The sequence below is a fragment of the Phascolarctos cinereus genome, unplaced genomic scaffold (assembly GCF_003287225.1).
Source record: "Phascolarctos cinereus isolate Bilbo 61053 unplaced genomic scaffold, phaCin_HiC Scaffold_1;HRSCAF=81, whole genome shotgun sequence".
NCBI classification, from domain to species: Eukaryota; Metazoa; Chordata; class Mammalia; order Diprotodontia; family Phascolarctidae; genus Phascolarctos; species Phascolarctos cinereus.
In genome coordinates, this window is record NW_027555514.1 from 188965500 (window position 1) to 189025838 (window position 60339).

Genomic DNA, 60339 nt, shown 5'->3' on the forward strand with positions numbered 1-60339 from the left:
TAAAGCAGTCCAGAGAGTAAGTTAAGGTGGGGGGAGGGGGAGAAATTGAGACAGGGACACTGGCAAATATGGCGATTTTACTATATACCATACTATACTATACTACCATACTATACCATTTACCATATAAAATTTAATATGAACTTAAAACAAACAGTATATTATAGAAGTTCACAGTATCTTATACAATCCTCTTTTATGGGTTTTTTTTGCATATCAACAGGTTTATGTATGTTGATGGTTGTTAAGTCCCATAATAAAAAAGAAAATTTAAGTAAACAAAAAGAAAAATAGGCTGAAGCCAGATTATGAATGACTTTAAATGACAAAATAGTTTTATTCTAGGCTATAAGCAAGAGAGAGCCACTGCAACTTTTTAAGAAAAAGAATGACATGGTCAGACCTTCCTGTGCTTTAGAAACACCAATTTGGTAGTAGTTCGGAAGACAGATTTCTGGCATATGAGAGCCGTGGCTGGGACTCACAAGAGATGAGGAGCTCCCTCCTTCTATCCCCAACCACGGAGTCCTATACTGGGGTTTAACACTAGGGGAAGTCTTACCTTCTCTTTCTCACACTCATTGGATGATCACCCCCTCCTTAGTTTTCCATTAAAAGTGGCTAATTATTATAATAGTTATAACCCAAAAATCTATATGGTTTTCCAAAAGAGGGAACATACAAATGTATGTAATGTACCGATATGAATATATCTGGTTGGCTGTTCCAACCAGACACTCATCGCTTGGTTTCCGGCATTGTCTCCGTCTCCTATCCCTGCAATGCTCTCCCATCTCCACTCTGACTCCTGACCTTCCTGACTTCTTTTAAGTCCCAACTAAAATGCCACCTTCTCCAGGAAGCCTTCCACAATCCCTCTTAATTCTAATACCTTCCCTCTGTTAATTATTTACTATTTATTCTGTATACAGTTTGTTTGTATATATTTGTGTGAATGTTGTCTCTCCTATTAAATTGTAGGGCAGTGAGTTTCTTTTTGCCTCTTTTCGTATCCCCGACATTTAGCACAGTGCCTGGCATATAGCAGATATTTAATAAATATTTATTGATTTATTTATTGGTGAAGGTTTTATTTTATTATTATTATTATTTTTATTTTTAGGCAATTGGGGTTAAGTGACTTGCCCAGGGTCACACAGCTAGTGTCGAGTGTTTGGTCTGAGGTCCGATTTGAACTCAGGTCCTCCTGATTTCAGGGCCAGTGCTCTATCCACTGCGCCACCTAGCTGCCCCTGGTGAAAGTTTTGAAGGAAAGAATGAAAAAGTATTAAATGCTTACTACGTATAGAGCACTTTGTGTTGGGAACAGAAACAGAAAACTAAGATAATCTCTACTCTCTAGGAGGTAATATTCTAGTTGAAGGAGACAACATAAATAGGAGGTTTAAGCTGTGACTCAAATGGAAATGTTCCGTGATTCTTAGGGTGTATCTTCTTTAATATCATCTCCACTGATAAAATCACATCTGTTTTTTATACTTTTATATTTAGGCAGTTTATATTTATATTTTTATATTTAGGCATTTCGGAGACTATGGTGGCTAGAACTTTCTTTTCTCAGTAGCAGTGGCTGTTGAGGAGGCAGGGTCTGTAGCATCTGCAGAAGCGTTTGCCAGATCCCATATCTGCAAAAGCTGCTGCTTTGTTCCTTAGTTACAGAGGGCAGGCTAGAAGTAGGACTGATAGCCTGGGTGAGGGGAATATTGCTATTCCCAGAACTCTTAGTTTCAGGATACTAAGATGCCTCCATCCAGTTCTAAGGGAAGGTGGTGATTGAAGTAGTGGTGATAGTTTGACTCCCCTGGCACATGCCACCTCCTTTCTTTCTCTCGAGGTGTGTTACTGTTCTACCTAGGGTAGCTTGCTTACTCTATATAACAGTTTGCTGATAGTTGGTGAGGACTGGCTGACCCCTTTCTCTACAAAGTTTGCTTTCCTAGGTCAGAGGTGATGAGGGGCTTAGGTGGAAATTGTGTGAGTAGAGAGAAGGGATGGGATGTGAGAGATGTGGCTTAGGCAGAAACCACATGATTCGGCAAGTGATTGGATATGTAAGGTGAGGTAGGTGTCAAGGATAATGTCAAGGTTACAACCTGGGAGACTATAAGAATGGTGGCACCTTCCCACTGAAATAAGGAAGTTGGAAGACAAGTGGGTGAGGAGCAAAAATAATGGCTTCAGTTTTGTGCATGTTGAAATGTACTATAAAAAAAAATAGTGATGAGGGATCAAAGCTCAGGGAGAAACTTCATAGAGAGAATTAAACCTACAGGAGTCGATGGTGGAAGCAGGAGAGAGAGAGACAGAGACAGACAGAGAGACAGAGACAGAAGAAGGGCCTAGAACAGAGCCTTAGGGAACACCTACAGTTATGGGCACAACCTAGAAAATGAACCAGCAAAGGAAACTGAGAAGCAATTGGACAGGTAGGAGGAGTACCAGGAGAGCAGTGACAAGATAGCCCAGAGAGAAGAGAAGGTTGTCAATTGTGCAGATGGATCAAGAAGGATGAGGATCAAAAAGGGGATCATTAGATTTGACAATTAAGAGATCACTGGTAACTGGAGGAAATAAAAAGTTTCAGTCAGATAATATTGGAACCCAGACTGCAAAGAGTTGAGGACTGAGTAGTAGCAGAGCAGCTAATGTGGACAGCCAGCTTTTCCTAGGAATTTGGTCAAGGGAGGCGACATACTGGGCTATAGCCCAAGGGAATTTTTTGAAGCAAAGGATCCCGTCTAAGTAACTGGAGAAAACCTAGGGAAGGTCTGAGGGTAAGGGGATAGGTACAGGAGACTGCTAAGGAGACGTTATTTTTGGGTTCAAAATTATGATTATTCAAGTTGTGATTATCTCACCTTCCTTTGCACAATAGAAGTATCCGTTTCCATGACTACTTCAAACCAAGAAAATATCAGGAAGGGAAAATGTCTGACTTCTTTAGCTAAGACCAAAAGCGGGAGTCTGACCCTGGCTTTCTAGCTAGTGGAGTCTAGGCCCTCCCCCTAACCAATTATTCTGCCTCCTTCTCCAGCACCCAAAGCAGTGGTGGGGCCTAACAAGAATTGAACTAATTAGAGCAGTCCCTCCTCTGTGGTCGCTTGACTGGGTTGCTCCACCCCACTCCCCCCCACGGTTCCTGGAGCTCCTCCTGCCAAGGCTGAGCGGTGGGGGCAGGGGACAGAAGACGCCAGGATCACAGTGCAGAAACCAGGCTACTCTGTGCCCGCGTCTGCAGTGTGGCAGCCCGGACTGTGGCGGAGACAACGGCGTCATGTTGGGCATGATAAAGAACTCCTTGTTTGGGAGCGTGGACAGCTGGCCCTGTCAAGTTCTGAGCAAGGGGGGGAAGGTAGGAGGCCAGGGCTGCTAAGGAAAGGGAAGGAGAGTCTCCACTTCCCTCCAATCAGAAGCAAGAGGTTGAATGAGGAAGCTGAGACTGACCAACAAATTTTGGGGAGGCATTTGTTCGGACCTGGGGCTAGAGGGACGGGAGGATCCGGGAAAGAGGGAGACGGGGGGACCAAGCATTGTGTTAAAAGATTCTGGTCATATTTGGGTCTTAGCGCCCGAATATCCTCCATTTGGATTCTGAATTGAATTGCATTTAGATAAAGGGGCACAGCCTTTACAAGGAAGACATTCATTTACGTGTAATTTTTAATTTGAATGGAGAGTACCGATTTGTAAGTTGCAATGCCTCTGTTAATGCAGCCTCTGACATTTGTGTGCTCTTGCAATGCAACCTGTAGAGATGGATTGCCCTGGGGGCAAAAGATATTTACAATTCAATTAACCTTTTTAGGGACCTCCTGTTTGTTAGATGTTGAAATAGGACCTGGAAATGCAAAGATGAAAAACTTATGCACTCCTTACCCTTGAGGGGCTTACAACCTCCTTTGGAAGTTACGTGAACACAAGCAATAGTAACAATAGCTAGCACTCAAAGCTCTGTAAAGATAGTATACAGTTTGATTATCAAAACAACCCTGAGACCTAAGTGTTATTATTAACCCCATTTTAGAGATGAGGAAACTGGGGCCAGCAGAGGTTAAGTGACTAGGTGTTATTATTAACTCTATGTTACCAAGGAGAAAACTGAGTCAGGGAGAATAAGTGACTTTTCCAGGATCACACAGCTAACTAAGTGCCTGAGGCAAGATTTAAACTAAGTCTGTCCAGACTCCTGGTCTAGTGACTTATCCATTGAGCCACAGAAATAACTCTTAAAAAAAAAAAGTAAGATCCAAGGTAGAAGGTGGTAGAGAGAAAAGACTGCAGGTAATACCTTAGGGAAATTTGAGGAAGATCTGGAGGGATTGGGGGAACTTCATGGAGAAGCTGGATCAGGAAGAAAAAGAAGGATTTTAATCAATTTGCATTTAGATTGTGCTAAAAATATGCTTGTTGACTGACAGGCAGGGAGTTCTGGAGTGAGTCATTCTCAGTCATTGTGTGAACAAGTGTAGAAAAATCAGGAGGGGACAAGAGCAGCTACAGAAAAGAAAACAGAATGCATAAAGGAGAAAAATGGCACAGGCTGGGGCAGTAGCTTGGAGCAGACTGTGGAGGGCCTCATCTATTATGTACCAGGCGTGCTAAGCTCTGAGGATACAAGGAAAAGCAAAACACAATCCTTTGTGTCAAGGAGCTCACAGTCTAATAGGTGAGACAACATACGAACAACCACGTACAGACAAGATAAACATAATAAAAATAATAGCTGATATATATAACATATATAGACACAACACACATATGTAGTATGTTACATTTACAGTGTACCAGGCACTGTGCTAAGCCCTTTACAATCCTGAGAGGTACTATAACATCCCTATTTTATAGATGAGGAAAGAGATTAAGTGACTTGCCCAGGGTCACACAGCTAGTAAGTGTCCAGGGTCAGATTTGAACTAGGGTCTTCCTAACTCCAGGCCTGGCACTTCCTCCAGGAGGAAAGAAGTAGAAGGCTAAGAAGTTTGTAATTAATCCTACAGGCAATAGGGCATCGGGTAAGATTTTTCAGGAGGGCCAGACCTGTGCCTTTGAAAGATTGGTCTGGCAGCCTTGTGACATGGAGAAGAAAGACTAGGGACAGATAGGTCATTTGAGGGGCTGTTACAATAGTCCATGATAATGGTTTTATTGGACACACACTAAGTTTAACCGTGTGAGAGGAGGGTTTAGATTCAAGAGATATGATTGAGGTAGGATTGACAGGACTGGGCATTGGGTTGGATGTGTGGGATGGCACAGTAGAGAGTTAAAGACAGCTTTGAAGCTTCAAGCCTGGGCGGCTGGGAAGATAGTGGTACCATCAATAGAAAAAGACAAATTGGACATTATCCATAAACCAACCTTTTATCGATGTTACTCAGAGTCAGAAAGTTCTTTTGCATGCAAGCTGGAGCATTTCCAGACCCTATTCTGTATAGTAATAGTGGTCATGGGTCATTTTTTATTAATAGCAGTCACAAATGTAGCTCCACTGTCACATGACTACCAGTAATGTAGTATTGCCAGAGATATGCTTAGTAATAAGCATCACTTAGCCGACCATCTAACCCGTATCTCTTAACCCTTCTGTCTGGATCAGGTTTATTCTCTCTTGCCTTTTTTTGCCCTTTTGGCAACTGTGCATATGGAGCTAGTCACAGTGACTTTCTACTTTTCTCTAGTTCCAAAAACTTTGGCAGAGTGAGAAGCAACTGTTGTGGAGTGAAGTGGAGATTTTTGTCCCCTCATGAATGCCTGCATCCTTGGTTGTCTCATGTAGATATTTGTTTGTGTGCTCTGGCCACATGTGGGTAGACTTGGTAGTCTACCCACATCATAGAAAAGTGGTAGTTTTGTGTAGTGGTTAAGGGCACTAGACAGTGTCAACAGACAGAGGTTTGAGTCCTAACTTTCTTTGCCTAGGAGTATGACTGGGCAAGTCCCAGAGGTGTATTTGTCTTCCTCTATGAAAAGGGGATCACGAGAACATTACTTGCTTTCAAAGGTAGTTATGAAGAAAGTTTTGTAAACTGGAAAGCAGAAATTGACAATTAGATCTACTACCTTAGAAAGGGGCTAGACAAGAAACCAATAGGCCTTTCCCTATTCTCTATAGGCCTATCCCTATATTTCTTTCCCAGTGTGTCATTAACCTAAATCCTCCCCTCTCTGCCCTTATCTCAGAGTCAGATGTTAAGGACTGATTCTCTGCATAGGTGGAGGAGCGTGTGTTGCTGTTGGCCTTATCACTAGACCAGGGGTGGAGAACCCACAGCCTCCATGCCACATGTGGCCTTCTAGGTACTCAGGTGCGGCCTTTTGACTGAGTCCAAATTTTACAGAACAAGTCCTTTTATTAAGAGGATTTGTTCAGTGAAATTTGGATTCAGTCAAAGGGACACACTTGAGGACCTAGAAAGCCACATGTGGCTTCGAGGCTGCAGGTTCCCCACCCCTGCACTAGACACTAGGCAATTCAAGGACTGTGCCCCGTGTCCTGTGTTGGCCTTGAGTAGCTGGCTAGGCAGTGTGGTAGTGTCGAGAACATGGTATCCAGGGTCAGAAGAGTAAGTCTTGAAATTCCTAGCAATGTACTAGCTGGTACTTGCTAGTTCATTGCAATTACTAGCAATGATTTTAGAAGTACGGAATGTTAGAATTTACTTGTACTTGGCCAAGAATTCTGCCCATCCCCCACAATATCCCCAATTTATCCAGCCTCTGAATAAAAACCTACTACTGTGAGGGAGAACCCACTGCTTCCTGAGCCAACCCATCCCACTTTAAGATAACTATAATTGCTAGGAACTTTTGCTTTTTATCATATGTAAAACTGTCTCTGCAACATTACTCCTAGTTTTCCTATGTGGGGCCAAGCAGAAAAAAAATACTATCCTGCTTTCTTTTTTTTTATCCCACTTGCTTGTGACAGCTTTCCAGATACATGAAGAAAGCTGTCCCCTACACATGCATACCCCACCAAAAAAAATCACTTCTCTAGGCCAGATATCATAAACTTCCTTAGGATGCTAGGAGGTACAGTGGATATAGTGCTGAACCTGGAATCAAGAAGACCTGAGTTCAAATCCAACCTCAGACACTACTAACTATGTGATCTTGGTCAAGTCACTTAACCTCTGTCTGCCTCAGTTTCCTCAATTCCAAAATGAGGGCATTGGAGCAGATGGCTTCTTAGACCTTTTCTAGCTGTAGTTCCATGATACATGCTATGATTAGTTAAAAACTAGAAAGGATACATTGTGAAGGTCATGAACCAACATGGTTCTCTCTAGAACAGGTCATATCAGAAGAAATTCATTTCCATTTTTTAAAACTAGGTTAGATCAGCAGAATACTACAGATATAGTTAATCCAGCTTTTAGCAAAGCAATTGATAAAGTCTTTTTTGTTGTTGTTTTGGTAGACAAGATGGAAAGATGTGAGCTAGGCAATGATTGAGTTAAGTGGATTTGGAAATAGTTCAGATGGCCAGAGGAATTCATGATTCAATGTCAACTTGGAAGGAGGTCCCTAGGGGAATGTACTAGGGATCTGTGGTTGGCCTTGGTGCTCTTTAACATTTTTTGTCAATGGCTTGGATAAAGGCATAAGTGACATATTAAGCAAATTTGCAAATTACACCAAACTGGCAGGGACAACTAACACATTAGATGACAGAATAATGATCCCACAAGCTTATCAAATCTTCAGAATGAATCAAATAAGATGTCAAGATATATCTTGTTGTTCAGTTGTTTTTCAGTTATGTCCAACTCTTCATGACCCCATTTTGAGGTCTCCTTGGCAAAGACACTGGAGTGATTTGCCATTTCCTTCTCCAGCTCACTTTACATTTGAGGAAACTGAGGCAAACAAGGTTAAGAGACTTACCCAGGGTCACACAGCTAATAAGTGTCTGAGACCAGATTTGAACTCAGGAAGAGGAGTCTTCATGACTACCAGGCCTGGTGCTCTCTCCACTGCACCACCTAGCTGCCCTGTCATGGTATATAAACAGCTTCACAGGGGCAGAATGAGGAAGGCATTGTTAAACAACTGTTTGAGAAAAGACTTGGGCTTTTAGTGGACCATAAGTGCAATGTGTGTGATATGAAAGAAAAAAAATTGACTCATGCTATATTAAGAAAGGCACAGAGTTTAGGCCTAAGGAGATGATCATCCTGCTGTATGTCACTATATATCATTGTTGTGGGCATAAAAAGTTAATATAGCCAATGCAATTGGTATAAAATAAAAATTGGTATAAAATTGGAAGAAACCTTGGAGCTCATCTAGTTTAGCCTCCCACCCAAAACAGAAATTTCTTCTATAATAGGAAATGATTTTACCTTCCTGTTTCTCAGTTTTCTCATCTATAAAATGAGGCAATTGAGTTTGGAGCTGGCCACTTTTTTTTAGTCTTTCAGACACCTTACTCCCCTCCATATATTCTATGATCCAGTGACCTGTTCTCCTTGCTCTTCCTTGCACAAGACACTTCATCCCCTGACTACATGGATTTTTGCTGGCTATGCTCAGTGCTTGGAATTCTCTCCCAGCTCACCTCTGTCTCCTAGCTTCCTTCAACTATCAGATACACACACACACACACATACACACACACACACACACACACATATACATAATATACATATATACATATACATGGGTATTTATTACGTATACATGTGCATGTAGATATGTATGTATATACACACAGACATATATGTCTTCTCTCCCCCTTTAAATTGTGAGCTCCTTGGGGGCAGGGTCTAGTTTTTTTGTTTGTTTTGTATTTCTTTGTATTTCCAGTGCTTAGCACAGCGTCTGCCACACAGCAGGCACTTAATAAATGCTTGTTGGCTTGACTTAATTTGACTTGTACAAGTTGCCCCCATGTCTGGAATGTGCTCTCTTCTCAATTCTTAAAATACCTAGTTTCCTATAGTAAGTCTAAGCCTTTCCTGATTCCCCTAGATGCTTTATCCTCCCCCACCTAAAAAAAATTACCTTGCATTTCTTTTGTTTATATTTTGTATCTAGTAATATGTGTTTATTTTCACACTCCCCAGTAAAATGTAAGTTCCTTGAGGACAGGAACTGTTTCCATTTCTTTGTATCCATAGCAACTAGCACAGTGCCTGACATGTAGTAAACACTAAATAAATGTTTGTTGATGGAGTAATTAAATCATCATTAAGTCCTTTACCAGCTCTATGATTCTATTTAGCATTTCTTGAATATATCTAATGAAAGGTAGATAGAGGAGGAACTTCTCTTTTTTATTTAATCTAAATATAAAGGCTAAATGTTTAGTTAGAAGACAAGGAGAAAGAAGTGCAGCAGTAAGAGAACTTGTTAGAACCAGACTTATTTATCTTTCCCTGGAGTCAGAGGCACCAAGGTTCAGTAGGAGAGCTTCCTTGACCTTTGTGACATGAAGCTCAAACAGGTCCTCTAATAGATTTCTGTCATCATTATCAAACATCTATTAAGTATCTTCAATATGCCAGGAACTATGTTAAGCACTAGGAATACAAAGACAAAAACAAAACACCTCCTGCCTTCAGGGAGCTTACATTCTAATACAGGAGACAATATGTGCATATGTAGATATAAATCAGACATATGCCTATCAAATACAACTTTGAGGAGAAGACACTGGTAAGGAGGGAGAGGGAAGAAGGAAGGAAAGAGGAGACTAGGAAAAGCTTTAGGAAACACTTTAGCTGAGTCTTGAAGAAATTAGGAATTACAGGAAATGGAGATGTGATAGGAGAAAATAGGGGATACCCAATGCAAGGTATAGAGATGGAAGATAGAGCACTGTGTGTAAGGAGTAACAAGTAGACAAGTATGACTGAATTGTAGAGAGTCTGGAGAAGAGTAATATCTAAGTAGATTGGAAAGGTAGGAAAGAGCCTTTACCAAATAAAGAAGTTTATAGTTGATCTTAGAGGAAGTTATGGGAGTTTATTGGGGAGGGAGAAGGAGGCTGACATAGTGAAACTTGAGCTTTTGGAAAATAACTTTGGTTGTTGTGTAGATGATAGATTGGATCTAGGAGATATTTAGGGAAGGCCATACTACAATGAGAGCCTAGGGTATAGCTGTGTGAATGAAAAGAAGGGGACGTATCTGAAAGGTGTTATGGAGATAGAAATGAATGGATTTGGCAAATGAGTGTATATATGAAGTGAACGAAAGGGAGAGAATAAGAGTGACACTGAGGTTGTGAGCCTGGGGACTGGAAGAATGGTAGTGCTCTCACCAGTATTAAGGAAGTTTACAAGAGGGGCCAGTCTGGGGGCAGGGGTGGTCAGAGAGGTAAGAAGGTCATTCTCCTTTGGACTTGTTGAGTCTGAGTTGCGTTATAGGACATCCATTTAGAAATGTCTAAATTTTTAATAGGCAGTTTGTGATATAGGACTGGAGCTCAGACAGACAAGAACTAGACATATAGATTTGAAAGTCATCTGAATAGAAGTGATAATCAAAGCCTAGGAAGTTGATGAGATCACCAGGTGAGAAAGTATGGAAAGAGAATAGGACAGAGCTTTGTGGAACATCCCACAGAAATTGGGTGTTATATGGATGATGACCCAGTAAAGGAGAATGAGAAGGAGTGATCAAATAGCTTGGGAGACAGAGAGAGAGAAAGAGAAAGAGAGAGAAAGAGAGAGAGAGAGAGAGAGAGAGAGAGAGAGAGAGAGAGAGGAGAGAGAGAGAGAGAGAGAGAGAGAGAAAGCAGTGTCATAAAAACTGTGAGAAGAGAGAATGAGGGTGATCAACAGAGTCAAATGCTAGAAAGAGGTCAAAAAAGATGGGGATTTAGAAAAGAGATTAGATTTAGCAATTAAGAGATCATTAATGACTTTGGAGAGAGCAGTTTAAACACGGGGATTTAGAAAAGAGACTACATTTAGCAATTAAAAGATAATGACTTTGGAGAGAGCAGTTTCAGCTGAGGTTGGAAGCCAGATTTCAGAAGGTTAAGAAGAAAGTGAGAGAAAGTGGAGGCATGAAATGTCAATGGTTTTCTCAAGGAGTTTCACTAAGAAAGAGAGGAGAGATATAGAATGAGAGCAAGTGAAGATAGTAAAATCTAGTGAGGTTTTTTTTTTAAGGATGGGAAAGATTTGTTCTTGTTTATAAGCAACAGGAAAGGAGCTATTAGGGACAGATTGAAATTAGAGAGAGGGGGAAAATATTATCAGGAGTGGTCTTCTGAAGAGGATGGAGGAAAGGTAGGATCAAAGGCAAAATACAACATCCATTCCTATTAAAAACACTAGAGAGCATAGGAATAAATGGAGTCTTCCTTAAAATGATAAGGAGCATCTACCTAAAACCTTCAGCAAGCATCATATGTAATGGGGACAAACTAGAAGCATTTCTAGTAAGATCAAGGGTGAAACAAGGATGTCCATTATCACCACTGTTGTTCAATATGGTACTAGAAGCATTAGCTTTAGCAATAAGAGAAGAAAAAGAAATCAAAGGTATTAGAATAGGCAAAGAAGAAACAAAACTATCACTCTTTGCAGATGACGTGGTGATATACTTAGAGAATCTTAGAGATTCAAGTAAAAAACTACTTGAAATAATAAGCAACTTTAGCAAAGTTGCAGGTTATAAAATAAACCCACATAAATCATCAGCATTTCTATATATTACTAACAAAGCCCAACAGCAAGAGGTAGAAAGAGAAATTCCATTTAAAATTACTATAGAAATTATAAAATATTTAGGAATCTACCTGCCTAAACAAACCCAGTAACTATATGAACACAATTACAAAACACTTTTCACATAAATAAAGTCAGATCTAAATAATTGGGAAAACATCAGTTGCTCATGGGTAGGCCAAGCTAAGATAATAAAAGTGATAATTCTACCTAAGTTAATTTACTTATTCAGTGCCTCATCAATCAAACTACGAAAAAATTATTTTATAGAGCTAGAAAAAAACAATAACAAGGTTCATTTGGAAGAAGAAAAGGTCTGGAATATCAAGGGAACTAATGAAAAGAAATGCTAGGGAAAGTAGCCTAGCCATTCCAGATCTTAAATTGTATTATAAAGCAGCAATCGTCAAAACTGCTTGGTATTGGCTAAGAAATAGAGTGGTAGATCAGTGGAATAGGTTAGGTAAGCAAGACACAGTAGTCAATGACTATAGTAATCTACTGTTTGATAAACCAAAAGATCCTAGTTTCTGGGATAAGAACTCACTATTTAACAAAAACTGCTCAGAAGACTGGAAAAGACTATGGCAGAAACTAGGAATAGACCAAAATCTTACACTATATACCGAAATAAAGTCCAAATGGGTTCACGATTTAGATATAAAGGCAGATACCATAAGCAAAGTGGGAGAGCAAAAACTTGTTTGCTTGTCAGATTTATGGAGAACAGAAGAATTTATTACCAAAAAGAGATAGAGAACATTATGAAATGCAAAATGTATCATTTTGATTACATTACATTGAAAAGTTTTTGCACAAACAAAGCCAATGCAAGCAAAATTAGGAAGGAAGCAGAAAACTGGGAAAGAATTTTTACAAACAGTGTCTCTGATAAGGGCCTCATTTCTAAAATATGTAGAGAAATGAGTCAAATACATAAGAAACAAGTCATTCCCCAACTGATAAATGGTCAAAGGGTATGAACAGGCAGTTTTCAGAGGAAGAAATTAAAACTATCTACAGTCATATGAAAAAATTCTCTAAATCACTATTGATTAGAGAAATGCAAATCAAAACAACTCTGAGGTACCACATCACACCTATCAGACTGGCCAACATGACAAGGCAGGAAAACGATAAATGTTGAAGAAGATGTGAGAAAAGGAATTAATGCATTGTTGGTGGAGCTGTGAAATGATCCAACCATTTTGGAGAACAATTTGGAATTATGCCCAAAGGGCTATAAAAATACGTATACCATTTGACCCAGCAATAGCACTTCTAGGGCTATATCCCAAAGAGATCATGCAAATGGGAAAAGGACCCACATGTACAAATATATTTATAGCAGCTCTTTTAGTGGCAGTAAAGAGTTGGAAAGTGAGGGGATGCTCATTAATTGGAGAATGGCTGAACAAGTTGTGGTATATGAATGTTATGGAGTCCTACTGTGCTATAAGAAATAATGAGTGTCAGATTTCAAAAAAACCAATTGATACACATCTACTTTATTTATAGTTTGATGGCGCTACAAAAAGGGTTATTATAAATATTCTTGGTGCATTTGACATTTCTTTCTTTGACTTCCTTGGGGTATATGCTGAGTACTTGGTCTCTGGAGTCAAAGTGTATAGATGTCTTAGTCACTTTTTGAGCAAAATTCCAAATTGTTTTCCAGAATGGTTACATTAATTCATAGCTCTTCCAATAGTATATTAATCTGCCTAGTAAGAAACCAGAACCTAGCATAGGTCACATAGATGAACTGTCCCAGAGTACACCAGTCTTTTTTTTTTTTAACAGTTTCATTCTGGAGATAGGACCCTGCTCTCTCCTCTTTAAATGATCTTGTCTTTCTAATAGTCAGACACAATTATTGGTGATAACCATTCAGAATTTGAGTACTTTCCTATACAGACTGGAAGTCATGTCTTCTTGTCATTCTTCAGCTGGAATTTCCACGAGAGAAAAAAAATTTTATAGTGTTGCATCTACGTGTTAAGATGGATTCTTATTTTCTTCTTTCCTCAGTCACATTCAGATGTTTGTTATTGTTCAGTTGTTTTTCAGTTATGTCTGACTCTTTGTGACCCCATTTGGCATTTTCTTGGAAAAGTTACTGGAGTGGTTTGCCATTTTTTTCTCCAGCTCACTTGAGAGATGAGGAAACTGAGGCAAATAGGGTTAAGTGACTTGCCCAGGATCACACAGCTAGGAAGTGTCTGAGGCTGGATTTGAACTCAGGAAGATGAGTCTTCCTTTCTCTAGGCCTGGTACTCCACCCACTACCCCACCTAGCTGCCCTAAAAGTGACATATTGCATCGATTCAAAATGTGTGTACAGTTTCACAAACAGTCCCCATAACAGTCTGTGAAAACATTCATGGATTCCCAACTCTCTTCTCCTGCAAGTTTTCAGAGGCATCACAATCCCCAGCCATTCCATGTCTGACTATGTCTGGCTGTATAGCCAGGTCTAGTAGAGAAAGTTCAGTCCGGGGTTTCTCCTGGCAATTGTTTATTTCTGAAGAAACTAGCATGTTCTTTTCTGAGTGTTTCTTGTAGTAAAGCCTTGTACCAGTTCTGGAGCTTTCAAAGAAATGTAAGATGTTATTTCATAAATTTCAGAATTAGAAAGGACTTAAAGATCATTCGGTATAGCTAGATAACACAGCTAGGTGGCACAGTGGACAGAGCACAGGGCCTAGAGTCAGAAAGACCTGAGTTAACTTAACCTATCTGCCTCAATCTCCTTAACCATAATATGAGGATAATAGCAACATCTATCTCCCATGGTTGTTGTAAGGATCAAATGAGGTAATATTTGTAAAGTGCTTAGCATAGTGAGTGAAATGTGGTACCACTATAGAAATGTGAGACATTATTATTGTTATTATTATTATTATTATTATTATTATTATCCTTGTGGTAGTTATCTGCCCACCCCCAGGACATTTTCTCTCCTTTCTCAGGAAATTCCATATCTAGTTCATAGGTGCTATTATTGTTGTCTTTGTTATTGTCATTTTACATGCTATTGTTACTATTAGTGTAACTTCCCTCTTTTTAAAGATTAGAAAACTGAGGTCCAGAGAGTTTAAGTGATTTCTCTCAAGGGAACACAGATAATAAGTAAAAGAGCTATGCTTCCAAGTACATTCCACTCTCTCTACACCGTGAGGGTCTCTTAAAGGAGTGTAAGTTAGCGGTTAAAAAGTATTTATTAAGGGTTAATCATGTGAAAAGTTAAATAACAGTACAAGAAAATAGAAAGGATGTTACAAAGGAGTGTATGACTGCCACATATGTACTATCAGTAAGATATTATGAGTTCAAAAAAAAAAAGGGAAAGGTTGCTGTGGTTTGGAAAGCTACTTGGAGGAAGCAAAACTTACTAGAACCTAAAGGAAAGTAGCATTTGGATAGGTGGAGTACAATGGGGAGGGTGTCCAGCCCCAGTGAATGTCAAGGTCAAGGATAAGTGATAGGATTTAATTGGTTTAGGGAGGATTCTTCTATGAGAGAAGAAATTCATTCTTCTGATGCAGATTGACACCTTCCCTAAAACTTACAGCAGTAGAGTAGCAATTCTTAAAGTATAATCCAGAACCCACTATGGGTCCCGAAGACCCTTTCAAGGGATCCATGAGGTCAAAACTATTTTATAGTAATACTAAATCGTTTTAATGTGTAACTCAATAAATATCGATAGATATAGCTCATATAAACAAAATCTGTTGGGGGAAGGTACCACAATAATTTGTGTGTGTGTAAATTTTTTATTCATTTGAAACAATTACAGAAAGAGAAAAGGGGAAAAAAAAGAAACATTTACATGTACACAGCAGAACATAAGAGAGGATTCTCAATAATTTTTAAGAATATAAATGGGCCATGATGCCAGAAGTTTGACAATCACTATACTGGAAAATTGCCTAGAGTAGAGGTCAGCAAAATCTTTTGCGAAGGGCCAGATAGTAAATATTTTAGGTTTTGTGGGCCAAGAGGCAAAATCAATGATATTATGTAAGTACTTATATAAAAAGAGAGAAAAAACCAATTCTACAATTTTTTTATTGATGAAATTCAAGATGTAATAATGAGTACATTTTTTTGGTAACGCAGGCCTACTGATATGAAGAATAGAATTCTTTTTAGGGGGATAACATTTTGTTTAATTGGGGTTCAAAGTTAATGTTCTCTATTATAAAAATTGATTATAAATGTTCACTCATTAATGCTAATCTACAAATTCATTTTTGAAAATGTCTTTTCTGATACCAGTCCACCAGTATATAATTTTAATTTTGCGTTCATCACTCAGAAGGCATTTATAGAATTCTATTAGATTCTTCTCTTAGCATGTCATTACATTGCAGATTAATCACTTCCAATTGAAAATTAGGTAGAAATTCCTCAATTGCACAAGTTTAATGGATTTTAAAATATAGAAATTTCTTTTCTTCATGCATCAAGGTAAAAATAATGCTGTTGGAACTGTAGTTTGGGTTTGGAAAATATATATAATAAATATATAATATAATGCACAAATAAATATATAAATAAAACAAATATAGATATGCTAAAAATATAAATATAAATAAATATATATTATATATAATAATAAAATTTGTATAGGAATGAAGGTCTCTCTTCTTATTTTAACTTTTCATAGCACAGGAAATGTATAAAGCAGCTTGATATTATTTGAGATTTAAACATTAGTTGTCAAATTGACCTTTCTGCATAATTTTTTTTAATCTATACACTATTTTGCCTTATAATTTTTGGTTAAATTCATTAAGAAACGTTGTCAAATTCAAATTTCTAAAACCATTCAGTGTTTGATAATGATTAAAGGAGGTGCTTCCTATTCAGAAAAAAAAAAATTTAAATCACTGCCTTGAGCTCAAATAATCATAATAAAACTTTTTTTTCTCTCTTCCTTTCTTATTTTGTCATGATGGGTATACAGTGGTAATAAATTAACAAATTTTGCAGTACACTGATACACATGACACTCAAAATGTGATTGAATTATAACTGCATCACTACAATTTGTTGCGTGCCAAGCATGGAAGTGCCATATATAGTCTCTTTCATAAAATTCAACCCTGCCTTTGAAGCACAAATAGCCACGGACAATACATAGGTGAATTAGTATGCCTGTGTTCCAATAAAACTTTATTTAAAAATATGAAAAATATTTAGACATTTAAAAATATAAAAACCATTTTTAGCTTATAGGCCATATAAAAACTAAGCAAGTGCCAGATTTGACTAGCAAGCCATCACATGCAGACCCTTGACCTAGACTGCTCAAGAGGTTAAATGACTTTGTCAGAGTCATATAGCCAGTCTGTATCAGAAACAGGACTTGAATTCATGTCATATTGGTTCCAAGACCACCAGTGCTCTATCCACTAGGCAATATTGCCTTTATGATAATCAAAAGTATATAAATTGCTCTTAAATAAGATAGCCTATTGGGGCAGCTAGGTGGCGCAGTGGATAGAGCACCAGCCCTGGATTCAGGAGGAACTGAGTTCAAATCCTGCCTCAGACACATAACACTAACTGTGTGACCTTGGGCAAGTCACTTAACCCCATTGCCCAGCCAAAAATAAATAAAAATAAAAATAAGATAGCCTATCACTGGAAATGGAGAAGAGTTTGGATTTATAGATTACATGCTATTCTCATTCTAAGGCCTCAGAGGTATTTGCCAATAAATGATGACTCTTTAATCATCCCCATTGAGCTTCCCACTGAAGTTTTTCTCCTGAACAGATTTGTGTCTCCTATAGCTGGAACCTTATTTTGTCTGGCTAGATCACAGTTTGAAGCTTGCTATTACTTAATTACAAAGTGTTTTGTCTCCCTAGGAAGAGTTGACTTATGAAGAAAGGACCTATGAAGGTGGAAAGTTTGCTACTGTGGAAGTGACAGACAAGCCCATTGATGAAGCCTTAAAAGAAGCAATGCCAAAAATTCTGAAGTATATTGGAGGATCTAATGACAAAGGTCAGTGGCACAGTAAGACCCAGATTTTCAGTACTTTCACCTGACCATGAGAGTCTGGCAAGACATATAGTTATTTCGTTGTAGCAGCAGCAGTTGCTGTTGGGCAACTACTGAGAAGCTGGTGCTAGTGGCGCATAGAGGCAAGAAGAGGAGTTGCTTCATTGGGAAAAGCATTGGAAAGGGTGTAGAGCTGACTTGAGTTTGATTCAACAAGTTATTGTTTTTGTTTTAATTTATTTTGTAGTTTCTTTACAGACAGATTCGCATTTTTTTTTAGTTTTCAACATTCACTTTTATAAGATCTTGAGTTCCAAATTTTTTTCTCCAAGATGGCGGCAATCTGATATAGGCTATACATGTACAATCATATTAAACGTCTCCACATTAGTCATGATTCAACAAGTTATTGTGAAGTAGCTACGATTGCAAAATACCTACTCTGTGCACTAGAGGAGATGTAGCTTAACTAAGACATAGTCCCTCCTCTCATAGAGATAGTGAGGATGAGAGAACAAGGCTGGGGATTGGGGATTATTTGCTCCGTAGCAGGTGGCTAATTAAATAACACAAGGATAGGGAGAGTGATAGTTTGGTGGGAGTTTGTTATCAATAGGGGTAGCAGAAGGTGGCAGATTAGAACAATCAGTATAGAAGGGAAAGCAGATAGTGATAACTCCACTTCTCTTATTTATTTATTTGTTTGTTTGTTTGTTTATTTATTTTTAGTTTTCAGCATTCACTTCTACAAGATTTTGAGTTCCAAACTTTCTCCTCATCTCTCCCCTCTCCCACCCCAAGATGGCATGCGTTCTGAGTGCTGCTTCCCCCAATCTGCCCTCCCTTCTATCACACCCCGTTCTCTTATCTCCCTTCCCCTTCTATTTTCCTGTAAGGCAGGATAGATTTCTATACCCCATTGCCTGTATATCTTATTTCTCAGTTGCATGTAAAAACAATTTTTAACATTCATTTTTAAAACTGTGAGTTCCAAATTCTCTCCCTTCTTCCCTCCCTACCCACCCTCATTGAGAAGGCAAGCAATTCAATATTGGTTATACGTGTGTAGTCATGCAAAACACTTCCATAATAGTCATGTTGTAAAAGGCTAATCATATTTCCCTCTGTCCTATCCAGCCCCCCATTTATTCTGTTCTCTCCTTTGACCCTGTCCCTCCTCAAAAGTGGATAACTCCATTTCTTAAGGCCAGTTTTGGCATTACTGAGATTGTATCTTTTTATGGAATGATAGTCTCCAGAATCTCAGAGTTGGAAGAGACATTAGAAGCCTCTGAAACATACCTGACAAGCAATATCCAGCCTTTGCTCAAAAATCTTCTAGTGAGGGGAAATCCATTGCCTCACTACCAACCAATTTTGGGATAACTCTAATTGTTAGGAAGGTTTTTCTTACATTAAGCCTAAATTAAAACTGCCTCTTTGTAATTTCCACCCATTATACCTAGTTCTGTCCAATAAAAAAAAATGATTCCCTTTTGAATACTTGAAGATAATATTATGTTCCCTTGAGTCCCCTCTTCTCTATTCTGAACAGCCTTGGTTCCTTCAGCTGATTCTCAAATGAATAAATGAATGAGTGAATGAATAAAAAAGCACAATTATGACGTGCCAAGCACTGTATTGAGTGTTGGAGATACAAATGTAAGAGCTAAAACAATCCTTCTCTCAAGGAACTTACTTTTCAGTAGAGGAAAAAACACATATAGGGGAGTGGGGACCAAGGTTTGGAAAGTTACAGGGATGATGAGTCGAGTTGTAGGGAAGTTGATTCTTCAGGTCCTTCCCAGAAGCAGTGGAAGAGTTGATTTGGTTCTAGAACTAGAAAACAGAGGTCAGAGGAGAAACTAGGGTGGCAAGTCAATTGTTGAAAAGATGCCCTGAGGGGCAGCTAGGTGATGCGGTGGAGAGAGCACCAGCCCTGGAGTCAGGAGGACCTGAGTTCAAATCTGACCTCAGACACGTAACACTCACTAGCTGTGTGACTCTGGGCAAGTCACTTAACCCCAATTGCCTCATCCAAAAAGAAAAAGGAAAAGAAAAAAAGAAAAGAAAAGAAAAGATGCCCTGAGAGTGAAGTAAAGTATATATGGCAGGAGTCACACCTACAAGGAGTAGGTGACTGAGGTAATCACCAGTCAGGACAGTAGAGTCCTAGGGTAGGAGTTCTGGGGTTGAAAGAGCTAAGTTTCCCACAGATTTAATGATGGCTTCTGGTCATCATAGCAAGACAGTTTGGCATAATTTCTAGGCCTTTCAACAGCCTGTTAACCCCACTTTGGTTACTATCCAGCTTATCAATGCCCTTTACAAGATGTGGTACCCAGAGCTAAACACAACACTCCAGATGTGATCTGACTGGGATAAATATAACTACCTCCTTAGTCTTGGTCACTAATTATATTTGGCTACTAGATCACACTATGGACTCACATTGACTTTTTAGTCTCCTAAATCCCCCAGTGTTTTTCCCCAAACTGCTGTCAAGCCCCATCTAATATTTGAAAATTTGATTTTTGAACATACACTATTTTGTCCCTATTGCATTTCACTGGATTCAATTTTCAAGCTGTCTATATCCTGCCTCTGTTATCCAGCATGTTAATTGTCCCTCTTGGCTTTGTGTCATCCACAAATGTGAGAAATCCAATATCTTAAGCTTTTATCAGTCACTGATAAAAACACTAAGGAATACAAGGAACCACCAAGTTCTTAGCAACAGCTAACAAAAGTCAGAAATTCCTTTGTGTACATGTGAGTTTGTAATAGGATTTGTACCTTCCAGTATGGATTTTCCTCTGCAGGAAACCAGAAACTTGGAACATCAAACAAGACGAAAGAGGGCAGCCATTTTAATTTTGGGGTTGCTGCTGGAGGTCTTATTAGCCTACTGTGGTTAATAAATTACTTATAATTTCAGTGATGCTCTCTAAAACCAAGGATTTTGAAGAATGCATTTACCAATAGGAAGTTATAAAAATATTTTCTTCCACATAATGAGATTATCCTGTAATGGAAAGTATGTTATACTAGAAGTCCCTAGTCCTGATGACTCTCTCTTGTCTATGGGGCCTTGGACAAATTATTTAATGTCCCTGTCTCCATCTGTAAAATGGAGATAAGAATATTTGTTCTCAGCACTGCATAAGATAATGTATTTGAGAGCATTTTCTAAACTGTCAAGCACTATGCAAATAGAAGATATAGTTTAGATGTATAGTAGGATTGAGTGAATATTTATTGGCTAAGATTGCACCATTTGATGGTTATTGGGAGGTATTTTTGTTTATATAGCTCTGTGGTTTTATCAGTCTAGTAACTGTACTGTCCTGGCATGGAAACACCCTACACTGATGCAGTTTAGCTGATTGTCTGTCACTTATGTTCTTAGGGAATTGCTTGTGGTACTAAGATAATAAATACTCATGGTCATGCATCTTGGGTGTGTATTAAGTGGGAATTCAACCCCAGCTCATCTTACACTAAGGGCATCCTTCTATCCACTCTGATATTTTGCCTCTCATTATTATGGTGCTGGACACATAGAAGACATTCTACAAATATACCATCCAGTGTTATGTATGAATTTTATACCTGAAATATTCAGCATCAGTTCCATTACAAGAAAAGAGACTATGTTAGCATGACTTTAAGATAATTAGTTGTCAGTATTCAGTTGTATCATAGACCAGTTTTTAATATTTAGCTCCATCATGGGCCTGGGTGCTATAACTAATGTCTGGCTTTGTGTCTATTTCTCTGTGTTTTTTCATTTCTAGGAGTTGGGATGGGGATGACTGTACCTGTATCCTTTGCTGTATTCCCCCGTGAAGATGGCTGTCTACAGAAGAAAATTAAAGTCTGGTTCCGGATTCCAAACCAGTTTCAAGCTGATACTCCAATTCCCACTGATAAAAGCATTGAGTTGGAAGAGAGAGAAAGTATCACTGTCTATTCCAAGTAAGAGAATGTTTTTCAAAGAAAAGAAGTACAATTTAATTCCTGAAATGATGACGTTTTTAATATTTTCTTTTTCCCCAATTACATATAAAAATAATTTTTACCATTCATTTTCTAAAATTTTGAGTTCCAAATTCTCTCCCTTCTCCCCTCCTCTCTCCCTCCCTAAGACAGTAAACAATTGATATAGGTTATATATGTGCAATCATGCAAAACATAGTTCTATATTGGTCATGTTGTGAAAGAAAACATAGATCAAAAACGAAAAAAATAAAGTGAAAAACAGTATACTTTAATATGCATTGAAACTCCATCAGTTCTTTTCCTAGAGGTAGATGGCATTTTTCATCATCAGTCCTTTGGAATTGTCTTGGATCATTGTATTGCTGAGAATAGCTAAGTCATTCACAGTTATCATTGTACAATATTACTGTTGCTATGTACAACGTTTTCCTGGCTCTGCTCACTTCACCTTGCATCAGTTCATATAAATCTTTCCAGGTTTTTCTGAGAGCATCTTGTTCATTATTTCTTATGTATAATGGTATTCCATTACAATCATAAACCATAACTTATTCAGCCATTCCCCAATTGATGGACTACAGTGTAAGGTGCTGGTCTATTCCAATTTCTGCCATCCTGTTTTCCAGTTTTCCCAGCAGTTTTTGTGAAATAGTGAGTCTTTGTCCCAAAAGCTTGAGTCTTTGAGTTTATCAAATACTAGATTACTATTGTCATTTGCAACTGTGCATTGTGTACCTAATCTTTTCCGCTGATCCACCACTCTATTTCTTAGCCAATACCAGATTGTTTTGATGAATACTGCTTTATAATACAGTTTGAAATCTGGTATAGCTAGGGCACTTCCTTTGCAATTTTTTTTCATTAATTCCCTTGATATTCTTGACTTTTTACTCTGCCAGATAAATTTTGTTAATATTTTTCTAGGTCTATAAAATAAATTTTTGGTAGTTTGACTGATATGGCACTGAATAAGCAAATTAATTTAGGCAGAATTGTCATTTTTATTATATTGGCTTGGCCTGTCCATGAGCAATTAATGTTTTTTCCAGCTGTTTAGATTTGATTTTATTCATGTGAAAAGTGTTTTGTAATTGTGTTCAAAGAGGTCCTAGGTTTGTCTTGGCAGGTAGACTCCCAAGTATTTTATATTGTCTATAATTATTTTTAATGGAATTTCTCTTTCTGTCTCTTGCTGCTGGGCTCTGTTGGTAATATATAGAAATTATTTATATGGGTTTATTTTACATCCTGCAACTTTGCTAAAGTTGTTAATTATTTAACTGCTGCTGGCTAGCTGGACTGTGCCTGCACTGGACTGTGTTCTCCTTTTACCTGAGTGAAATAGACCTTTCCTGCCAATCTTCTAAGTTGTCTTGGACTAGAAAATTGTTTCACCTCATTTTTTTTTGGTTCTGCCACTACAGAATTCATTTTGAGGCATTATTTTGTAGTTGTTTGGAGGTAAATTTGGGAAAGTTCAGGCAAATTCTTGCCTTAATCTGACATCTTGGCTTCACCTCTCCTCCAATTTTCTATGTTGTTTTATTTTTTAAAAATTCAATTAGCAAGCATTTATTTTCTCTCTCTCATCTTTTCCTGAAAGAAACAAACAACAACAACAAAGCCCTCATGACAAATATGCATAGCCAAGCAAAATAAACTCATATATTGACCATGTCCAAAAATGTGTGTCTCATTCTGCATATTTAATCAGTCACCCCTCTGGCACTAGATGGGCACCATGTTTCCTTATTGGTCCTCTGTAATCATGATTGGTCATTGGATTGATCAGAGTTCTGAAGTTTTTCAAGGTTATTTCTTGTTATTATTGCAAAAATTATAATAATAGTGTTCTTTAAAACAATTCAGCCCCAGTGAGATATTGGAACTACCCACAAATACTTTTTATAAAAATTCAAATTAATTATTCCTGTAAATTAACAAGTATTTATTTTCTCTCCTTCCCACTTACCCCTCCCCAACTGAACAACAAAAAATGAAAAAGAAAGCCCTCAAATGTCAAATAAACAAAATCCCTCATCAGTCATATCCAAAAATTCCTTATTCTGTACTTTGAGTCCATCACTTCTGTATGGAGGTGGGCAGCTTGTTTCATCCCCAGTTCTCTGGAATCATGATTGGTCATTGCATTGATCACAGCTCCAAAAGTCTTTCAAAATTGATTTCTTCTGTTATATTGTTGTCATTGTATAAATGCTTCTTCAATTTCTACTCACTTTACTCTGCACTAATTCTTTGTTCTTTTTGTCCTTACAATTCATTTGGTCTTCCTGGTTTCCTCTGAATCTGTCCATTTTGTCACTTCTTATGGCACAATAATATTCCGGTATATTCATGTACCATGATTTCCTTAACCATATCTCAATTGGTGGGCAATCCTTTAGTTTTCAATTTTTTTACTACTATGAAAAGAACCACTGTAAATATTTTTTGTACATGTGGGTCTTTTCCCTCATTCTTTGATTTCTTTGAGATATATGCCTAGTATAGGTGGTATTACTGGGTCAAAGGCTGTCCAAGATTGAGTAACTTTTTAAGCAAAATTATAAATCTTCTTTACTACTATGTGCTAAGCACTGATGATACAAATAAGAAAAAGAAAGACAGTCCCTGCCCCCAAGGCACCTACAATCTAAGGAGGGAAAACAATGCACAAAAGGAAGTTGAAAAGGAAGGACAAGGGGAGGGGAAGTCTCTAGACAATACTCTGTGCTGGGACATGATGTTTATGGAGTCAAAACCAAGTTAAGCAGTTGATGGAAAATGAAGAGAATAACTGAGAAGTTCTGATTCCTCTATAAAAGAAGGTTTAGATAAGAGGGCTTTAAATACTTGCTAGCCTTTCATCTTTTTTTCAGAGTTTATCACAGAAATATTCATGTTCCATGAGAATAAGTGCACTCTGAAATGCATGTCAGTATATCTAGAGATATCTAGAGATGAACTTTGAAATGCATGTCAGTATATCTAGAAATTTGCCCTTTAACTTAGGCAGAAGGACTGAGTTCTAACAAAATTTTGTAAAAGTTAATCATCTCTCTCTTCTGATTTTAGGTTTGGTCACATAGAGAATATATTGGAGCATGAAGCTCTAGGCTGTTCACTGCTTCATTTCTCTTTGAACACATGAGGATTGGAGAAAAGAAAGGGCAGAGAATTTTCATGTAGTGCCTAACACTATGCTTTGCCACTCTTTCCTGTACCTTATCTTTCCTCGTAAGAGCTAGCCCATCACAGCTTTTCTCCGGGGCAAAGAAATTTAGAGAATACAAAATTTTTTAAATAATATTTTTAAAGATTATGAAATGTTTTAGCTATACTTTGATAGCATTTCTACTCCTTTAAGCAGTACAAAAACAATGTAGCACAGTAGCTAGCAAGAATACTTAAACTACAAAGCTCCCAGATGGTGCTTTTTCTCCTCCTGTCCTGGAACCTGCACCTGAAGTTAGCTTCTCCCCACATCAGTTTGGCCCTCCTGCATCCCCCACCTGAGCCAACTAAGGCACGAAAGGCTTCTTCATGTGGGTATATGTGTAGGGGAGCTTATATTCTATGGTCTTCATTTCTCCCTCATTGGGCAATGTCCTAAATTATTCTTTCTTCACCAAATGAATTTGTTTTCGTTACTTCTCATATTCTTTTCTCATCCTAAATACCAAAATTTGTTACATGCTAGCCACTGCCTTAGGCACTGGGGATACAGAAATAAAAATAGAACTGTCCTTCACCTCAAGCATACATTAAATTGGGGGAAATAAGCATAAACAAGATACACATAAAGTAAATCTAAGATATTTTTGTGGGCTGCAATGGGGAGGTACCAGTATCTGGGAGAATAAGGAAAGGTTTTTATAGAAAGTGGCACTTGAGCCGAACTTTGAAGGAGATAGGAATTCTTTTTTTAGTCTGTTTTCTTTTTTATTCTGATTTTAACAAGGGAAACAAGAAAGAATATATATATATCTGAACCCAGGTTTGCCTTTCTGAAGTATATATTAAATGTAACAAGGTAGTAAAATTTCCATTTGTTCATATCCTTCTGAACTTTTGTTTCCTTCTATGTGTTTGTGTTTGATGCTTTTTTCTTTCTTTTTTTGATCCCTATCACTACCCCTTTAACTCACTCTACAGCCCACAAACAACTAAGTAGAGTGAAGTAAATAAAAACAGCTCATTTATTATTGTTCAGTCATGTCTGACTCTTCATGGCCCCATTTGGGGTTTTCTTGGCAAAGATACTGGAGTGGTTTGCATTTCCTTCTCTATCTCATTTTACAGATGAGGAAACTGAGGCAAACAGGGTTAAGTGACTTGCCCAGGGTCACACAGCTAGTAAGTATCAGAGGTCAGATTTGAAATCACAAAGATGAGTCTTTTGGACTCCAGGCCCAGCACTCTATCGACTGGGTCACCTAGCTGCCCCCAAACAACACAATGGCTTTGAACGTGTGTGTCTCATTTGGAACTTCTAGTCTGTAGACTCTCCACCAAGTGGTATGAAGCTAGGGATAACTTACAGAGGTAAGGAGGGAGGCCTCAGAGCGTCAGGGACATGGGTAAGAGATGAACTATAATGTTTAAAAAGCAGCAAGAAGGCCAGTTAGCTGGGCTAAAAAGTTTGTGAAGGGGAGTAATGTATATAATAAAACTGGATAGGTGCATTGGAACCAGGCTATGGAGGAATTTAGATGTCAAATGAATAGTTTTGTTTTTGTTTTGAGGTGACGTAAACTTTATTTTTTTATTTTTTAAATTTATTTTATTTTCAATTCATGGAGCAAAACAAGCATTTCCGTAACACAGTACAATAAAAACGATGATTGCAAATGAAACTGCAATTCTGCCATGTACAGCTTGCTATTCCCTCCAAATGTATAATACAGTTATCATTAAATTTCTTTTTTTCTTCCCTCCTCCCCCCCCACCCTAGAGATGGCTACCATTAGACACAAATATATATATATGTATGTATATATGTGTGTGTGTGTGTATACGCACACACATATTATATATATAATTGATCTATAGATATTTCTATTTATCAGTTCTTTCTCTGGATACAGATCGCATCTTTAGCATCTTTCTTCATATGTCCTTTATTTTTAATTTGTGTATTTATAATGGTCAATATGACTGGTTTTTGATCCTAAAGGCAATAAGGAGCCACCAGATAGTCTTCAGTAAATGTTGAACTTCTGTTTTAGGAATATCCTGTTTTAGGAATATCCCTTTGGCAGCTCTGTGGAGGCTAGACTGAAGAAGAGACAAAGTAGAGAGAGGGAGATGCATTTCAGTATTCCAGCTATTTCGGTGATCCAGTCAAGAGCGTGAACAAGGGTGGTAATTCTGTGAGAGTGGAGAAATAGAAAGACGTGGGATGCTATGGAAATCAGATCAACAAGACTTGGCAACTGGCTAGATAAAGGTGAGGGATGTAGAATAAGAATGATTATAAGATAGTGACTGGAAGGATAATAGAATCCTTAATAGAAATGTGAAGTTCAGTAGAAGGGTAAGCTTGAGAGAAAAGATAACAAATTGTGTTTTGGACATGTTGAGCTTGAGATGCTTATGGGACATCCAGTTCAAAATGTCCACTAGGCATTTGTTGACTTGGGACTAAAGCTCAAGAAAGATGATGGGGCTGGATATAGATCTGGAAGCCATCTGCATAGAGATAATAATCTAGGCCATGGAAGCTGATGAGATCACACCCAGAGAATGTGAAGACACGGAACAGGGAACAGGGCAAATCTGTTGGGGTACATTCACTGTTAGGGGCCTGGTACATAGATGATCCAGCAAATGAGGCAAAGAAGGAGAGAAAGCAGGGTCCTGGAAACCCAGAGGAAAGAGTATCTAGGAGCAGAGACTAGTAAACTGTGTCCGATGCTTCAGACAGGTCAAGAGAGATGAGAAATGATTAGATTTTTCAAAAAACATGAGTTGACAAGTAAGAGTAACAGTGATTACAAAGTTGGTTCAAGAGTGTGTTTTGTAATGCTTCTACTGGCATTTATACTGCTTGTTCTAAACTCCAAAATTGTTAATTATGGGTTTAACCCTGCTTCCTGCCTCTGACCTAGTTTCTAGACACCCCAAAATCACATCATTTCTCAAAAAGAACTTCATTGAATTGCCTATAATAATGGAGTTCAGCAAGACCAGATGTTCCCCAGAACACCACAGAGTGTCTTCAATGAGACACATGACCATTCAAAAATTGGGCTAAGAGTTCTCATGAGAAGAGCCAAATGACTGAAGAAAGCGTAGTGCATATTTGTGACATGCAGTTAAATGGGAAGCCTAATATATAAATGTTATAAGATATCTATATAAATTCTGTTAATCATGGTTCTGGGCTGGTCCTGACTCAGGCCAGACCCCTGGAAGTTTATGTTAGATTTTGGAATTAAATGAGACACTTGTAGATCAGTCAACAGTTAACAAAAGATTTGCTTAGCCATGGCAGAGGAAGGATATTCAACAAGGATAACCATTGAGGACACGTTGAATTGATTTGGGTGAGCAAAAATACCTTGCCAATGTGGTCCTTCAGAAATATAGAAATATGGGTTCAAATAAAAGTTAAAATGTGATTCTGTTAAGGAAAACAAGGAATGGAAAGACATCTACCTTCTACCAAATTGTTTCAGAGTCTAATTTAAGAGGAAAACCAAGTTTATGGAGGTTTCCTCTGACTTAATCTGTCAGATTGACCACATATAGTCATTCTTCAAATAGCCACTGGGTAGCACTGCATAATCAAGCATGGTGTCCTACTCTATAGGACAAGCTTGTCACTGGTTTCTGTGAAAAGCAGAATTGGATGAAAAGATTGAGATGCAAAATTGTTATTTTTAAGAGGAGTGAACTAGATGATAGGCTGGTTTCAGTGCTAAAATACTGTACCCTTAGGTCATTTGTCTAATTTGTGACTTCATGATAGAGGGATTGCTGATTGATAAATATTATTAATTTATTTTGCATAATTTTGGAAGTACTCTTCGTATTAATAGTGCTGTGAAGGAGACATTCAAAGTCAAGTCTCCTTAAATAAAAAAGGTACTGATCATATTATTTGTTATTATAACACATGAATGTAAATATATTTACACTAAGAGCAGTGATCATTTATAAGCTGCAGACATACTGTACCATCATCCTTTCTTCCTATTCTAAAAAGATAGCTCCAAATTTGGGGCTTTATTTTCTTGACCCATTTAATTTCTGGTCACAATGGGGGGAAAAAACAGCAAAAGAGACCAGTTAGGGAAAGATTTATAGTAGTTTTGATACAGATCTCTGACTCCTGAGAATTTACTAGTTCAGTTACAGCAGAGGTACTCAAACTATGGTCCACAGACCCCAGTGAGTCCCTGGATAGATGTCAGGTCTCCATAAACTTGGATGGGAAAAAAATTACATTGTTATTTCAGCATAATCTGTTTCCTTTGTAATCCTATCTATTTTATTTATGCATCTTTAAATGTTATTCTGAGAAGGGATCTGTAGGTTTCATAAGATCGTGAAAGGGTCCATGACACATATACACAAAGTTAAGAACCTCTCTATGCTCAAACAGTCAAATAAAATTACGTGCTAGATATTTATCTTTAAATGGCCAGACTCCTGATTTGGACCACCGAACAACTTAGGGAGGTGGGGGAGAACTCTCGACAGAGGTTCAGTTCAATCTCTAAACTACCCAGATGTCTCAATTCTTTCATTTGTCATCATTGTCATAATTGTTATCATCATAGTGATACGGTACGATAGCTTTAATAAGAGTAAAAGTAATAATTCTCTCAAAGGACAACCCATTTTCTGCACATTGTAGGGGTATAACTACAAAGAAGGGAAATACTGACCAGGGTGTTGTATACCAGCATCTCTATGTCAAATATTGTGAGAGAATATATTCTTTTAGGTTGATTATAGTAGACACCAAGTTTGAAAATTTTATTTATTTATTTATCAGTCTATTAGTTGGGTTTATGCCATCAAATTCAAAAATGTTGTTTGGAATTCCAATCTTTGTACCCATCTCAATTTCAAAATCATTTGAGACATCAAGTTCTGTTTTGTCATCATTTTGTTTTCAAGCATCATTTCTAGATTTTGCTTTTAGTGACCTCAGATTCTCCAACAGGTCTTTGGAGGTATTGCCTTTATTAATTGGTTCTATGTGACCTCTCCCAATTCATACTCCAAGTATTCAGTCTCTTATCTTTCCTTGCTTGAGAATTTTACACTTACTATGTCCAGATGACATTTTGATGTTGTTGGAGAAAGTTTCCATGTGATACATTAGCTACTTAATGTATTTTTCAGTGAAGCCATGTAAGTTGATGTCATCCATGCATATCAAGTGACTAATAGGATGCTTTGGTATGAATCTTTGGCTTGAAAGTCAAACTCGGTTCTGTTCAGAAATGATGACCAGAAGTTTAAAGTTAGGCAGAACCTGTCTCCCTGGAAGATATCAGGTTATAGATATCAATTGTTCTTGACATTATTTTTAGTGGTATTTTTAAACAGAGAACAATTTTCTATGTGAACATTAGATACACTACTATATTTTCACTATGCTTGGATCCATTTTGTATATTTGCAGTAAACAACTAAGCCATGAATGTAGAAGTGAATGAAAGGCTTTCTAGTAATCAACAAAAGCAAAGTAACCAGTAAAGACTTCTTATTCAGGTATCTCCCATTAATTCTTAATTCCTTTTTACAATGACAACAACTATTTCATTCTTGGTCAGGTCATACCTCCTACCAGAGACCTTTCCTGACTAGCATGGCCCCCACAGTGATCACAAACGTTTCAATGAAATCTGATGTGTCTGTTCCAGTAATTTCAGCATTTAATCATATATTCACCTTAACCTCTCAACTAGATTGAATGTTCCTTGAGGATAGGTATTAAATCTTGTACTTTTGTTACAGTACCTTATTACAGAGTGGGTGCTTCATAAAAATTTCTTGATTAATAATTACAAGTATAGGAAGAATTAGCATTGGAATGGTTGGTGTGGGGAAGTCATTCTTGGGATTCTAGTTAAGGAACTTAGGATCATAGATTTAGAGTAGGAAGGAACCTTAGAGATTACCTAGCCTGACTCACTCTACACACAGATAGAAAGTAGTAGGGCTGGTATTTCTACAAGGGCTGGGATTCAAACCAAGGTCTTCTAACTCAACTCAACATCCTTTCCATTGTGTCGTGCTTCTTCCACTACATTTCTTTTTCTTTTGTACTTCTACCCCTACCCTGGATATGGTTCTTATTGCCACTGGCCTTAACCTCCACCAATTATTATTACCTCTCTCTTGTAAGATCGAGTTTTATTTCTCAGCAATCTCTGTCTTAGCGTTCTCTTTTTGGTCAATCTTTTTAGCCTTTGTGTTTCCAAAATCTATGGCTTTTGTGTTCTTCCTTAGTTTCCTTGATCACCGAGTTATTTATTATTTATACTAGATTATGACATTGGTGCAGATGAAGTAGAATGATCCATGAGAACATCTTTGAAGAAGATTTATAGACCTGTTAACCAGGCATAAATAATAATGCCTTGTAATTTATGTATGTATGTATGTATTTCTTTCGAGGAATTCAAAGAACTTTACAGGCATTATCTAATTTACTCTCAAAACATCTTCATGAATTAGGAAAGGAATAGGTACTCTATTATTCTCACTTTATACACTGGAAGCAAAGAGGGGTGAAATTATTTGTCCAAGATCATCATAAGCTGAGTCAGTAGCACAAATGGGTCTCCTTTCATGTACAAGTGCTGAACAACATATATGCAACTTCCTGCTGCTTTCAAAGTTGGCTGGTTTGCATTTGGAAGCCAATATTATATGGGAAAGGGTATTTTGTCACTTGGCGATTAGTGGATGGTATGCTTGTGAGGTAGAGCCATAAGGAATTTCTATATTCTTAAGCAGAGGCAACCTGGCATGGTAAACAGAGCGCTTAACTTCAAGACAGGAAGACCTGGGTTGACATCATGCTTTTGGTACTTACCAACTATGTGACCCTGAGCAAGTCTCTTAACATATGCAAGACTTAAGTACCTCAGTAGCACTTAGCTCCTAAATCATAGATGAAGTGGGATCTGAAGTGGTTGAGGGAATTTCTATACCATGCTAGAATAAAATCGCAGATCTTGTATTTATATAAATAACATCCAATCCAGAGACAAATTTTAAAAGTCCTATTTATAATGAGTTTAGTTTCATAATATGGCTATGAGATGCATATTCCAAGGAGCTGGACAGTGTGGAAAAATAGAGCCAGAAATGTTTGCTGTTGAAATGTTTAAATAATTCACTTAATATCTGGATTTTAGCACATTATGGTTTGATCATTAAGTATACAGTATAGTTGTTAATTGACAATTGCTAATTACTAGATGGTCTTCTTATGTGAACATGAGTTCACTTTGATTTTTTTAATTATATTTTAAATCAATTTCATAATGATAAATAACATTTTATTTTGCTTTTTTTGGTGAGGCATTTGGGGTTAAGTGACTTGCCCAGGGTCATATAGCTATTAAGTGTCAAGTACCTGAGACTGGATTTGAACTCAGGTCCTCCTAACTCCAAGGCCAGAACTCTATCTGCTGCATCACCTAGCTGCCCCAATGAATAACATTTTTTTAAAATCCTCTACCAAAGCCCTTCTCTGATACTTCTTCATGGCATAAAGGTAAACTTGAGTTGTTGAAAGCTTGCTAACAGGGAATAAATTCTAGTAGGTCCTTCTAAGTGGGAAAGGCTCTGACTCTAGGGAAGAGAATTTGGGCCAATAGGTGATAGTTTCTGAGAGGTTATTTCAGCTCAATATAAGGAAGGAATATCTAACAATTAGGGCTATCTGAAAATCAATGAGGTCATCATAGACATTTCTTCCATGGCTGAAAGTGTTCAGAGTAGAGCCTGAGCAACAACTTATCAGAGATCTTAGAGGATATAAATCATCAGGCATCCTTTGAACTAGATGACCTTTAAAGTTCTACCCAGCTTTGAATTCTATAATTGCTGGTAAAGCATTTCCAGTGTTTTCCCTTATGGTTAGTGTAGTCTCCCTTACTAAACCATCTAGGTCCATTTTCCTTGTGTTATTTCATAAATAAAGATGAACATTAACTTGCCGTCATCCACTATATATTTCTTCTACTACTGTGTGGGGGAAATAATCTCAACTCTGTATATATTCTGTAGCTGCTACCCAAACTTTACTTCAATATGCCACTGGATATGGGTATTTCTTCCATTGAATAGCATTTCACCCATAGGATTTTAGATTTAGAGGTAGAAGGGACCTTCAAAGTCATCTAATCCATTCCCTCCCTTCTACATATGAAGGCATTAATATCCATGGAGATTGGGTGACTTGACCAGGGTCACACAGGTAGGAAGCATCAGAGGCAGGATCTCTGGCCAAGATCTCTGACTCTAAAGCCTCTTTTTTGGCCTGTGTCATTCCTGTCCATGTCTATCCATAGATCCTCAAGAAAGCATCCACCAATGTATTGAAAGACCTTTCTTTATATCTCCAGCACTCAGTAGTGTCTGGAATATAGTAGACATTTAATAAATGCTTGTTGATGACTTCTAGATCAGGGGTTCTTAACTTTTTTTTGTCATGGAACCTTTCAGCAGTTTGGTAAAACCTGTGGGACCCTTCTTAAAATAATATGTGTAGCCCATATTCATAATTGAAGAAAATGTTAAATTTCTATTAGAGGTTAGTGAAAATAAAAATATAATTTTTTCTGATTCAAATTCATGGACCACCTGAAATCTGTGGACCCCAGATTAAGAACCACCTTCTCTGAGTCTTTTTCCATTTCAAGAGTTAACAGTAAAGCTGTCCATCCCTTACTTGTACCACACAGCCTGCCTCATTTTCTGATTCCATATTTTCCTGGTGATGACATGAATGTGGGTCATCATTGGAAATATGGTGTGGTCACTTACACTCACCATAAATCTTTCCATTGCCCATTGGGTCACTCACAACCTAATTTCTCAGAGATTGTAATATTCTAAGATTGCCAACCATGCCTAAATGTTAAAATAATGAATCCCCTTAAAGGTGAAATATTGGGTGTTTTCATGATCAAACTGTTGAGTTCTTACTAAAAATGACTAACCACTTGTAAAAAAGAGAGAGAAAAAACATGAGCTCCACCAAAAATAATGCATCTGACTAGAATTTGCTCAGTGCAAATGGACCTTTGAGTCATAAAATCTCACTGGAAACACAAATTTCTCCCTATTCCTATGAGAGTTGTTCAGGGAATAGGAAGAACCCTATACCTGATATAATAAACTTAGGCCACTGGAGAGAATTTAAAGTAGGAGACAGGTTAAGAGCAGCAATAATCAGAAAAGGAAGGTTCAACTCAACATATTTTCTCAATCCTTTGGCCACAAAATTGATTCAGGAAGTATCCTTCTACAAGGCATTACTATAAATTACTTTTCCCATTCTTAAGGAGAGTATGTAATAAAGTATGCATAGAACCTTAATTCATGACTATATTCAGGTTGTATAGGTTCTTTTAAAAAGAAATGAATCATCATATAACTCATCTATAAACTGAGGGGATTGAACAAATGCCCCCAAGCAGCTGTTAATCCATGATTCTAGGTCTGGAACTGCTGGGTGGTCGGAATCTTAGCTGCTAAGCTCACATTTACAGAATAAAAGGGATGATTTGGTCCTGTTAGAGCTTTGGGTTCACTTTCCTCAGCTGTTTCTTTTCAGTTGGTGCCCACAGATGGCTGGGGAAAGAGGCAGAGAAGGAAGAGGAGCTGAGTTAAAGGAAGTATTAGAGGAGACAGAGCAGTGAAAGGCTATGGTCATGAGGTTAACAGAGACCATAACAAAAAAATCCTGGCAGCTCCCTGTGGAATTTTGGGAGGTTTGTGTCCCACATTTTTCTTAAAAATAGCAAAGTGTGAGCCCAGATCCCTCCTCCCCTGGGTTGTCAGAGCTGGTAAATGCCATTTCTCAACACAGCCTCTCATCATTGTTCCTCCCACAGGCAGTATGGTGGTTATGCTAAAGAAGCTGATTATGTGTCTCAAGCAGCCCAGCTACGCTCAGCCCTGGAAGGAACAGCAAACTACCAGACTGATTTCTACTTCTGTGCTGGATATGACCCTCCCATGAAGCCTTATGGAAGACGTAATGAGGTCTGGCTGGTAAAAAAGTGATCTCTGACTCACAGGACGACAGTCTTCCAGGAAATGGGTTTTTAAAGTTAGCTTAATGGTCAGAATTTCTAATGGAGACTGAAACTCTGAAAGGGACATGGAGGCACACAGCATAATTTTCTGTCAAATCAGTACAATATTGTATTCTTCCAGATCTGTGGGGTTTTTGTTCTTATTTTTTGTTTTTGAGATTTCCTTTCTCTGGGTGGGACATTGTACAATTAAAATAAATAACATTCTTGTGATTAAATTGAATATCACTTTGCCTTGTCTGATATAGGCATTTAATAAATGTTTGTTATTATTGAATTGAATTGATTTAGGAAATCCTGTGGTAAACAAGATATTTTTTCCATCATGGATTAAATCAAAGGAAGGGTACAGTGAAAACTGCCTTTTAAAAATATATCTACTAAATACTGTAATTTTGTGATTGAAAAAAATACTCTCTGTAGTTGGGCTTTTTTTTCCTAGCACAAATTCTTACAGGTGTTTTGTCTTTGAAAGAACCTCAAAAATAAAGGGATTTAAATGCAATATTCTTTTTTCCCAGTTTATTTATTTATTTTTAGTTTTCAACATTCACTTCCACCAGACTTTGAATTCCAAATTTTCTACCCATCCCTCCCCTCCCCCTACCCCATGATGGCCTGCATTCTGATTCCCCCTTCACCCAATCTGTTCTTCCTTCTATTCCCCTCCCTTATCCCCTTCCCCTTCTATTTTCCTATAGAGTAAGATAGATTTCTATGCCCCTTTGCCTATGTATCTTATTTCCCAGTTGCATGTAGAAACAATTTCTAACATTCGTTTTTAAAACTTTGAGTTCCAAATTCTCTCCCTTCCTCCCTCCCCACCCACACTCACTGAGAAGGCAAGCAACTCGATATAAGTTATACATGTGTAGTCATGCAAAACACTTCCATAATAGTCATGTTGTGAAAGCCTAACTATATTTCCCTCCATCCTATCCTGGTCCCTATTTATTTAAACTCTCCTTTGTCCCTGTCCCTCCTCAGAAGAGTTTACTTCTGATTACCCCCCTCTCCCAATCTGCCCTCTCTTCTATCACACCTCCCTCTCCTATCCCCTTCCCCCCCTACTTTCCTGTAGGGTAAGATAGATTTCTATACCCAATCAGGTGTACGTGTTATTCCCTCCTTAAGCCAAATCTGATGAGAGTACAGTTCACTCATTCCTTCTCACCTCCTCCCTCTTCCCCTCCACTGTAAAAGTTTTTTCTTGACTCTTTTATGTGAGATAATGTACCCCATTCTACCTCTCCCTTTCTCATTCTCCCAGTATATTCCTCTCTCATTCTTTAATTTTCTTTTTTAGATACCATCCCTCCATATTCAACTCACCCTGTGCCCTCTATATATATATGTGTGTAGAGAGATATAGATATATAGATATATGTATTCCCTCCAACTACCCTAATAATGAGAAAGGCCTCATGAATTATAAATATCATCTTTCCATGTAGGAAAGTAAGCATTCAACTTTAATAAGTCCCTTATGATTTCTCTTTCCTGTTTACTTTTGCATGCTTCTCCTGAGTCTTGTATTTGAAAGTCAATTTTTCTGTTTAGCTCCAGCTTCTCAAAAATGCATTAAATTCCTCTGCATCGTTGAATATGAAATTTTCCCCCTCATTGATTACACTCAGTTTTGCTGGGTAGGTGATTCTTGGTTGTAATCCTACCTCCTTTGACCTCCAGAATATCATATTCCAAGCCCTCTGATCCCTTAATGTAGAAGCTGCTAAATCTTGTATTATCCTGAATGTTTCCACAATACTTGAATTGTTTCTTTCTGGCTGCTTGCAATATTTTCTCCTTGACCTGGGAACTCTGGAATTTGGCTATAATATTCCTGGGAATTTTCCTTTTGGTAACTCTTTCAGGAGATGATCAGTGGATTCTTTCGATTTCTATTTTACCGTCTGGTTCAAGAGTATCAGGGCAATTTTCCTTGACAATTTCTTGAAAGACGATGTCTAGGCTCTTTATTTGATCATGACTTTCAGGTAGTCCAATAACTTTTAAATTGTCTGTCCTGCATCTATTTTCCAGGTCAGTTGTTTTTCCAGTGAGATATTACACATTGTCTTCTATTTTTTTCATTCTTTTGGTTTTGTTTTATAATTTCTTGATTTCTCATAGAGTCATTAGTTTCCATTTGCTCCATTTTAATATTTAAAGAATTTTTTTCTTCAGTGAGCTTTTGGACCTCCTTTTCCATTTGCCCAATTCTGCTTTTTAAGGCATTCTTCTCCTCATTGGTTTTTTGGACCTCTTTTGCCATTTGGTCTAGTCTATTTTTTAAGGTATTATTTTCTTCAGCATTTTTTTGGGTCTCCATTAGCAAGCTGTTGACTCATTTTTCATGATTTTCTTGCATCACTCTCATTTCTCTTCCCAATTTTTCCTCTACTTCTCTTACTTGATTTTCAAAATCCTTTTGAGCTCTTTCATGGCCTGGGACTGATTCACATTTTTCTTGTGGGCTCTGGATGTAGGAGCTTTGACTTGGTTGTCTTCTTCTGGTTATATGTTTTGATCTTCCTTGTCACCAAAGTAAGATTCTGTATTCTGAATTTTTTTGCTCTGTTTGCTCATCTTCTCAGCTAGTTCATTGACTTTTTAACTCTTTGTTAAGGTAGGCTCTGCTTCCAGCATGGAGGGTGTACTGTCCCAAGCTTCAGGGGTTTTGTGCAGCTGTTTTCAGAGATACTTCAGAGATACAGAGATACCTGTAAGTTTTCAGTTCTTCCAAGGTGGTATGATTTAAGGAGAGGTGTTTACTCCTCTCCTGGCCTGTGCTCTGGTCTGTGAGTGACCACAAGCACTTTTTCTGCCCTGGAAATGAGAGTAGGGTTTCCTCTTCACTGCTGCTACAAGCTCTGCCACGCCAGCACTCCTCCTTGCCCCAGGACTGCCACCCAGACCTGGACCCATATCCAAGCACAGGCAAAGCAAGAGAATCCTGCCTCAGAGCCAGCAAAGAAATCCCTACAATCTCCCACTGATCAGCCACTTGATCCCCCCATCATCTGTGGGCCAACAGCTCTGGAAGCAACCACAGCTGCGGCCACCACCCTGGGGCCCCACTACAGCCAGGGTTAGACCACACTCCTCTCTCGCCCAGGTCTGATAGACCTTTCCGACTGATCGTCTAAATTGTCTTTGGCAATTGTGGGTTGAGAAGCCTGAAAACCGCCACAGCTCCCCTTGATTCAGTCCCCTGAGGCCTGCTCCAGATTTGCTGAGGCCCAGTCTTTGCCTGCACAGCCCACACTGAGCTGTGCTCCTCTCCCAGCCCAACGCAACAGACCTTTTCCATGGACCATCCAGGTTGTCTTGGGCTGGAAATTTGTTTCACTCTGTCTTTTTGTGGGTTCTGCTGCTCTAGAATTTGTTTAGAGTCATTTTTACAAGTATTTGGAGGGGTTTGGAGGACAGCCCAAGTGAGCCCCTGCTTTTACTGCACCATCTTGGCTCCACCCCTTGAATGTAATATTCTTAAAAGAAAATCTCATTACACAATCAATATTTGTAGGGCCTTCAAGTTAAATGGACAATATTGCATCAATAACCATCCTGTGATACCAGAGAAGCAACAAATCGGAATCTATCTCTCTATAGATATCATCATCCAATTCTGTCATATGGGGAGACATCACAATTCAACTGGGTGGCATAGTAGAAATGGTGCTGGACCTGGAACCACAAAGTCCTGAGTTCAAATTCAGCTTAGCTATGTGATGCTGAGCCAGTCATTTAACCTTCCATCTACCTCAGTTTCCTCATCTGTAAAATGAGGATAATGATAGTACCTATCTCACAGGGTTGTGAGAACAAAATAATACAATGTTTATAAAGTATTTTGCAAACAAAGTACTATATAAATGTTAGCTATTATTATTATTATATAGAACCAAAATTATTTTTGCCATGAAGATTGGGCATTGCACAGAGTAGGCACTTCATTCATTCATTCAAACATTCATTAATAGTCTGGTTCTTCTGTGTTCAGCCTTCCAGGCTTATCTTCCTTAAGGCACATTTTGAATCGTCTCAGATTCTCAAAGTTAAAAGCAACCTCAAAGGCTCTGTATTCCACCCCATATCCAAATAAGAGTCCCCTTTACAACATACTTTATAAGTGAGGTAAAGCATTTATTCGTTTACTCAATGAGCATTTATTAAGTGTTTACTATGTAACTTACTAGGTAATTTAGTATATAAGCTTACTATGCTTACTATGTAACAGACAATGAGGGTACAGAGAATGCAAAACTAAGCCAATCCCCTGCCATCAGACAATTTGTATTCTATTTAGGGAAATAACATGTGTGTGTGTGTGTGTGTGTGTGTGTGTGTGTGTGTGTGTGTGCATATATATATATGTGTGTGTGTGTATATGTGTATATATGTATATATATACATACATATATATATGTATATATATGTATATGTATATATATATATATATACATATATATACATATATATATGTATATATATAACAATTCAAAAGTGCTACTGGGCTCAGATTGTCTTGGGCCCAGCTCCAAAAGAGACATAACCCTAGACCCACAGACATAAATTCACAGCATTCTGGCCCCTAAAGAGATGTCAGGGTCTCATACTCTGGCTCTTTACAGCTTTACCCCGAAGTTCTGAGGTAATCACTTAAAGTTTAGATTTGGTTTATGTATAGGGTCTTCCCCAAAAGGGGAAGTAAAAATGTACTCAAGTTCCAATATAAATTAGGTATGAGGCTCAGTTCATTTCATCTACACAGAAGAAATGCTTATTTAAAAAAAAGAATCAGAAACTTCAATTGACAATCACTGAACAGATAGCAGTAGCTAATAGTTACTGTTATACTCTCAGGAAGCTGATGCTTAAAACATCAAAACATGACACATTTTGAAGGACTGCTTAATAGTCATTTCACAGCAATATGGCTCAGACCCCAGTAGCACAGCAGGTTTTCTTTTCCAACTTCTAAACCAATCTGAAACCTACAGAAGAATAATCATGATAGGAATCCCATACAAAGGGGAGCCCACAGTTCTGTCACTTTGAACCAGGAGAGCTTCCCAACTTACTAATAATGATTGAGTCCAGCAATAGTATACTGTTTTTTCCAATATATTTATATTTATTTCATTAAGTATTTCCCAATTACATGTAAAAATATTTAACATTCATTTTTTAAAATTTAAAATTCCAAATTCTCTCCCTACTACCCTTTTTTCCTCCTCTGAAGGCAAGAAATTTGATATTGATTATACATGTGAAGTCATACAACAGACCAGAGAAGATCTCAGACCAAAGGGAGAGCAATGAAACTTTGCCCTGGACCAGACCACTTTGGGAATGCTGAAAGTATGTAGGTGTTGAGTCTGAGCCTGAGTCATCCCTGAGATCCTGGAATAATTAAAAGTTCAATACTCTAAGAAAGTAGCAACAGGACCAGCCCAAACCTTTCCTCCAGAAGTGTGCAGAGCCTAGCCCTAACATCAAGTTCAAAATTAGGAAGTAAACTGGAAGGATGAGCAAACAAACAAACAAAAAGATCTCTCAGAACTGGAAAGCAAAGTGGAAATAGAAAGAATCCACAGGTCACCTCCTGAAAGAAATCCCCAAGAAAACTCCCAGGAACATTATAAGCAAAACCAGACTTCCAGGTTAAAAGCGTAAATGCTTTAAGCAGCTGGAAAAAAAAAATTTCAATTTCAGCTCCCAGGGAGCTGCAGTCAGTATTATATATGACTTAAGAGTTACCACCTTAAAGGAACAGAGAGCTTGGAATATGATATTCCAGATGGCAAAGGATATGAGATTATAGCCCAGAATAATTTACCTAGTAAAATTAAATACAATCCTACAGGGGAGAGGATAGGGCATGGATGTTTAATGAAATAAAGGACTTATAAGCCTTGCTAATGAAAAGATGATAACTGAATAGAAATTTTGAAGTCCATACACAATAGTTAAAAGAAACATAAAGGGCAAACATGGATGAACAATTATAAGGAACTAAAAAAGGATAAACTACTTACTTTCAAATACAGGCAGATGATAACATGTTTCTTCTCAAAACCCTATCATCATCAGGAGTCAGAAAGGGAGTTTAATTAGACAAGGCCTAGGAATGATTCTATTGTTTCTTAATGATCTTAAAAGAAGAATGGAAAGAGAGGAGGAAGGGAAGTAAGATTGTGGAAATTATTTCACACAGTCAGAATAATTATCTCACATAATGTGCAAGTAAAATCAATACAAAAAAGGAGAAGGAGGTGGGAGGGACTGGGTAACACTTTAATCTCTCTCTCTCTTTCTTTCTCTCTCTCATCTGAACTGGTCAAATGAAGGAAAAATACATAAACACACACACAGTTGGGTACAGAATGACATTTCACTCAGTAAGGAAACAGGAGGGAAAAGAAGGGAGTAAAAACAATTAGAAGGGAGAGCAGAGTAAAGGAGGAATTAGTCCTAAGCAAAACAAGCTCTAAGGATGTACAAAATATTTATAATTCTTTCTGAGGTAGTGAAGAATGGGAATCTGAGGGGTTGCCCATAAATTGTGGAATAGCTGAACAAGTTATGATGGAATAAAATATGATGGAATAGTACTTTTCCATAAGAAATTATAAAGGGGATGGTTTCTGAGAAACTTGGAAACTTATATGAACTGGTGCAGAGTGAAGTGAACAGAACCAAGAGAATGATTTATACAATAATAACAATACAGTAAAGACAAACAACTTTGAAAGAATTAGGGACTCTAATGAACATAACAACTAACAATAATTCCAGAAGAGTAATGATGATACATGCTACCTGCCTCCTGATAGAGAGGTGAAGGACTCAAAGGGCAGAATGAGACATATTCCTTTTAAACATGATCATTGCATAAATTTGTTTTGCTTAACTATATGTGTTTATTTATTATTTTGCCGGGGGGGGGGGTTAAGTGACTTGCCCAGGGTCACACAGCTAGTAAGTGTTATGTGTCTGAGGCCGGATTTGAACTCAGGTACTCCTGAATTCAGGGCCGATGTTCTATCCACTGCACCACTTAGCTGCCCCCCCTGTGCCACTTAGCTGCCCCCTACTATATATGTTTATAACAAGGTTTTATTTTTATTATTTTCTCAATTGAGGAGGAATGGTTGGGGAGAAGGAATTTTTGGTGATTGGAAAAAGTAAAATATAATTTTTTAAAAACAGTGATTGAAATAATCACAAAGAGAACCTCAGAAAAAAAAATGAAAAAAACCCCAAGATGTTTTTGTTGAAGAATTGTTGAAGAGATTATGAGAGGATAGGCATACTAATGCCCTATTGATGGATCTATGAATTAGATCATTTATTTCAAAAAATAATTTGACTATGCATAGTCACTAAACCATACAGACCCTTTGACCCAATAAAACTACTTTATATACTAAGTAGGTCAAAGACAGGGGGAAAGGGCCCACATGTACAAGAATATTTATAATAATTCTTTTTGTTAGAGCAAAGAAATACAAATAAAGTGAATGCCCTTTGAGTAATGGTTAAACAAAATGTGGTATGTAGTATATAGTGGAAATTTATTGTTGTAAAAAAGTGGAAATATAGAAAGACATATGAACTAATACAGAATGAAATGAGCAGAACTAGGAGAACAATTTAAATGATAAACACAATAACAATGTGGGAGAAAACAAAAGACCTCAGAACTCTAACCAAAGCAGCAACTGTCAAAAAACTCACGACGGCATATATCTGCCACCTCTTAGCAGAGAAGTGATGGAATAAAGGTGCCAAATGAGAAGTTTCATTCATAGCTATGATTAATATGTTGATTTGTTTTACTTGAAAATGCACACGCACACACACACACACACACACACACACACACTGTGTGTGTGTGTGTGTGTGTGTGTAATGGGGGAATGGCTAATGAGTCTAGTCCTTATAGGCATGTTCAGTATGCTCTACAGATACAGTCCCCATGTAGACTTCATAAAATGTGTAAGTGTTCTACAACTGGAAATGGTTCTCTGGAGGAACAAAAAACACACAGATAAATATATGCAGACAGACCGACCTATGTCTAGACATATATACTATAGCTATATGGACATATATAATATAGACTATACATATATATATATATATATATGTATATATATATATATATATATACATACACACACACACACACACACACACACACACACACACAGAGACACATATGGATACTAAATTATGTGCAGTAGAAAGAGCATTGGCTCTACAGAAGTCTATCTTGCCCTATAGGAAAACAGAAGGGGAAGGGGATAAGAGAAGGGGAGAGAGATAGAAGAGAGGACAGACTAGGGGAAGAGATATTCAGAACACATGCCATCTTAGGGTGGGGGGGAGGGGGGAGATGGGGTGAAAATTTGGAACTCAAAAACTTGCGGAAGTGAATGTTGAAAACTAAAAATAAATAAATTTATATTAAAAAAAAGTGATGTGTGTCGGGGTGAGGAGGGAGGGAGAATATAAATGCACAGCAGAGAAGAGAAGGAAGTTCAGAAAGCATGTTAGCTTTGAAAACGATATGTAGCATTAATTACATAGGTTTTTTTTAAAAAAGTAAACGTGTGAAATGGAGATTCATGGTTTCATATTGAATCCTCTGTGTTGTGCTGTGTAAATGGAATTGTTTTTTTCTTTTTGTATTTAAGTTCAAAATGAATAAAAAATTTTTAAAAAAGAAAAAAAGAGCATTGGCTCTATAGTCAAAGAACCTGGGTTCAAATCCTACCTCTGATGCCTAATGCCAGTGTGATCTTTGGCAAGTCATTTAATCTCCCTGTGCATCAGTTTCCTCATCCACAAAATTTATGTGTGTTGTCAGGGGAGGTTTAGCTGGCTTCTGGGGTCTCTTCCATCCCTAAATCTATAAGCTTTAATATAAAGTAATCTTAAAGTACAGATTAAGTGGGCAGCTAGGTGGTACAGTGGATAGAATGCTAGGCCTGGAGTCATTAACACTCCTCTTCATGAGTTCAAATCTGGCCTCAGACACTTACTAGCTGTGTGACCCTGGGCATGTCACTTAACCCTGTTTGCCTCAGTTTGCTCATCTGTAAAATGAGCTGAAGAAGGAAATGGCCAACCATTTCAGTATCTTTGCCAAGAAAGCCTCAAAATGGGGTCACAAAGAGTCAGACACAACTGATACAACTGAACAACAACAGAATAAGTACAAACATCGGAGTGTATATGAAAGAGCTTCATGCAGTAAGAAGAACTTGAGTGGATCCTTGAAGGGATCAAGGAATTCTTAGAAGTGAGGGTGAAGAGGGAAAATGTTCTAGTCATGGAGTACAAAGGCATGGAGGTGGAAGATGAAATGTTGCATGTGGGGGCAAGTGATTCAGGTCTGGTAAACTGAACTCCTCAAGGGCAACCGAAGTTCATTAGCATCTTCTACCTTTTCTTGAATATCTGCTCACCACCGGCCATTTTTGTTCTGACCATTCCACTCAAAGGTTTGTACAGAATAAGAGCTGAGCAGCCATGCTTTCTCTCTGGTCTGCTAGCATAATGGTTCCCAACCCTCCTTTCCTTCCTTTGCTTATTCTCTTTGCCATAATACGACTTTAAAAAGGGGGAGAGGGGTAATTGTCTTTAACTTTCCCCACCAGCACTTCTCAAACTTTATGACATTATATATATTTATTATTTTTATTATTATTATTATTATTATTATATGACTAGCCATACTTTTCTTCCTCTATCAACTTCTGCTTCTATTTTCTGTAAATGCCTTATAAAAATCTAAGCCATTAAATGAATTCTTCATGTATCCATATTAGTCCCTTTAGACAACTTTACCTCTTCATCAGAATTGTTTCTGCCTTCAAAATTTTGCATTGACTGACCCCATAGAATTCTACCCTACTGTATCTTACCTAGCCTTTCTCTAAACCCTTTGAAATCTACTTTCCCTAGATTTAGAGTGCATGTTAAAAGTCTGCCTGGCTTTGACTTTCCTTTCCTTCTCTATTACAGTTTTAAAGTTGAAGTGGTTATTTCCCTAATAAATCCTGTAATTTACCCCTTTCTCCCTCCAATAACTAGACATGGATTTGAAGAGGATCAGAAGAGAGAATCATAGATTTTTGAACTGGAAGTCACTTTGGAGGCAATGTAATCTAGTCTATCCCCCCCCCATTTTATATTTGTGAAAACTGACTCTGAGAAGAAAGTGACTTGCTCAAGATCACACAACTAGTAAGTGGCAGAGGTGGGATTATGAACCCAAGACTTGTGATTCCAAATTCAGCATATCTTCCATTGTGCCATGGTTCCTCTCCACTAAAGTAGTAGTCCTAGGTAGGTGAGGAGCCCTGGCACCTGAGTGTAATCAATAGAGCCATCTTTTCATTAGAATCCATTCCAGAATAAAAGTTCCTTTCATTAGTTTGTCCACCTTTTAAGGGATGAAATTATCGATAAATCAAGTCAAGAAATTACTTAATTCTCTGCTTTGGGGGGAATTGGGAAGAGAGAGAGAGATAGGGAGGGAGATGGGGGAGGGAGGGAGGGAGAGAGAGAGAGAGGAGAGAGAGAGAGAGACAGAGACAGAGACAGAGAGAGACAGAGAGACAGACAGACAGACAGACAGAGAGACAGAGAGAGAGACAGAGAGAGAGACAGAGAGAGAGAGAAGGAAGGAGGGAGAGAGGGAGGGAGGGAGAGAGGGAGGTAGTGTTCCAGCAGATATTTGGAGTAGATAACTGGGGTTTCCCAACACAACATTATCATGCTTCCATGCCAGGTTTGTGATCTATTTCCCAAACTCCTCATCTACTTCTTTCTGTTCAGGTGTCCTACACCACAACGACAATTATCACCTGTTTTTGTTTCTGCTGATCTTCACGCATATGTACTCGATCATATTCTCCCCTCCTTTAATTCCTGGGTTTTGTCATATGAGCACATCTCTACTCTCATTCTTACTCTACTCCTTTCCAATGGTATCTATATTGTTCCTTTTTAATAAGACATACCCTTTCAGAACCATATTCCAGCCATTCACAACTCACTAAGTCTTAGTGATACTTATGAAATCAAATTGCCCACACATATTTGGTTGGATCACTTACTTGTAGCCTATGCTTTGTGAATTTATGTACAGACTTCTTGGGTTATGGGGTTCTTAGATACAGGAGATATAAGGAGTCTGGTCATCACAACAAAAAGAAATTGGCCAAAACTATCTTTACTTTGTGGGAGAAGTGTGAAGAAGGAGAGTGTTGGTAGCTGGAACAATAGTAGAGACTGTTCCCATTTTCATATTGTTCCTTGGGCATCTAAAGGGCTATTATTTTAATGCAGATATATCATAATTCCTAAGAAAATAGAGAATATTGAGATCTCAAGGCTGGAAAGGACCTCAGAGGCCACCTGTTACTACCTATATATGTTCGTTTTTGTTGTTCAGTCTTCCCAATTCCCCCCAAAGCAGAGAATTAAGTAACCCCATGGACCATAGCACACCAGGTCCTTCTATCTTCCACTGTCTTTCAAAGCCTATCCAAGTTCACGATACTATCTATTGTTTCCACGATACTATCTATCTGTGTCCCCTTTTCCTTTTGCTTTCTATTTTTCCCAACAGCAAGGTCTCCTCCAATGAGTCTTGCCTTCTCATCATGTGACTAAAGTATTCAAGCTTCAGCTTCAGTATTTGACCTTCCAGTGAATAACCTGAATTAATTTCTATAAGTATTGACTGATTTGACCTCCTTGCTGTCCAAGATATTCTCAAAAGTCTTCTCCAGCACTGCAATTTGAAAGCATTAATTCTGCAGCATTTAGTTTTCCTTATTAGTCCAATTCTCATAGCTATCTATTGCTATTGCTAGAAACCCCTTTCCCCAACAAGTGGTTTTCTTTCTTCTTTGTTTGAAGATTTCCAGTATGAGGGAACTCACTTGTAATGGACCCAGTCAGAATGATTGCATGATTTTCTTTACCTATGTTCAGCAGCACATGTGGAGTGAAGGCAGCAGATAGTGGGAGTAATCCAAGGCTAAGACTTGACAAAACACAGATATATGATAAAGGAACTAGAGAAAATAGCTCAGTATGTAGTGACCAAGGGGTCAAAATGAGGGAAAAGGACAGAGTGTCTAGTGTAGACACTCAGATGACCTCAGAGAGAACTAAGCAGTCAAGGGTTTGGAGTTCATGGTGTAAATGAAGAGTAGTGTTTCGCAAGGGGAAAGCAGAGGGAGAGGTGGAAAGTTAGTAGATTAGGGTCAGAAAGGGAATTACCAAGTTCTTGAACATGGAGGTGGGTACATTTGTAGCTGATGGCAAGGTCAAGGGTATGACCATCGTGTGTGGCTGAGATAGGGTGAACAAATAGGTTATGAGTAACATTGCCTTCATGTCAAACACAATAATTAAACCTTCTCAACATGCTACATCATCAAGCATTTACTTGACAATATCATAGGATGTTTGGTTTTTTTTTAATCCGCAATCTAGATCAAAGGGCAGGAGTTGGGGAGGAGAGAAAGATTGTGAGGCAAGTGCTGAACTTGTTGAGGAAAGAGGAGTGTCCTGGAGGTCTGTAGACAATTGTTACCAGGATTTTGATTGGGTGGAAGATATGAATTATAGGTTACAGTGCCCTATTCCAGTGAAGGAAGGTATTAGGGTAAGAAGGACTGATTGTGCTATTGTGTTAACATCATCTTATCCCCACATTCACACATCCATGTCTCCCATAAAGCCCGCCTCCCTCTCCAGTTTGATCTGTATACCCAGTAGTGATGGGATAGAGGTGGAAAGTGATATTGGGAGTATAGAAGAGACAGCTGCTGTGGACACAGGATCAGTTTGTCCTGGCTGGGTACATCAAAAAGAAGACAAACATGTAGCTAGTACAATGATATCTATGAGTACAACAATAAATTTCTAAGCTTTGTGCGGTGTGTAGAGTTTGAGATTGATGAGTTAGGAATAGAACCTATTCTGGAACTGCATATACTTAATGCTCTACATAGAAACCCTTCTCCTGTAGCATTAATATTTTAATATAATATTAATCATATGGCACAGTTGATTGCAAAGGCAGAGTGGTGGTGTGAATAGAGTACTGGATCTAGAGTCAGAAAAACCTGGATACAAATTTCAGAAAAGAAGTGGATGAGACATTATCACCACTGTTATTCAATATTATACTAAAAATGTTAGCTTTAGCAATAAGAGAAGAAAAAGACATTGAAGGAATTAGAATAGACAAAGGAAAAAACAAAGCTAACACTCTATGCAGATGATATGATGATATACTTAGAGAATCCTAGAGAATCAAGTAAAAAATTACTTGAAATAATAAACAAATTTAGCAAAGTTTCAGGATATAAAATAAATCCACATAAATCATCAGCATTTCTATATATATTACTAACAAAGCCCAACAGCAAGAGATAGAGAAATTCCATTTAAAATTACAGTAGACATTATAAAATATTTGGAAGTCTACCTGCCAAAACAAACTCAGGAACTATATGAACACAATTATAAAACACTTTTTGCACAAATAAAGTCAGATCTAAATAGTTGGGGAAATATCAGTTGCTCATGGATAGGCCGAGCTAATGTAACAAAAATGACAATTCTACCTAAATTAATTTACTTACTAAGTGCTATACTAATCAAACTACCAAAAAGTTATTTTATAGAGCTAGAAAAAACAGTATCAAAATTCATTTGGAAGAACAAAAGGTCCAGAATATCAAGGGAACTAATAAAAAGAAATGCAAGGATGACTACATATGTATACCCTGTATCAAGTTGCTTGTCTTCTCAATGAGCGTGGGTGGAGAGGGAGGAAGGTAGAAAATTAGGAACCCAAAGTTTTAAAAACAAGTGTTAAAATTGTTTTCACATGCAACAGGCAATGGGGTACAGAAATCTATCCTTCCCTACAGGAAAATAGAAGGGAAAGGGGATAAGAGAAGGAGGGTGGGGTGATAGAAGGGAGGGCAGATTAGGGGAAGGGGCATTCAGAATGCATGTCATCTTGGTGTGGGGGGACGGGAGAGATGGGGAGATAATTTGGAACTCAAAATCTTGTGGAAGTGAATGTTTAAATCTAAAAATAAATAAATGAAAATTTAAAAAAAGAAAAGAAAAGAAAAGAAATGCAAAGGAAGGTAGCCTAGCTGCACCAAATCTTAAATTTTATTATAAAGCAGCAGCCATCAAAACTACTTGGTACTGGCTAAGAAATAGAGTGGTAGATTAGTGGAATAGGTTAGGTACGCAAGACACAACAGTCAAAGACTTTATAGTAATCTACTGTTTAATAAACGCAAAGACCCCAATTTCTGGGATAAGAACTCACTATTTGACAAACACTGCTGGGAAAACTGGAAAATAGTATAGCAGAAACTGGACATAGACTAACATCTTACACCATATACAAAAATAAAGTCAAAATGGGCATATGATTTAGATATAAAGGCTGATTACTATAAGCAAACTGGGAGAGCAAGAAATAGTTTGCCTGTCAGATTTATGGAGAAGAGAAGAATTTATGACCAAACAGGAGAAAGAGAACATTATGAAATGCAAAATGGATGACTTTGATTACATTAAATTCAAAAGTTTTTGCACAGACAAAGCCAATGCAACCAAGATTAAAAGGTAAGCAGAAAGCTGGGAAACAATTTTTACAACCAGTGTCTCTGATAAAGGCCTCATTTCTACAATATGTAGAGAACTGAGTCAAATTTGTAAGAATACAAGTCATTCCCCAATTGATAAATGATCAAAGGATATGAACAGGCAGTTTTCTGAGGAAGAAATGAAAGCTATCTATAGTCATATTAAAAATTGCTCTAAATCACTATTGATTAGAAAAATGCAAATCAAAACAACTCTGAGGTACCACATCACATCCATCAGGTTGGCTAAAATGACAAAACAGGAAAATGATAAATGTTGGAGAAGATGTGAGAAAATTGGAACACTAATGCATTGTTGGTGGAGTTGTGAACTGATCCAACCATTCTGTAGAGCAATTTGGAATTATGCCCAAAGGGCTATAAAATTATGCATACCCTTTGACCCAGCAATACCATTTCTAGGTCTACATTCCAAAGAGATCATGAAAATGGGAAAAGGACCCATATGTACAAAAATATTTATAACAGCTCTTTTTGTGGTGGCCAAGAACTGGAAATTGAGGGGATGCCCATCAGTTAGGGAATGGCTGAACAAGTTGTGGTATGTGAATGTTATGGAATACTATTGTGCTGTAAGAAATGATGAGCAGGTAGACTTCAGAAAAACCTGGAAAGACTTATATGAACCGATGCTGAGTGAGGTGAGCAGAACCAGGAGAACATTGTACACAGTAACAGCCACTCTGTGCGATGACTGACTTTGATAGACTTAGCTCTTTTCAGCAATGCAAGGATCTAAGACAACTCTAAAAGACTCATGATGGAAAAAGCTATCCACATTCAGAGAAAGAACTATAGGATCTGAATGCAGATGGAAACATACTATTTGCTCTCCTTTTCTTTGGTTGTTTTGTTTTGTTTTAATTCTTCTTTCTTATGGTTCTTCCCATTTGTTCCAATTCTTCTTTGCATCATGACTAATTACGAAAATATGCTTAATATGATTATATAAGTAAAGCCTATATCAGATTGCATACCGTCTTGGGGATGGGGAAGGAGAGGGAGGGGGAGAAAATGTAAAACTCAAAATCTTATGGAAGTGAATGTTGAAAACTAAAAATTAATAAATAAATTGTTTTTTAAAAGTAGATGGGATAAATTGTCTTAATTTTTTTATTTTATTCTAAACTTAAGAAATGTATTTTATTTTATTACTTTATTTTATTCTGACCTTAAGAAATAAAACAAGTATAGTAGAATAGAAAAAAAGATGATTGCACACAAAACAAAATAGCAATGTACAGCTTGCTATTTCTTTCAAATATACAATGAAGTTATTGTGTAACTTTCTCTTTTCCTTTTTTTCCTTGCCCCCTATAAATGGCTACCATTACATACACGTGTGTGAGTGTGTGTGAGTGTGCAAAATCATTCTATACATACTTCTATTTATCAGCTCTTTCTCTGGATGCAGATAATGTCTTCCTTCACAGGTAATTTTGTAGTTAATTTGGGTATTTGTAATAGTCAAAATGACTTATTCACTCAAAGTTGTTCTTAAAACAATATTGCTGTTATTGTATACAATGTTCTCTTGGTTCTATTCATTTTGCTCTTCATTACTTTGTACCAGTCTTATCCATGTTTTCTCTAAGATCATCAAACATCATCATTCTTATAGTAGTATTCCGTTATGATCATATACCTCAACTTGTTCAGCCATTCCCCAAAGCCCTTTTTTTTTAAACAAGGGATGCATAACACTAAGTATCAAGTTCACTTTCAAGGTTCTCTAAATGCCCTAGAAAAGATACACTGCAATAGAAATGTGCTCATTGGTTGACAGTATGGCTCAACCTCCTTCCTATTGTGTTACTCAACTGTTCCCCCTCTGACTGTCACAATAGGGGTGGGAGTGGCACTATTCATGTACATCCCTAATAGCTCAGAAATTCTACTACAAAAGCAAGACAAAAAACTGTTGGTTTTCCTTTTTTATGCTCATTTAAAAAAAAAGGTAGCCCTTCTTTTCTTCTGTCCTCCTTCAGGACCCTGCCATTGTGTACTGGCAAATGTTTAACAACCGGCTCTCTGGGGGAAGCGGGGGATGTACCTACAACAAACTTTTAAGTCTAATCGATATTTTTAACACATTGACATCACTTTCTTAATTCTGTACAATCAACAAAAACAATAAGGCAAGCCCTGATTTGTACTGTTTGCCAGTTTCCAAGGTGTAGATGATCACACTGAAAATTTAATCATCGGTTCTCAGCTGGTATAAACCAGCTTGAGCATGCCACTGATTTTAGGTCACAGTTCAGCTAAATAGAAACCAAACACAAAGCCTTAATACAACTGTCCCTGAAGTGGGATAACCATTCTCTTTGGACAATATTTATTGCTTCCTTTGTGTTTATAATGCCATCCTAGACATTGCATAAAAGTTTTTTTAAAAATCCAGTCTTAACATTCCAAAAAGGGACCACCTCACAGTGGATTCAGCCACAGCAAGATATTTATACCAGAATCTGAAAAAAGAGAAAAAGATACACGCACTCACAAAAAAAAGAAGAAGAAGAAGAAGAAGAAGCTTGTGCCTGGTGTGTTTTTTTGTTTCTCATTTTATAATAGAATTACAATTAAATTTTGATTTACCTTAGACAGTACCCAAGCTGTTTGGTCTCATTCTCTGATGCTGCTTGGCTTCAAAAAGAATCATGGAGGTAGACACAATTATGTGTGTGTGCGTGTGTATATGTGTGTGTTTGTATCTGTGCTTGGATGAGTGGTCCAAATTTCCTGCTGAAGCAGCAGGAAAGAATAATTCTGCAATAGCATCAAATAATAATAGTAATTAATGCCTTGTGCTGCCTCTTTTATCTATGGAGCTCAAAGGGCTTTGTAGGCATTAACTCATTAGTTCTTAGGCCATCAAGAAGAAAATGCTTAGAAGGCATCACATCAGAAATTAGAGTATCACGCTGAAAGAAGAAGAACCCCCATGACTAATTGGAAAGGAAGCTGACTCTATGTATACCTGGATAGGGTGCCAGGCCTAGAGTCAGGAAGACTCATCTTCCTGAGTTCAAATCTGGCCTCAGATACTTATTAGCTGTGTGACCCTCAGCAAGTCACTTAATCCTGTTTACCTCAGTTTCTTCAACTGTAAAATGAGTGGAGAAGGAAATGGCAAACCACTCTAGAATCTTTGCCAAGAAAACCCCAAATGGGATCATGAAGAGTCAGACATAACTGAAAAATGACTGAAAAACTATTCACAAAAAAAAAAAACTGTTACATAAAAAGAAAAATAAGGTGGGGGTAGGGAGACAGAACCATTGTCCCTACCACTTCTTTCTAGATTTTTGGGGGAAACAAGCATATTTTATTAAGTTTTAAAAAGCCCTGAAAGCAAAGCAATGGTTCTAAGAGACTTTACAAAGTGTGACTACAATTGCTCATTGACAAAGTGGTTCTTAATTGGAAATAGAATGGATAGTCTGTGGTGAAATTGGAATGGCACTAATGAAATCATCTTTAATTATTGGTAATGATTATAAAGTCATAGACTTGGATCCCAAAATCAAACTGCACAGAATAGAAGAGACGGTAGTTTTAATATGAAAGATGTGGGGCAGGGCCAGAGCCAGGACTTCAGTGAACTGAGTTCAGTCAGTCATCAATGAGAGCTTAAACCGTACTGCATAAGCAATCATGACCCACAGAATGATTTTAAGAGAAGAAGCATGACCATACACATGAACAAAGCTAGTCTGATTGAATGATGAAAGATGACTTGAAGGAGGAGCTTCAATGTAGGCTGGAAAAAACTGTTAGGAGGCCATTGTAATTATTCACTCAAATGGTAATGAAAGCTTATAACTATTGATAGAGGCAGCAGGAATCCAGAGCTGGAAATGAATGATGAATAGTAGAATAGATGTAGAATTGACAGAACATGGTATACGTCTATTAAATACCCCACAGTGCTGAGCACAAAAGCTTTCCTAATGAGTATATCCACTCCTCCAATGTCTCAAAAAGAATTTTGTTTGAATGTCTCATACAGTTGCAATGTATGACTGTACTCTAGCATAAAGCATAGCACAATGCACCCTCTAGATGACTCTATGCTTATCCTTCTCTAAGTCTTTTCTCTTGCTACTCCCATGCCTGGATTCTCCTCCCCACAGCTGCTGAATTCCTATTCATTCTGTAAAATTCCCTTCATATGCTAAATCCTCCATGAAGCCTTCCATGATTTTCCCCCATTGGTCATAATCTCTTTTTCCTTGGACCTCTCAAATAACCTTGTTTTTTAACCCTGTTTGTGCCTTTTTAATATTTTATGCTATATAATAGTTGTCAAAGAAACAAAGCTCCATGTCACGTTCAGGATCTTATTTGTTAGAGTCACATTTTCTTATTTCATGCAGTTGAAAGGAGAGTTTCTTAGACCAACATAGTGACAATATAGAACTTTTAATAACCAGCAAGATCAAGTAGCTTATATGCATTTTGAAGATTAACCAAGGTGGTTGTTTCAGTTTAAACACCCATGTATAGCCCCTATGTTACAAACCAGGATAGAATTGTTATTTTGATGAAGTAAACTCAGAGACTCTTTGTGGTGTTAACTGAACAGGACATAAATGGGGCCTTAACAGTTTGCAACTCCCCAAAATCCTCTTTTTTAGCTCTTGTTACAGGTTTCAAAACCACGAGTTTTAGTTCTGATGAGTACTTTCCTCCTCTCCCTTCTACTAGCACATACATAGTGAATGTTGACTGCAGGGTGAGGTCTATCCCATGTGCTCCTGCATAGTTATTTCATTAAGCCACAATATTCCAGCTGAAAGCTCAGAGTCCATAGGTTCCAAATTGTGCCTGAACAAGAATGCCACCTGCAATATTCACAATCATTGGTCAGCCATCCTTTCTTGCAAACTTTTAGTGAGGGGTAACCAACTACTTTCCAAAGCAACTTATTCTGTTTTCAGATAACTGCATTTTTTTAGGAAGTTTTAGCTAAAACCTATCTCTCTGCTACTTTCACCCATGACATTTTGTTCTGCCCTTCAAAGCCAAGCAAAACCAAACTAATCCTTCTTCCAAATGACAGCCCTTAAGTACTTGAAGATGGTTATCAGGTCCCCCTCTACTTCAAGCCAACCCATTCCTTTAACTGAACATCACATGGCATGGTCTCAAGGCCCCTCAACACCTACAGAATGCTCTCTAGTTTATCAATAATTTTCTTATAATGTTGCATTCACCTTTAAATGTGATATTTCAAATGTGGTCTGACCAGTGCTGAGTATAGAGAGATCACATCACTTCATTCTGGACACTATGCCCCTCTTAGTCCAGCCTAACATTTTTGCAAAAGCATTTGTGGCTATTTTTCACGCTGTTGATTTGCACCTAGCTGGCATGTAATCCACAAAAAAAAAAAAACAACCCTATATCTTTTTCAAATTAACTGCTTTTTAGTCATACCCTATCCATCTTGGAACTGTGGCATTGAATTTTTCATCTCAAATGTAAGACCACATTTACATTTATTTATTTTTAATTAACTTTTTTTCTTTTCCTGGAGAGCAGCTTTGGATCTTTAAAAGCATGGGATGATTGATTTCCCAAATGAAATCCAGCTCACTCTCTTCCTCTTATTCAGTGTCTATCTGAAATAGATATATGTGCTTATGTGCTAGCTTAATATACATAACGCATTAGCTTATTCCAATCGAAGCTCATAGTCTAAAAAATGGACATTTTTCTTTTTTTTTCACATATGGAATGTTAAGATTATCTCTTTTCAGTAATCAGAGATATGATTAGGGAGGTTCTGTAATTATCTGGGGCTTGACACAATCAGCACACTGTCACCCATAAGGAGGACTGTCTAGTCTAGATAACCTCAACTTCTAGAAAGCTTCTTTCCATTTGAACCTCATAGAATATGGCCTCAATTACAGTGGAAAACTTCCTTAGTGAGCATTATTTTATGGTTTTATTAAAATTGGAGGATTACTGAACAAAGTTATTTCTATGGTTGCCTTGGCAAATGAGTCTTGTATGATCCTCATTGGAGAGCTTTTAAGGCTGCATTTTACTTAATTTAAAGAAAAAGTCAGCAGATCTATATTCTCTAAACCTTTCAGTCGATTGTGTGACATATCTTACTCATCTTAATTCCCAACCTTGACCCCAGAGGTCTGTTGATGAAACAGATCTCCCTCCTGTCAGTAAGGAGATCACAGGCAATGGGTGCAAAATGAGACATATTTTCTTGGATGTGGTTTTGTTTAGCAGTATTTCTTTGTTATAAAGAAGGCTTCTGTTAATTGGAGTTATTGAGAATTTACTGTGAAGTTTAAAGATACCAATGAACCTTTTATATACATTGGTCTTCATTATGTGTGGATTCTGTGTTTGCAAATTTGCCTACTTACTAAAATTTATTTGTGACCCCAAAATCAATATTCACTGTGCTTCTGTGATCATTCACAGATGTGCAAAGCAGTGAAAAATTTTAGTTACTGTGGGAAGCTATGTGGTGCAATAGATAGAGCACTGGCTCTGGAGTCAGGAAGACCTGAGTTCAAATCCAGCCTCAGACTCTTGACACTTACTAGCTGTGTGACCTTGGGCAGGTCACTTAACCGCAAATGCCTCTCAAAAAAAATTAGTTCCTCAACATGGATATTCCCAGATGAGGTCAAACAAGGCAACATTCTGCCTTTTTGTTTCAGCTGTCATATGATAGGAAAAAAAAGTGTTCTTTTCATGGTCTATTTAGTGTCATTTTTCATATTTTTATGCTTTTTGTTGGTATTTCACAGTTTTAAATGTCCCTCAAGAGTTGTGTTGAAGTGCTGTCTAGTGTTCCGAAGCACAAAAAGGCTATAATGTGCTTGTCTTGTGTGAGATAAGTGTTGTTCAGGCATGAGTTATAGAGCTGTTGTCCATGAGTTCAATGTTAACAAATGTATAGTATATTTATAAAAGATACCTATTCCTTTCTCATTTTCAACATGGATACCTTTGATATACATGTAGGTCATTCTCATAAAATTTTCTTTAAAATTAGAAAATTAGGTTGATAGCTTTTGACTATCTCTTGATCAACATTTTTGGATTTTAATATAATCGGGGTTTTTTCATTCTTTTGGTATCTTTTTTTTTCATGAATTTATCTTATAAAGAATGTTGGTTATGTAAACAAGAAAAGACTATTGAGCCGCAAATTTCTAGGAATTGTGAACATGCTTTTTTTCTCAATACATGTAACCTACATGTGTGCTTTACCACACATAAAAATAATAAAATAAAAGGTACCACCTCCGGTGCTATTTTCTTAACTCCTACTCATACTGATGGGCACAGTCCTAAGAGGAAGGCGATAGATTGCTAGATTTGAAGTCAAAAAGACCTGTGTTCAATTCTGCTTCAAATACTCACTAGCTCTATGACTATAGGCAAATTACTTAAATTCTTTTAGCCTCGGTTTCCTCATCTATAACATGGATATGATTATACTACCTACCTCACAGATATTATGATGATCAGATAGGATAATAGATGTAAAGCTCTTTGTAAACTTTAAGGTACTAAGTAGGTACTAGTTATTATTACTAGCCTTATACTACTTGTCTCAGGATTCTAGGGTCGTGAGCCCTTACCTGCATACACCACATTGATAATCAGTCAATAAATTAGATTTTAGCCAAAGTATTTGTTAATGTGATAGCGTAAGGATAATTGGTACAAACATTCCCCCCACAAGCCTAGGGGTAAACTTTCCACCGAGCCACACAGATCCACAGGAAAAGTGAATTCAAATTTACCATGACTAGGGAAGTAACAATGTATCTATACTTTCTCCTCTGGTCAGACCACATCTAGAGCATTGTGTTTGGTTCTAGCTTGAACATTTTGGGAAACACATTGATAACCTGGAGATGGCCCTTAAGAAGACAATCAAAATTGTGAAGAGCCTCTAGTTCATGCTATTTGGAGGTTGATTGAAGGAACTGGGAATGTTTAAACTGGATGAGAGAAGACTCATTGGAGACATGATCTCTTTCAAGTATTTGAAGGACTGCCATTTGGAAGATTATACTCATTCTACTTAGCCCCACAGGGGTAATAATGGGTGAAAATTGCAAAAGCTAACAAATGACACTACCTTTCTTCCATCACCACCACCACCACTACCATCACCCCAAAAGCAAAACAACAATAACAACAAAAATCTTTCAACAGTTAGACCTATCTACAAGTAAAATGAGTTGCCTCAAAGGTACTAAGATCAAAATGAGATTTTGTTTAAAAAAAAAAGTTTGCAACATTCCTCTAATTCACTAGACTAGCAACATTGTAAAGGGGGGCGGGGGAAGGAAATTAGTTTAATCTGCCATGTCTTCTTCATCACCACTTCCCTTTCTAGATAGCCACTAACAATCCATTTAATATTGTATCTTACTTGTACATGTTTCAAATCCTGCTAGTGGACTTCATGCTTAGTGATGGCAAATACCATCCCTTCTGTAAATGCTATTTATTACCTAGCTCCTAGTATAGCATTCTGTATACAATAGGGATTTAGCAATTATTTGTTGAAATAAATTAAATCAAATCAAAGGTTCTTTATCTTGAGGAACTTACAACCCCATTAAGAAGACAAAACTAACCAAAGAACACTGAACAAGAGAAAACAGTTTAATAGTGTTACATTATGCAATGTACATTGTATATGTTACAGGAGTTCAGAGGAAAGAGATTTCAGTGAGGGCTAGGGTACTCATACAGGTTTCATTAAGCAAGTGGGTCAGGATCTGGATTTTAGAGTATGAGCAGAATTCAAAGGGGTGAGAAAGAAGCATTCTAGTTTGGGGGGACAACATAATGAAGGCACATAGTTAGGGATGAGTAGATCTGTTTTGGGAACTGTACGAGTACTCCATTCTCATAAAGAAGTTACATGTTGGGAAGTAGTAGAAAATAAGATTTGATTAAAAAAAAGTGGGCTCATGCTACTGAGAGCCTTAGAAGCCATACAAAAGAGCTCAAATATTATGCTTTTGTGTTTGGCCATTGTTTTTCCATTAAATAAAAGAGTAGGTAGATAAAAGGATACCCTAGAAAAGGGTAATACATTAAGCCATTATTAGCCATTTAGTTGTATATCATTTTAAGTTTATTTAACAGCACCCTGATGAAATAAGAAATAGGAGAATATAGAGACAGTGAGTCTATGTAATTTTCCCACAATGAGCCCTAGAATCCAGAGGCAATGGGAAGCAGGGGGGAGACAGGGGAAGGAATAGGCATTTATTTAGTGCCTACTATGTGCCAGACTCTGTGAGAACTTCACAAATATTATTTCACTTGATCCTCACAACACCCCTGGGAGATAGGTGCAATTATTATCCTCATTTTATAGTTGATGCAGCTGAGGCAAACAGAAGTTAAGTGACATGTTCAGGATCACACAGCTAGTAAGTGTTTGAGGCCATATTTGAACTCAGTCTTCCTGACTTCAGACTCAGTGCTCTATCCACTGCACCACCTAGCTGCTCAATGTGCCTCAGGGTGGGAGGGGGATTGGGAATGGGAAAGGGGTACTCCAGCAGAAGGAATAGGGTCAGTAAGAGGACAAAGACAATTCTTTCACAATTTTGCCCAGGGCTAGCCTTGTTCATGGTTATAATCCTTCCTCTATCTGGTGATTCTGACAGTCTTAATAAAATTCTCATTAGCACATATTAGGCCTTTATTGAATACCTGGATATACTTTGTTATCCCTGAATCATAAGAAAGATGTAGGGAATTGGTCGGGACTCCCTCTGCTATGATTTCAGACAAAGGGTAAGAGAAATGTCCTCATTCCAGAATCTACTGGAATCATGAGAATTGGGAATCCAATAAATTCCCTTGCACTCATTTTCCATAGGTCTTTCAAAGTTGATCTGAAACCATTATATTTGATTCTCTCCTGAACTTGGACAAGACCCTCTGATTTGCAAGAGAATGATAAGGACTTCCCTAGAGAACGGTTGCTGTGAAACTGGAATAGGTGTGTCCTGTCTGTGTGTGTGTGTGTGTGTGTGTGTGTGTGTGTGTTTTATAGATGCTCAAGGAACTTTGGTGACGGCCTTCTCTTTACCCGCCCATTCAGGGAGAGATTAAAGCCACTGAGGTTGGTTGTCCCATTCTTACTCATTGAAAACTACATCTTCACTGCCAGTGAAGCCTCAGCTTACAGACAAGACACAGGAAAGGTAAGTTCAAAGTATGGCTTATGAATCTAGATGCCCTGAATTCTCCTGGCTTGGGGTGGAGGGAGAACAGGTGAGAATATGGCGGGGGGCATACACATACACACACATGTCTATGTATGTGTATATGTCTATGCCTGTATACGTATGTGTATATGTATATACACAGACACAGACACACACACACACACACACACACATATATGTATACATAATATATAGCAGCTCTCAGTAGAAAAGTATTATCCTTCCCAAATGAACATGGAATATTTTTCATATTGGTCTTGATACTCAGTCACAGCTCAGATTCCCTAAGAGCAGGTACCAAGCTGAGCATACAGTAGACATTTAA

General features: G+C 37.7%; 1 protein-coding gene across 1 annotated transcript; it reads left to right on the forward strand.

Moving 5' to 3' along the window:
• Positions 1–3134: 3134 nt before the first annotated feature.
• HEBP1 (heme binding protein 1) lies at positions 3135–35531 on the forward strand. Its single transcript, XM_021001741.2, has 4 exons — positions 3135–3373; positions 17591–17729; positions 21524–21704; positions 34823–35531. The coding sequence occupies exons 1-4, from the start codon at positions 3296–3298 to the stop codon at positions 34992–34994; spliced, it is 570 nt and encodes a 189-aa protein (XP_020857400.1). The 5' UTR covers positions 3135–3295; the 3' UTR covers positions 34995–35531.
• The last annotated feature ends 24808 nt before the right edge of the window (positions 35532–60339 follow it).

Excerpts from the sequence above, each read along its gene's own strand:
- HEBP1 (XM_021001741.2), top strand. The coding sequence starts at position 3,296 with ATGTTGGGCATGATAAAGAACTCCTTGTTTGGGAGCGTGGACAGCTGG. Across the intron at positions 3,374-17,590 it reads TTCTGAGCAAGGGGGGGAAG|GAAGAGTTGACTTATGAAGA; the intron begins GTAGGAGGCCAG and ends TTGTCTCCCTAG. Across the intron at positions 21,705-34,822 it reads AGTATCACTGTCTATTCCAA|GCAGTATGGTGGTTATGCTA; the intron begins GTAAGAGAATGT and ends TTCCTCCCACAG.